This window comes from Larus michahellis, chromosome 15 (genome assembly GCF_964199755.1).
Source record: "Larus michahellis chromosome 15, bLarMic1.1, whole genome shotgun sequence".
NCBI classification, from domain to species: Eukaryota; Metazoa; Chordata; class Aves; order Charadriiformes; family Laridae; genus Larus; species Larus michahellis.
In genome coordinates this window covers 11698811-11767156 of record NC_133910.1, presented here as the reverse complement: position 1 = coordinate 11767156, position 68346 = coordinate 11698811, and the positions used below count along the sequence as shown (strand labels likewise).

The following is a 68346-nucleotide window of genomic DNA, read 5'->3' as shown; positions in this document are numbered from 1 at the left end:
AACAACCGAGATAAATCAATTTCAAGAGGGGGGAAAATTCATATCTTTTACTGCTCTCCCAACAAAAACATAAAACACAAACAAATCAAAGGGCTGGAAGTGCTTCCAGTCCGGGACATGACCTGACTGAACAACAGGCTTTAATGTGGAGGGAGCTCCCACGAGGATTAAACCACTGATAATAAATTATTGAGAAATATTAGGCGGCAAACAGGCCTGACGCCAGATTGATTCACAGCGACATTCGCGAAGAACAAATGTAAAAAAGGAAAAGAAAAAAAAAAAAACCAAAACCTGAAAGAGAAGCAAAGCGACGACAAGATCGTGAGCTTTAAGCTGAAAAAAAGGGAGCGAAGGCTGTTTTGGGGCATGAAATGGGCAGGAGCTTGTGTTCACAGGGAGGATGTTCAAATCCACAGGGACACAAATGGGCAGCAGAGCCCGGCTGGGAGCAAACTGGGGATTTTCCCCCATCCTCATCCTCCCTCCTATGGGCAGCCCCAGCTTTGCTCTGCTGGGCCATGCCCAGCTCTGGGTTCTCCTCGGTTGGGCTGCAAAAGCTGCCAAGGAGCAAGAAACCTGCCAAGCGCCCGCAATGCCATGAACGAGCATCGCGGGGGCACGAGCATCGCGGGGGCACGAGCATCCCGGGGACGCAGGACAGACGCTGCTCGCTCCCCGGCTGCCTGCTGTAATGAAGGGAACAAAGGAGCCACACGCAGATACAGCCGTTAAAGGTGGCTCCGTGAATTTAATTTAATTTTTTTTTTTGTTAATGCTATTAATCACCACAGGCACACGTCAGGAGTCTTATGCATATTTAAACTGGGCCAGGAGCCAGTGATTTCTCATATGCAATTTCCTAATGTTAATAATGTTTCCATTAGCCATATTCAGGAAATCTGCCATTTTTTTGTCCCCTTCTGGCCCATACTTTTTACTTTTAATTATGACCCAGTGTCAGCTATTGAATAGGTTGACGCATTTGAAGTGTCTGCAGAGATTTCTTTTTAATAATGCAATTTCGTGGCTGTAATAGCCCTATAACTTGAGTAATTAATGAACCACGCAGGCAGTGTGCTCTCAGATGCTGCCCATTCATTCGCAGCAAAACTTGCTGGTGGAAAAGATGCTCCAAGCCAGGGGAGATGCAGGAAAGAGCTCTGTTGCCATCCCCTTCCCCAGCCCTGGAAAAGAGGAGCCGGGTGCCACCACAGCATCCTTGCAGATGATGCTCCAGCTGCAAAGGGGGGTCTCACCCCCCTCCTCACCACTTATCGCCCCAGGGGATGGACCCGTTTTGCCTGGGGGGTCTCTCTCCCTGCTCCATCCCATTCCCTCCCAGTAGCACTGTGCCCCTGCAGGGGACAGCAGTGTAGGGACAGACCGGAGGGACATGTCGGCAGGGCTGCCCGAATGGTTGGTGGCGGGCTGTGTTAAATGTGGAGCATCCCAAGGAGAAGGGATGGGCGGTGGGCAGTGGGTGGCATGGTGCCTGCTGCCACCAGCGCCAGCCCTCCTCCATCTCGGACGGGCCGTACCCTCCGCCCTGCAGAGCATCCCCTGGCGCGGGGGCATGAGTCCCTGCTGCTCCCCCAGATGTTTTGTGGCCACGCAGGGGGGAGCTTTGAGCCATCCTTGTATGTCAACGGGAGGCCAACAGCAAGTGCCCCCTCCCTGGCAGCCACGGCGGGGTGGTGGTAGCCGTGCCACGGGACCCAGCCAGCCCAGCGATGTATCACCAGCCCCCGGCACGGTGTCCTTTCCTCCACAGAGCTGCTTAGAAAAATTGACCTTGGTACATGAGGAGGCTCCAAAATGGGGACTCATCCTGCCTGCCTCATGCAGGGACAGCCGAGCGATGCTCCCAGCACTGCAGGAGCCGGGGGGAGCTCATCGGGGCTGCCACCCCCGAGCTCAGGCTCCCCCCATCAGCCCCTTGCACCTCCTGTCCCCTCGGCTCTCCCCTCACCTCCTGGTAGAGGCGTCCCTGGTTGTCACCAGCCCCACACAAGTGACTGAGACGGGATTAAATGATGACAACAGTCCCTCCTGGTTTTAAAACCCATGGATCTGGGCTTCAGGGAATTATTCCCCAGGAGCTACGGGGGAACGTTTAATTCATGCATGTGTCCCAGTTGTCTGATTGTATTGCTTTGCATCACAGTCAGTGATACGTGCTGAGATTTGGGGGGGATTTGGGTTTTTTTTCTGTTCTCAATAGCCTTGCTCCCTTCAAGCGCCGCTGTTTGTTGCTCTCGGCGCTGCTTGTTTCGGAGCTGATTTACATTGCCCCAACAGAAGCTCTCACCGAGGAAGTCGTGTAAGGAGCAGAGCGAAGGGAAATCTATTGCTGAACGTATTGATCTGTACATTTTTCTGAGGCGAAGCAGGCTCAGATGGTGGCAGCTGCTCTCGGCGTCTGCAGCGCCGGGGGCTGCCGGGGAGGAGGTGGGAGGGAGAGAAGCTCCAGCAGAAATAGCAGCCTGCGAGGCGGAGGGGGGTCGGGATGCTGAAAGGCAGCACCAGGAGCCCCATCTGCCAGAGTCCTGCTTGGGGCCGAGGGACAGAGATCCCCAGAGCAGCAGGACTCTGTGTCCCTGTCCTCATCCCGGTCCCTTTCCCCATCTTTTATGTACAAAGCATCACAGAGGGTGTGTGACGGGTCCCTCGCACCCTGCGCAGCCCAGCACCTTCAATGACAACCTGAGGCCACCATCTCAACCCCCCACTGCTCCAGAAATTAAGGGTCAAATAAAATACGGCAGCAGAAAAAGCGGATAGTTCAGTGGAAAATGACTCCCCCGTGGCGGGGTTTATCACTGATTTTGTACTGGTGTGGGAGCCCGTTGCGCTGACGGGATACAAGGAATTTCACCTATCACTTTGCTACTTAGAAAAATATCTATGAAAGCAAGAAAGACCCCAAAGGGAAAGGCCTGGGGGCTCAGGGGGGCTCCTGCCGTGTTGGGTTGGGGGGGTTTGGGCTTCGGGTCTGGGAGCTGCCAGCGCCGACGCTCCCGGCAATATTACACACGGGTTTTCTGCTTCCCCCATTTTTCTCCCGACTGCTCAGGCGTGTGAGACAGCTCATTAGAGCGGCCGCAGATTTGAGCAGAAGAGATGATCAAGTTGTATGGGGGGAAAAAATAAACCATTTTAAAAGTGGCTGGTTTCCGTTCACAGCTGCCTGTGGCGTTAATAACATAATCGCAGCCCGTCTCCCCGCCGCCCGGGCGCGCTGGGTGGGCAGGAAAAGTTTTGCTTTGCCCAGGGTGATGCAGCCACATCTGGGGCACGAGCAGCTTTGGGGAATGATATTGAGTTTTGACTGATGGAGAGGAAGATTTGGGCCAGGGCTCAGGATATAAAAAGCTTTCTTCCTCTCCAGGGCACCTTCAAGCCTGCAGAGGGGCTCGGGAGCCGGGATCTCTGCTGTAAAGCAGCAGGTAGCCACCATGCTCACCCCCTGGCCACCGGGCACGGCTCGGTGCAGAGCCAGCGATGCGGCACGTTTCTCAGCTGGGTTGGTGACAGCTCTTGGCTGCCGCAAGAGGCCGGGATGTCCTGGATGAAATTTTTTAAAATGTGGGGGAGGAAATCAAACTGTTGGCTCAGGTCTTCTTCAACGCCCAGACACCACCAAAGCCCTGGGACGTTCAGCCAAGGCTTGCTCTGTCATCGGCTCTGAAGCCACCAGCCACGGGGACACACAGCCCCCACCACCCGGTGCCACGGAGCGTATGTAATAGAAAGTAATCCCCACCACCACGTCCTTCACCCAGGAGGAGGGGACAGACCCAGATGGCTGCCACAGGGGAAGAGGTGGCAGATTCCCTGTCCCTGCACTGCCACCACTGCTGGTGACACTTCAATTCCTGCAAACAGACCCCATTTATTAGAGAAGTGCATTGGGGCAGCAGCGAAGCGATGGCGTATCTGAGACACTGCTGAAGTTAATCGCCTGGTTCATTCATATTTCTCCGCGAGAGGAGTCCTGGCCCTCCTGGGGACGGGGCTGTGGCTCTGTCCCCCTGCCACACAGCCCGAGGCGGCCACTGAGGCCACGGTGATGGGCACAGGGCTGCGGGGAAAGGTCTCCTGCAGCAGGGAGGATGGAGAGGCTGTTTCTGGGTGAGGCGGGTCAGAGCATCCCACGCTCCATGTTTGGTAAGAGGTTAATTTATCTGAAACGCAGGAAAAATGTCAGGCGCTCTGTTCTTTTTCGCAACCAAATTTCAAAGGGGAAATATTTTACCGTAAAATAAAAAATAACCCCATCGCCTTGCCAAGCACGGTGCCTGGGGAGCGCCAGCTGCCCACACCTTCGAGGACCGTCCTTTGCGCAGGGCGGAGAGGAGGGGGATAAATCCCAGCTTCGCCGAGCAGCTGGCTCTGCTCAGGGCTGATGTTAAAAAGAGAGTGAGAAGGGAAACGAAGAGAGCCCTGAGAAGCCTTCAAGGTAATTAAGGTAAAACTCGTTAATATTTCAAGCCAGCGCTGTGCCTCTTACAGCAAAAGGCCTGGCTGAAGCCGGGGAAGTGACGGGAAAGAGCTTGTCTTGTTGCATAACGGCACATTACAGGATCAAAGCAATAAAACTTAAGAAACCTGCTGAAAGCCCTTTGCAGGGCGAGGGGGGACGGCGCCTCTGGAAAAGCCTGGGAGAGCAGAAAATAAAAAAGCTGCCAGTTCTTGTTAGACATGAATAATCAGGGAGAAAAATTCCCCGCCATCCTCTTAGCGCTTTGCTAATTCTCCTCCGGCCAAGAGGAGCCGGTGCGAGGAAGGAGGATGCGGCTCCTGGGCTGTGATCGTTCTGGGGGGCCATCGGGAAGGAGCTCGGCCCCAGCTGGGGCAGGGGGTGTCCCTGGGGTGGGCAGAGGTGGGGGAAGCAGCCAGCAGCTCCCTGGGCCCCCCTGGGCCCCCCAGCATGCCCCCAGACGCGGAGCCGCCGGCGCAGCCCAGCCCTGAGCGATGTTGGAGGGGCTCGGCTAATGGTGGGGGTTGGAGGGGTTCAATTCATTACCAGCGTTGTAGGAGCTCAACTAATTATCTCACGCAGTCATTGCTATGCTGGCGGCAGCGGTGAGGGCGGCTTAGCTCTCCGGAGCGGCTCAATCTCTGTTTTAATCTCCACAAGCAGAGGAGGGGAGGGGAAACGTGGCTTTTCCTCTGCTTTAAGATTTTCCAGCCGTCTCCCGGTCACTGCTGTTGGCACAGGCTGCCCGGTTCCTCCAACACCCCCAGGGGAGGGGACACAGCAGCAGGTCCTGGGTGTCCCCAGCCCCTGGTCAGTCCCTGTTCCCAGGACCGAGCCCACCCCATCCCTCTCCAAGGAAAGCCTCCCTCCTTTGCACAGGAGCAGAAAAACCCACAAAACCCAGTGCCCAGAGCTTCCCGGGGCCACCAAAGGTCCCTACGGCAGCAGAAGGTCCCATCGAAGTGTTGGGGCTGGCAGCGGAGCCCGGCATCTCCTGGGATGGGGATACCCTGCAGGATGTCCTGAAACTCAATCTCAGCCTCCTCTGTGATGCTCTGGATGCGGGCTCTCCTCCAAATATTGGATTAGCAGATATGAGAGCAGGGACTTGCCGAGGTGTGGAGTGGATTACAGGCACTCCGGTGCTCTGGTACCCAGTAATTAATGTCCTAGGTTTGCAGGAAACGTTTGTTTCTTAAGTAAACAAACTAAATAAATATTAATTCCCCATTTCTCGTGTCTCGGCACGAGGGTCCCACTGCAGATGGGCTGGGGGTGAGGGATGCTCACATCCATCCCGCGCCATGCAATGTGCTATGCAGAGCTGCGAAATTCCCAACTTGTCATGATTTATTGATGCCGGAGTTCTCCGCTCTCCTCCTTTGCTGTTTCTCTGAGCAGAATTATTCCCAAATCAAATTGCGGCATTTTCTATGGCACCCGCTCCCCTGAATACACAAGGCACGCAGGTTAGGCGAGGAAAATAACACAGTCGCAGCAGAAAAATTACAGGATGGCTGCTTTATTTGTGCTTCAAATCAAGGGACCGGTCTCTCCCAGCTCGTGAAAGCAGCACAGTGCTACCGGGATCAGCCCCGCCAGCCGTGGGGAAAGAAATTCGGGAGGAAACCAGGCAGGCTTGGAAGGGGCTGCGGAGGGGGGATTTTCTCAGGAATGGCCAGAAATTTAAAATACATTGAAAACATGTAATACGAGCTGTAAGGGCTGGCAAACTGGAGCACGAAGGAGTTAAGCAATGGCTGGGAGGCAGCAGCAGGCCAGGAGTATGCGGGGTCTCCTCCCCACCCCAGCCCCCGCTGGGCAAAACGGATGAAGGATGCGGCCTCGCTGGCCTTGCCCGCGTTAAGCGAGGAAAACGGAGAGCTCATTTTCCTGCTGCTGCGCTGGAGATGATACCCAGAATATTCTACTTGGATCCCTCCAGCCTCTGTGAAAACCAATTTCCCTTGCACCAGCAAAAGCGGGTTTTATTAACAGCAATTTGAGCTCTCCGATAAATCTCAGCAAGGCATAATTTCTCCGCAAATGGCATGTCCGCATTGTTACTACCTCCACCGCTCCTCGCTCTGAACCATTTAGGACAATACTTACTTGATGGAGTCTATTAAGCGGGATATTTTGGGATGTGCAGCAATTGCTGTCGTTAAGCCTTCTCAGGGCTGCTCATTTACCGGGCAATGGCCCCGCGCCGGCAGAGAGGACGCTCACCCATCCATCTCGGGTGCAACCACCTCATTCGCGGGCCGGATGCTGCTACCACCACGTTACCACCACGTTACCACCACACCTTCGTGTCCTGATCTCGGGAAAATGTAATTACATGGGACCGATCCGAGCTCCTGGGAAGCGACTGCTGCTGCTCAGCCCTTCCCCAGCAAACCCAGCGCTTTCAGGAGGACGCGCGGGCCGCTCCAGCAGCGCCCATATATCTTTTTTTAATTTGAAGAACGAACAGTTTCCAGGAACTGCTCCGAAGTTAGAAACAATATGATGCTGCTGGTGAATAAGTCATGAGGGCTGGAGCCTGAATCTACATATTTATGTGCACACTCCCTCATCCAAGGGGATGATTTATATAATTTATACGAGTGAGAATACTCCCATGCCAAACCGCAGCCATCGGAGCCACTCTGCCAAGGGTCCTGCTCGCCCCTGGCCCGGGCTGTGCCCCACAAGAGCCAAGCTGCCACCCCGGGGTCCCGCTGCAGAGCTGGCACCGATCCCCTGGCTTCGACCTGCCGCCCGGGTGGCCGCGGGGACGCTCCGGTCCCTGTCCTCGGGTAGGTGGTTTCCACCTCCCAGCGCTGCCAAAGCCACTGACGGGAGCTCTCTTATTACAGAACTTTAAAATATTGCCAGCTGATGCTATCTCAGAGCGGGGAAGTCAGCAGAGATCTATTTTCATACACTTTCCATACCAACAGTTATTATTTTTCCTTTTTTAATTATTGAAAGTTTCTGCTTCAAGAAGTGCTCCAGTTCTCAGGGGGGAAAAAAAAATATTAAAAGGGCCTTTTGCTAATCTCTGCCTTTTAATCTGTGGCAGAGTTGTGCAGTTATCCTTGGGAAAGCTGACTGCGGAGCATGTTGCCACCTCCCCCCGGTTTGCAGCGGCATCAGAAAGTCCCCGCGCCTTCGGGGTTTGCCTGCCACGCTCCCCGCGACGAGAGAAAGCGAACCTAATTAAATCTCAAAATTGCAACTGGCAATTTTCCTTTATTTTTCCCTTTTTCACTCAGCACTTGGCTGTGCCTTTAATTACCACCTTCAATTATTTGTCACTTCAAGGCCCAAATCCCACTTTTGAAAACGCTTTCGCTTCAGTCAAGGGAAAAAAACTGTGGAAAGCATCAGCAGGCGGAGGAAGGCGAGCTCAGGTGCCGACCCCCCTGGCACCAGCTTAATTTAAGCATGTGCTTAAGTGCTTTGCAAGGCTCAGAGCATCTCTGTGCCTCAGTTTCCCCCGACCCCCCACAGCAGGCTCTGCCCCTGGGGCTGGGTTTGTCCCTTTCTTAGGCTGGCTGGAGGCACCAGCATCCTCACCACTCTGCGAGGACACGGACGTCCCCTCTCGCATCCCTGTGGGGACCACCATAAGCACCTGGGACCCAGGTTGGGGGGCACGCAAAGGTCCCCAGCCTCTCCTGCCCTCCTGGCAGTGCTGGAGCCAGTGGCAACCTGCCGCCTCCGCCCTCCCATCCTGGTGCCAGCAGCAGAAAAGCCTCCAAAGACCTTTTATCCCCCTCCAAGGGCTCCCCAGGCCCCCACTGTGAAGGGCAGCCTGCACGAGGGGAGTTTAAAGCCCGCAGTGAAGGGTTTCTCCCTGAGAAGGGTTTCGCAAGCGGGCAGCCGCTTCACAAGCCGCTTGCTTCACAAGCACCCCAGGCAAAAGAGGTCCCACCACGATCACAAAGACATCGAGGCCTTGGTTGGAGATCAAACGCCTTCCCAGTCAGCTTTCAAAGACCACGGGGGTAGTGCTAAGAGCCTGGGCTTTCTCTCCCAGCAAGCCTCCTCCTCTCCTCCATCCTTCTGAAACGCCTCCACGCTTTCATGTATCCACCAGTGCCCTTTCCCCACGCTAGCAGGACTGGCCAGAAAAAGCCAAAAACGGCACTAAAACCTCTCTGAGACACTTGTGTGCTCTCAAGCCAAGCCCCGGCAGCTGCACGGCCAGGGAGGGATGGGGAAAAGCGGCACAATGGCATATTTGGGGTAGCCCTTGGTGCTCCCCAGCGGCGGGTGCCCGGATGCTGGGGCATCACGGGATGCTGAGCAGCAAAGCCAGTGCTCGGGGACAATTGGGATCCCAAACCACTGGGGTTCCCAGCTCAGAGCAACACAGGGACCCCCACAGGGATGCGGCTGTCCCTGATGTCCCTGTTGCGGGTGCTTGGTGTGCTGAGCCCCGGGGGGTGCAAGCACAGCCCACCCCCTCAGCAGCAAGCGGCTCCCTCTTGGCTGGAGGGAGATGGGCTCTCCATCCCGACCGCCTTCCTGCACCTCCTCCAGAAAGCTGAACCCCCTCTCCAACATAACCCCCTGCCTTTGGGCCCTGCAGGTGGGCGGCTTCTACCTGCTCCATCTCTTTCTGTAGGATCTGGGGGAAAAAAGAAGGAAAAAAGAGGTTGTGCAAGGAGCGCTGAGGAGGAGGATGCATTTCCCGGTAATGAGTCCTTTGCACCAAGTGAGGAAGGGGAACTACGAAGGATTAGCACAGACATGAAAATTAAGAGTCAGAAGTAATTAGAAGAGCCGGGATTGCTGCTTAGCCCCAGAGGAACCCCCGATAACGGTGTGGGTGCTCATTAAAGAGATATAATTGGGATTCTGAAGCCACTGATGAGCCACTCTGCATCCCCAGCACCGCAGTCTCCGCGCAGGCGGCTCCTGCTCCCCCTTCTCCTCTCGCAGGACCCTTTGCTCTGAGGAGCTGGGGCACACGGCAAATCCCTCCACAGCCCAATCCCTGCGGGACCCTCATCAGAGGCGACTGGAAACGAGGAGCAAACCTGCAGCATCGGTCACCGCCTCCGCCCACATTTTGCTTTTCGCCATGGGGTGCCAACATCCACACAAGGGTTTTTTTTGCCTGAGGCAGGCGCCGTGAGCAGGAGCAGGGGGTTTGCGGGTGATTCCTTGGTGTGTTTGCTGCCACACTGCCCCCAGCCACACCAGAGCAGGGCCCAGCTCATCTCCTCGGGCAGGATGTGACCCAAGATCGCATGGAGTAGGGGTCCGCTGGAGCCAGCCTCGATGACGCCAGCAGGGCACTGTGTGGGTCATAAATCCCAAAAATATAGAAAAGTGGCGCATGTGGGGCTATGTTGGTACTTGCCACAAGGTTCGGGTGAGGCTGCGCGGCCTCGGGGAGCTGCTGTGCCCCAGGTTCAGGCTGTGCAGCTTTGAGATGCTTTTTGATGAGGCTCGAAGGACGGAGCGTTAACCCTGAGGGCAGCCCAAGCCCTGGCGGGAGCAGTTGACACGTGGCAGAAATAATTGAATGGGCCCCGCTCACCCCCGAGTTGGACGCGACCCTTGGGCTGCCGAAAACTGGCGACGCAAAGATGCGATGAATTGTTTGAACGCGTGATGAAAACCCTGGAGTGAGCTTGAACTCAACGGGGTGTTGTGAGACTTAATTAATTTATGTCCAAAAGCACTTTGAGGGCGTCAGATGAAAGAGGTTATTATGGGAGTGCAAAGACATCCTTTATCCCGCAAGATGGAAGCAGGAACAGCTCCGGCCACGCTCCCTCTTTAAAGAGGACGGGCTATTAGCACAAAGCCTGCTGATGAATAGGAGCTATTTTATTTTTTTTATCTTATGGAAATGATCCTGCAGCTTCTGGTGATGACACATCATCCTGGCACAAGAGGGCATGGAGGGGGAGAAGCTCCTGGTGAAAAACAGAGCGCTAATTATTTCATGCTAAAAGCCTGCAACGAGCAAATGTCAGAGTTTGGACCAAAATCCCTTTTCTCCGCAATGCCCCCAGGAGCGCTCGCCTCTGCTCCGGCATCCCACCGAGTGGAGTTACAGCGTCCCGGGAGTCCCCCCACCGCCACCAGCTATTTGAGGGGGGAGAAAAGGATCCCCCGCAAGGCCACGGGGAGTTTGGTGGGGCTCTGCCTCACCGGCGCCGGGCAGCCCCAGGGAGCCAGGCTCACGTCTCGCCCCGCGGCGTCCCTGGGTCCCCTGAGCTCCCGCAGTCCCTCGCTGCCACAGGCTCCCCTGAGACCCCCATCCCTCTCTCCTCCTCTGGGGTTTCAAGGCAGAGAGACATTTTGGGTACCCTGGGCTGGGGACAGCTTGTGCCACCGCTCAGGAGATGCCCATAGGTGTTTGTTGGGAGACAGCAAACAGTCAGAAATTGGGGCTTTCCCACTGGGATGGGCAAAATGGGTTAGAAATCAGCCCCGGTACCACGTGCAGGGTTGTTTTTCCTCTGTCTCCTTCCTCAAGCCAGTGTCTCTCTGGCTGGCAGGGCAGGATCAGGCCCTTTTACATCTTACTTTTGTGGCAGTACATCTAGGGAATTGCAACCTGCAGGACAGATTCCTTCCCAATGACCCTCGGAAAAACCCCTGGGGAATTAGAAACACCCCCACGCAGAAGCCCAAAGCGTGCGGAGCTCCCCTGTGCAAGCCCTTGCACGGCTCCGAGGGGTCAGCAGCACCCGTCCTGCCCCGGGCAAGGGGGACCAGGGAGCTGGGGGCACTGGCAAGGGGACAAGGACAGGGACAGGAGGCACCGCGGGGCAGGAGCTGCGCAGGTTTCTCGTTACACTGCTGTTGCAGCACAGACATGTTTAATTGCAGCTCCACGGCAGAGATAATTTGCAGGTATGAATGTCGGCCTCGTGGGCGTTAATTTTCCTTGGCTGTTTATGCGAATAGGGCGAGTTTCCACTGCCAGGGTGATGCTTCCCGGCTGCCGAGACGCCGCGGCGAAGGCTCACATCCAGCTGGGAACCCGTCACCTTCATCACGGGGAGACCCCCCCCAGCCACCCCGGCACCGCGGAGCCCACCGAGGCAGCAGCACGGGGCATCTCAGGGACGGATCCTCCTGTTCCATCCCTGTGTTGGTGGGGAAAATCGCCCTAAGGACAGGTATTCCTGATGCCCTGACCTCCTGCTTCTATAGGGCAAGAGGTTTCGGCAGGGAGCCGGTCCTGCTCGGAGCGGAGCCGGGCGCAGCGTGGCCCTCCGGCACCCCCGCACAGCGTGGGTCCGTGGGTGGGGAGGTCTTGTGGATGCAGTTGCCATGGAAAAATAAAAACCCCTCGTCAAGATTCAGTAGGGAAGCTAATGAAATAATTAACAAGTAGAAAAAATGAGAGAGGAGGGCTGTTGCGGTGTTTCTGCTCCATTGCCCAGGGTGGGCAGCTGTGGAGGGGAATTGACCCTGAAAGCAAAGCAATGGGAAAAGCGAGGAAATAAATCCCACCTAAATCTGAGCTGCTTCTCGCTGGGGCTGGGATTTTCTGAATTTTGGTTTGCTTTCTGCCCAAAAAGCAGAAATGAGAAAACTCCAGGAGAAACTGTCTCCACACAACGCAGAAAGCAGCAGCACAGCCCTCTTCTGACCCGGGCTTGCAGTGCAGGTGGTGAGGGACACTGGCCTGGGACAGGCAGCCCTCGTGGGATGGAGGAACCCTGTGGCTCCTTGGGACCTTGAGCCGTGGCTGGGACAGGGCGTCTGGGAGAGGGTCTGTGCAGCTGAGAGCCGGGGGGGCACTGGGAGGACCCCCCAGTTGCATTCATCTGAGGAGGCTGGGCCTGGTCATGGAAGGACCAGTTTTTAGAAATTATGACCATCTCGCTGGCAAAAGGCATCAAGGGGACCAGAAGCGCTCTGCCCCTCTGAGGGCTCGGTGCTGGCCTGGACACAGACCTCCATCGCTAGCCGGAGGCTGCTTTCCGCCCTGCTACGAAACACAGCGTCAGCTACATCTCCGCACCAATCCATGCAGCAGTGCAACGTGCTCCTTCCATCTCCTCTAGACACCATTTGGCAGATCTGAGCTGTGAATGTCACAGCAGTCTTTCATAATACCTTCTCCCACCATCCCACCAAGCGCGCTGAGCCGGGGGTACCATCTGCTGGGAGCCGTGCCGCCATGTGCAGAGCCGCATCCCTCCCTCGCTACAGACACCCTGAAACCCTTCCCCGGGCCCACTCAGCCTGTCTCGGGGTGTAACAGATCTGCGCTTAAACAGTCCTTGCATTTCTTGCGGTGGGGGGGGAAAGTGGCTCCTTTTTGTGCCCCCCTGCAGATGCCCCTCACGTCTGCAGCAATGGCCTCGTGGGGGAGAAGGTGACCAGGTCCTTCTCACCTGTGTCTTTAGCATTCAGCCCTAACATCATCTTCCAGGGTAAAACACCAATAGGATCGTCTCCATCCACAAGGTTCCTTCCCTGAAACAAGTATGCAGCAGCACTTCGAGCCATCATGGATAAAAGTCACTGGAATCTGATTTTCTTGGGCAGGAGCGTGTCATTCACCAGGGGAGAAAGATTTGATCAACCTTGCTGAGACCCAGCAACCTGCGCAGAAGGGGAGCCACAAACCCGGCAGCGCCGGGGAGGGGGTGGCTCCTATACAAGGAGACCAGGCTTCCAAACACTTTCTAAAGCTGATTCAAAGTGTTCCTCGAAGAAGGCACTTAAAGAAGAGAGCGGCTACTTGCAGGAGCGCTGGGCATCGCTGGGGCGGTTTCTTTTTGCTTGGGCTGGACAAAGCATCAAGTGATTTATACCTGTGTTTGCTCTGGGGGTGGAAAGAGTCCGGGCCGTAAAGCAACTAGTGCAGGAGAGAAAAATCTCAGGGCAGTTTAATACAATTTTGTTGGTGATGTTGCGCTCAGCATGAGCTGGGAAAGGCCAGGGTGGTCCTTGCCCCTGAGGAGCGTGTGGTTTCAGCGGCTTAGACAACGAGCAAAAGTGTTTTCCAAGAGAAAAGAAGTGAAACGCTTTTTTTTTCTTGTGAAGCGCATGTTTTCTTTAAGCTCCTTGCAACATGTTTCATAATTAAAACACATCTATAACGTTACCCAGTGCTTTTTGATACTTGCTCTCTCCAAAAGTATGATTTGGATCAATGAAAACGTCCTGGGAGCTTATGGCAACAGCCTTGCTCAGCGTTTCTTTCCCTTGAAAGCAGCCCAAGGGGAAGAAAGGTTTGTGGTTGTGCAAGAAGAAGGATTTTCCAAAAGAGTTATTCCCCACATTGGAAAAAAAAGCGGTAACAACTTCACTCCGGAGTTTCTCATCGAGGCTGATTTGCATAATTAACACTAAAATTAGTCTTCGTTCTGTTGTAATGATTAGGATGGGTTGCGGAGGGTGCCTGGCAAGAGCAGGGCTTCGCCCAAGGCAAACCAGGTCCCTGGGGGGGACGCCCCCGGGTCCCCACCACGGAGGGTCCCCGGCAGAGCCGGGACCATCTTCGTGGCTAGTGATCACCAACCCCGCGCAGCCAAAGCCTCTCACACGGCACCGAGAGCAACGATAATAGCAGTTAGATTTGATTTTGCCTTGAAAATGCACTTTAATCAAACCTTATTGGATTAGCATTGAAATCCGAGAATTGCTGGAACGGAGAGCTGCCGCTTCTCCGCCACGAAATCCTCCTGGCTCTTCAGCTGGGCTCGGCTTTGAACATGCCTCCCACCCGCAGCAATTGTGCTCGGAGCCGAATAATTATGAAAAGGGACTTTGGTGCCAAAGCAAAAAATAAAAAATAAAAACCAAGCCAACCCCAGCCCCCAAACCCGCGAAGGCTCAGCCGCACTCGCGCTCCGGCGCGCTCGGCATCACGAGGATTTTTTTTTTATTGCCCCCCCCCCAACAAAATGTCAAAAATGTACTTAATGAGAAGTTCTCCCGTTACAAATGAAGCAGTAATCTGTCAGGAGGGAAAATCTGCTGTAAACTTAGTCAGAGCTCATCCCCCGACTCCTCGCCAGCCTGCGTTACAGCCGGGCGGGCGGCGGGGCCCGACTGCCATCTACAGCGGTTCGGGGGAAACTAAGAAATCCGAAATCCTGCTGCGGCTCCAGGCCCTTCCTTCCCTCTGCTCATCCTTCCCACCGGGAGCGCACACTCCGACCTCGCTGGAGACAGAAAAGGCCTGGATGACTTTTGGGGTGCTTCCCAAAATTTAGGGTGAGGCTGCAGCTGGCAGAGCCGTAGGAATCGTGGCAGGGATGCGGGGCAAGTCCCCAGCAAGTTCATCAGCTCTCTGGCAAAACCAGCCTGGCCTTTAATAAAAGTTTGTTTTGCAACCCATGCTCACAGCAGAGACTTCAAGAAACACGCCGGTGCCCACGCCGCGGGGCGCGGGATGTCCCACCCGTGGCTTCACCGGTGCGAGGATGAGCCGGGGCATGGGGCTCCGCTCCGGCAGCAGCACCGTGGGCGGCACGGGAAAACACACCCGGGCGCTGGGAGGAGGAGATCCAGGCGAGAGCTACCAGAAAGATCTGCAGGAGAACATATGGTGTGTTTTTTAATGCACCCATAACATTTATTTAAAATACAGGCTCTAAAGCTTGCCAGCAAAGCTTAATAGGAGGAAACCTTCTTTATGCTGGAATCTCTCCTATTGTTTCAACCAAATCATTAAGCTTGTATTTATTTGTTTTTAGCCTAAACAAGTGGGGAGTATTGCAGGCAGAACTACCGAGGATTCCCCTTGTGTCTGCAGGGTCCCGAATCCAACCTGCGCGGCTCGCCGGGGGCTGTCCCCATGGGGGCTGGCAAACCCGGCTGAGCTCACTCTGCCCTGGCGCAACCCCTCAGCCATAGACGTCCTGCTGCTCCGAGGAGGTGGCTCTCCTGTAGCGGTGGCCCTGGAGGAGCAGTGCATCTGTGTGTCCCTCCTGCCATGGGCTGGGTGGAGAGGCCGGATCTCCAGGTGGGACGGTGTGGTTGAGTGCGTCCCAACCCCAAGCTGCCCGTCGCAGGGACCGTCCTCCTGCCCTGCCGAGTTTGGCAGCCACCTCCCTCCTCGCCTGGAGATGAGTCAGGGGATGGCAGGCAAGCGGGGTTTCTAACAAAAGACTATGATGGCATTGCGGCTCCTCCGGCCGGCTTGCTCCGCACCCGGCGGGAACGGAAACAGCCCGATTGCCGCAAGGCACAGGGTCACCCCCAGGATCTGTCCCCTCTCCTCCGCCTTCTGCTGCGTTCTGCCAGCATGTCCCCCGGGCACTGCCAGGACGTGCTCTGCCAAGGACAGGAATGCCAGGAATAGCAGGAGGCAGGTTTCTCATCCCCTCGGTTCCACGCAGCCCTGTGCCCACGGCTGGTGGACTGATGATGCTCCACAGGTACCTGGCGCAGACCTTGCGGGGGGGTGATGCGTGTGTGGCTGTGCCCCCCAACACCCGTCCTGCCAGCGGGACAGACCTGGAAGGGGTGTCGGGGAGCTGGGGGCAGACCCCAGGGCTGGCTGCACCCCACGTTCTGCTGCAGGGGCTGGGGTCTGGCTGCATCCCCGTGCTTTTTTGGTGTCCAATGGCAGTTGCACCATCTAGAGGAGAAACTGGTACCAGTCCCAGAGCAGAGGCCAGATCCAGGCAGGCAGAGCGGCTATAGGAAAAGGGTGAGCAGAGCAGTCCGGTCATGAGTGAGATGCAAATCCTTCAGCGAGGCACAGTGCGAGTGATTTCAGGGTCTCGTGGATGAGGCCAGATGGCCCGTCTTTCCCAGAGAACAGGAACAGAGGGAATCGGATTCAAAGATGCTGGCACTGCCTGCCTTACATGTGACTGATCTCTGCTGGCTGCAAGGAACAGGGCAAGGGAGAGGGGAAAAAATAAATTAAAAATCCCCAGCCTGCAGTCAAGCTGACCGCACACCCCGGAGCCAGGAATCAACAGCCCTGAAAGCAATTTTGTCGCTCAGCTGGACCTGTATTACTTCTCTCTCTCTGAACAGATGTGCCAGTGACACTCATATGAATTACCACAGCAGAGATGTGAGCAGGTGATAAAAAGGCCCCCACCCCTCTCCTCCTGCAGAGCTGCTCCTCTCCTCGCTCCCTGCTCCCCTTCCCGCAGGGTGCCCAGGCCAAGCCACTGCCCAGTGCCCCAAATAAGCAGCAGGTTTCTGCCGACGGCAGCTCTTCCCTCGTGCTGGTGATCTCCCCAGGGACCAAACCATCAGGGCCATACCCACAGGTACGCAGAGGAAAAGGGGGCTGCACACCATGGGATTGGCTGTGCTGATAGTACCCACCAGCTCCCAGGACCAGGGGGCTGCCCTTTGACCCCACCGGCTTGCCCACCTCCTGCCCTGTCGCAGCCACATGAGCCCGGGCTCTGTCTTGCATTGCCCTTGCACAGGGTGCAAGTGCTTCACTCTCCTTTGCAGCCTCCTGCAGCATGAGGGGATGTGGGAGCTCCATTCCCACAGATAATTATTTTTTTTTTTTGTACCACTCAAGCCCCTGCAGATTGTGCAAGTCACAAGGAAACGTTGATCATATCCCAAATCCAACCACCAACACATCTCAGCTCTCAATCTGCCTCGTTTGCTGACACCCGGTTTTCTCCTCCTCCTCCCACGAGCTCCTCGCAGCCGGTTCCTTCCTCCTGATCTGCGGCACGTACGTCTGCAAGCTGCTCCGGCTTCCCCGTCCCACGCGCGGCTGCGTGCACAGCTCGCCCCAGGCAGCGCCGGAGCCCGGGGCACTGCCTCCGTTCCTTCCCTTCCATCCTCCTGCCTTTCCTGAGCCTCAGCCAAGCCAGGCGGTGGGCAAGGGTCAAATCCAGCCCTCACCCTGTGCTGTGTAGGGCTCAGTAAGGAGCAAGAAAAACACGAAACACACCAGGTAATTGGCTTTTGTTTTTTTCCCCACTGATTCTCCCACACCGGTTGGGGCAGCGCGAAGTATCAGTGCATAGACCTTCTCTGTGAGGCGTGTTTTGGGTGAGGGTTTGTAGCCCCATGCTGTCATCTCATCTCAGCAGCTCCCAGCCTCCTGCTGCCGTGGAGCCCGCTGCCCTGGGGGTGGTGGACAGATCGGAGGGGGTTTGGGTCATTCTCCAGGGGGCTCAGACCACTGCCAGGGGAATCAAGACCAGGATGAGGCAACACTTCAAAAGTGTTGTCCATTACTGCCATCAGCACAAGCCCCATCCAGGAGAAAGTGCCTCTCTAAATACCATGTTTTTCTTACTGCTTCCCAGAGGGCCAGGGTTGGATCTTCTCTGTTTCCAAAGCTGTTATGGGTCTGTTGCACTGAAGGCATTTGCGGTGCCTCATCAATACTCCTCCACCCCTGACAGCTCTGCGGAATGGGAGGGGGAATCTAACACTGCGCTTGGCCCAAAATTACCATCACTGGACATATGGCATGGCCCTAAAAGCCCCGTGCAAAAGCAGGAGTGCCCATGGTGTGAGCGTGGAGTGTGTGCAGCTGCAGCTAACACCAAGCGAGGGTGGCCAGGGCTCCTGCCCTCCTCTTGGCTGGAGCACTGGGAGGTGACTTTGGCCCACAGGTGGCATGAGGACTGGGGAAAAAGAAATACTTCAAATAACTATTAGCAGGTTTGCCAAATGCTACTTCAACTAGCCCAAAACTGCTCCTGGGAGGTCCCTTCACCCTGCAGAGCCGCAGGGAGGTTTTCGCTCCCTCCGGCTGCTGCGCTGAGGGCGATTTGCTCTGTGAAGAACCCCAGCCAAAAGGATTGCAGGGACTCTCTGGCCCAGCATATATTTTTCAGTTTTGATGAAAATTCAAAACCGTGGTAATCATTGGTTTGATCCAAAACTGATTTAAGGAAGCATTTTAACCACGGAACCAAACAGCGGTTGTTTGCAAATCCCTAATCAAAGCCTGCTCACGCAAAGTGCATTTTGCAGTTGCAGAGGTGCCAGTGAATGAGACCCACTGGGCACCGTCGCCCTGGCCCCCACCTTCCCTGCTGCCCCCACAGCGAGACCGGGCAGAGAGTGGCCCGTGGTGGCAGCGTTGACACAACCCGCTCCACAGGGACCTCGGGGACAAGTCGCTCCCTTTGTGCCGCGCGTCAGTTGGAGACTCTGAACGTCTGCCAGCTGCCCTGTTGTGAATTCACCGCAGAGAGGTTTCGCTTGTTTGCAGCCAAGAGTCCATGGCTGCTAAAAATAGAGTGCTGCTTGAAGGTGAGCTGAAAAGCTTTCCTACATGTGAAGATGCCTTTTAAAAACACTGGTTTAGAGCTAATGGGGGCTGGGATGACGCTCGGGATGGGTCTACTGGGAATCGGGAGTTGGTCCTCAGAAGTCGCCCGTTGGTGCCCTGCCTCACAGGTGGCTGCAGGAATGCTCCTGAGCAAGCAGCCGGTCAGGAAAGGCGCTCTGCAAATGCAAGACCTGATAATTTGAGGGTGGACGAGTCCACAACTGTGCTGGGACTTCTCAGCAGAGGAGTCGGAGGAGCAGTAATGAGGGGAGCCGGAACACAATGTGTTTTCTTTCCCTCCCCCAGTCCCCTTAAAGCTCTCAGCAATTGCAGCACAAAGTCAAAGCAGGACAGTTTCCTTTTGAAATATACAGTGAGTGCAGCATCTCAGTTTCATTATGGCTTTTCTTCGTGTGGAGGGGAAGGCATCTATCCCACTGTGCATCTTTGATCTTGCCATTTAAATAGGCCATTTTGAAGCTCACAGACCCCTTTTCATCACCTTCCACCTTGGCTCATGGCACCTAATGCCTGTGTTTGTATCCCGGCTCGTGGCTGAAATCAAAGTGTTGCTGTGGGAAACTCTGCACATGGTTCATTAAAAAGAAAAAAAAAAACAGACTTTCCATCTCGCAATGAATCCCCGTGCATTCCTCAGTGCTCCCAGCTCCTGAGAGGCAGGAAAGGTCTGAGCTGTCCTGGCACCCTGCACTCACTCATGCTGCTGGCATGGCTTGGCACCAAACTTCAACATTCAGCTTCTACTGCTCATCCCCAAGAGGGTGATGGACGAGGTGGAAAGAGCCCTGTCACTGCTCTGGCAGCACCTCGGTGACCCTGCAGATCCCAGAGCTATTGCGATACGAAGAGCTGACCCAAGGAATGCAATTACACGTGATCTAAAACACAAACGCACTGCAAAACCCTGCAGTATTGGGGCAGGAGTCACTGCCTGGGAATGCTCAGCCTGTAGCCCGGGGATGAGCTGGCTTCAGAAGAACCACAGCTGGAAAAGCCTGGGCCAAGGCCAGTAGAAAGTCCCCATTTGGTGGCCCACTGAGCACCACACCACCCAGTCTGCCCTTTCTGGGTCGTACCCATAGGCGAGCGCGCAGCCGGCACCCCAGACAAGCCACACTGGCTCTTGACTTTTCCTACTCGCTTCTTCTCTGCGAAGCCCCAGAAAGTGGAGAAGACTGTGCCGATAACAGTCTGACACCTAATGGGCACAAGCAGAATTGTGACAAGAACAGGATCGGGCTGGAAACGTCCTCATGGGAATACAGACAGCATTGCCTCAGAGCAAAGCGGAGCTGGACAGAAAGGGAAGACTTGTGTAAAGAAAACTCTTAAGAGCCCATACGGCATACTTCCATGGTCGTAAACATGAAAAATTTATAATTTAACCTAGATAGGAATGAGCTGGATGAAAACTATTAAAACGTTCCAGGTACAGGAGAGAGGTGCCATCATTTCCTTTGAAATTTTCCAGGTCTCTGCCATATGATAGCGAGGAAAGGTCAGGGTTGCAATCAAACCTTTTGGCAATAATTGTATTTCTGAGGTTGTATTCTTATGCCAGATATACCAGGAGTTACTACTGAAAAGGGATGTCTTCAAAACCAGACAGTTGCAGCTACATTTTCCATAATGGTCAGTAATGAATGGGAAGTTAAACAGATTTGACTCAAAAACATTAAATATATTCTGTAACTGTGCCTCTGTGCTGTACTTCCCACTGGATGTGTTTCATGGTGCCATAGGGTCTCTTTTCTTAAAAAAATGCGATTTACAGCAATGGTGTTTTCTAAGGCAAGACACAGTGGAGCTTCCCAGGACCGAGCTCCACTGAGAACTGCCCTCGGATGTTCTCCTGCCCCTGGATCTCCTCCTGCCCCTGGATCTCCTCCTGCCCCTGGACCCCCTCCTGCCCCAGGTACTGCTTTCCTGGGCAGCATCCAGCCCTGCTGTAAGGAAGCTCCATTCAGAGACTAAATAGAAATGTTCAATATCCAGTGCTGTTTGCTGGCAGCTTTCACAGGCATCTCTGTTCCTTTTTTTCTAAATTAGATCTTTCTATTATAACTTCAAGGCCTCATGAGTCTCCTTGGCATTTATTAAATAACAACTAAACTCTTCAATTTACCATGTTACTACATGATCCAGTTGTACTCCATCTAAATACGCCACCTGCGATCAGACTGGAGGAGCTGATGGGGGCAGGAGGACGTAGGAGCAGGGCCACCACCATGACCTGCTGCTCCACGAGACCTGCTGCCACCCGGGATGTGCCCAGCGCTTACTGCAGCTTGGAGCACGGGCAAATCCATACAAGAGAGAAACAATGCTCAAGCCACACCTGAGCCCTGTTTTGAACCAGAGGCAAGCAGCCCGCATGATTTATTTTAAAGCCAGTGCTGGCACTACTTTCTCCAGACCAGTTTTGAGCCTCCGGGAGCTCAGTGGAACCACATGCGTGGACCTCAAATACTGACTGAGCTCAAGGTTCAGAATGGACTCCATCCACCTCCTTTCCCTGCTTGCTTCTTCCACCAAAAATTCAATGGTCACTATGAGATTTCACTTTTATGGGTTGGTTTTGCCCCAAAGACTTGCTTGGGGAATGCAAAACTGCCACCAGCAGAGGAAAGGGTTTGCAGAACCTGAGGCTATTGACTTCCCTCGTGTCCGGAACACGGCTGTGCCCTCAGCCAGCACCAGGTATGACTCATATTCCCAACGAAACAGCAGCGTGACAGAAATGCCTGGTGTTTTAACACGGCTCCATGTAGGACCCATAATTGGCCACGAAGCCACAGGTTACCTGACAACAAGAAGATCTGCGAGGCGAGTCCTTTTATTCTTACTATTTTGTTTTTCATCTTGTCCTTTTTCTTGCTGGGAAAAAAAAAAAAGCCATCACCTGAGCTCCGGTTTCAGCCTCTGATAACCCACAGCAGCTTTTGCCTGTAATGTATCCAGAGACACCTATAATGAGCGCCTGTTCCTACCCCCTGCAAAAAGCTGCAAATGGGATGAGCAGATCCTGAGGTCAGGGAAGATGTTTCATTTTGAAAACATGAATGTTTCCCTGCCATTCCGGCCATCCTAACAAGGGGTCTAATTAGCGCTCATGACTTTGTCATCTGTCCACCGGGGACACGGGACCGGGGACCACTGCTCTCATTTCCACAAAGATCAGGGATCGGGAAGACAAATCATCCCTAATGGGACCTTGGGGAGAGGCTCTGCTCTGCTTTCAAGGCAAAGGCTGCACATGGAGACAACCTGCTCTGCAGAGCCATGAAATGCCACCTCCGCTGGTGACAGCCGAGCTCTCCAGCAGCAGCCAGCCTTCCCCTTCCAAGCAACTGCATGTGCGCAAGAACATTTATCAGGCTCCTGGCCATAGCTTTGACTTTCATTTTATTTTTAAAGTGCATTCACATGTAAATTGACTTGGCCCGAGAGGATACGTGAACACAAGAGCCCTTTCTTTCCTCTGGAGTGGCATTAGGAGGAATATGGTGAAAGGAGCAAAGTTTCCTCACCTCCAGGCTGCAATTCTGCAGCTAAGGAAAAGCAAGTTCATTGTTTCCTTCTGCACACAGATGCTGGCTGTGCTGTTTTCAGCAGTCTTGTTCAAGCGAGCCATTTCGGAATATAAAAGCATATTACATATCCCAGGGACAAGAACACACAGGCAAATGTCTTATCGGCTCTGTTTTATCTATTGTCAGAGCAGGAGATAAATTAATATGAGTCTATAACTGTGTCTAACGGTTTGAAACACGGTCCTGTCCCATATCCCCACGGTCAGACCTGTTTTGGTGGATAGCAGACTCCTGGGAAAAGAAAAAATTAGAACGTGGGGCTGGAGTCCAGGAAAGGGTCCAATTCCTCAGGAAATGAAAATACATGTGCTCCCCAAAACAAGCATCTCTGGGGTGACAGTAGGTGGAAATCTGTTCCACAGCACTCAGCATACATCAGACCCACATCTTGCGATGCGTTGCCAAAGAGAGCGCACAAAAATGTCTGAAGAGCCTTGCAGCTCAGAGGCACAGCGTCCGGCACCTGCCCTGCACCAATATTGGGGACAGGGACAGGGCAGTCTAGCCACGTTGCCAGCTCCAGCAGCACCTTCTCTTTCTGCAAGGACAGAATGGATGCACCTTGGAGCCTGGTTAAATTCTCACTGGTGTTCAACAGTGCATTGGGAAATTGCCCTCTAACTCTTCAGTTAAACAACTTCTGAGCTGTGCTGCGGTGCTGCGACATGCTGTCAAAGCTGCAGCAGAAATGGCAACATCAGTCGAGCAAAGTGTCTGGAGCTTTGGACAAAATCTAGAATCATGGAATGGTTTTGGTTGGAAGGGACCTTAAAGACCACCTAGTTCCAACCCCCTGCCCTGGGCAGGGACACCTCCCACCAGCCCAGGTTGCTCCAAGCCCCGTCCAACCTGGCCTTGAACCCCTCCAGGGATGGGGCAGCCACAGCTTCTCTGGGCAACCTGGGCCAGGGGCTCACCGCCCTCACAGCAAACAATTTCTTCCCCATCTCTCATCTAAATCTCCCCTCTTTCAATTTAAAACCATTCCCTCTCACTACCCTCCCTGATCCAGAGTCCCTCCCCAGCTTTCCTGGAGCCCCTTTAGGGACTGGAAGGAGCTGGAAGGTCTCCGCGGAGCCTTCTCTTCTCCAGGCTGAACCCCCCCAGCTCTCCCAGCCTGTCCCCACAGCAGAGGGGCTCCAGCCCTCCCAGCATCTCCTGGGCCTCCTCTGGAAAAGTGACACAAAAGATGATTAATTGTATGTGATGCACCTATTAAGGGTGATGGTCCTGATTCTGACATCCACCACGTTCTTGTGCACTGGCAATAACTCTCCCTATGGCAGAGGAGCCCAGTGGGGCGTGAGTGTGGTGCCTGGTTTGCACTGTCATGAGCTGTCACCCCATTTTTCAGCCTTGGGACCCTTCATATCTGCTGTTCCCCACTGATATCACTTGACATTTCCTCACCTGAGCATTTTCCCAGTGATTCTGGCAACACCCAGCCAAAAGCCACTGGTTTCCTCTGTAGCATCACAGGTGTTCAAGCACCATGGGGGGGGGAAAAATGCACTGGCAAGTGGAAAGAGGCAGCACTTTGGGTTAAGGCACTAGGTTTTCCTTTGCCAGAAACTAAGAATGGAAATGCTCGTGAAGATTTACAAACCAAGGGTTATGACTCATTCTGTGATTTTTAGTGAATGAGCAGGTTGAAAAGGGTGTCCTGAAAGGAACAACTCCAAAGCCTGGCTCTGCTCTGGAAGCACAGGGACAACAGGAGGCGGCTGGCAGCACAGCCTTGGGAAAAACCTGCTCGCCAAGAAGAAACAGAGCACTAAAACTTTGCTGTTTCTCTACGTGAAATCACGGACGCCCTGGTAACTCTGGGAGACAAAGTACCAACCGCTTCAGCTTCTGAAAAAACAGGCCTCGGCTCCCTTAAACCCCAGTGCTAGTTTTGCATCCCCAAACATTGTATTTGGGACAGTCATTGGTGTGTTCTGCTGTTGTCTGGACTTTTCCCCACCTTTGTCAGCCCCCATTGCATGCCCGAAGGGAGTGGGATGAATTATTCTCCCCCTGTGCGTTGTACTCGCTTTGTCGCAAAAGTAAAGGACAAAAAAACCACCCGGTACGTGTGTTTTCGAAGTCCCTGCCGGGACAGAGCTGCTCAGCATTCGCAGGATCGGGGTTTGGGGCCCAAATCTTGCCCGGGGTCTGCAAACTCCCCCCGCTGCACAGGGTGTCCCTCCATCCCCGGCGGACCCTCCACTACCGATCGTTAAACGGGCTCCAGCCTCCCACCGCTCCGGTAGGGCCCCGGGGCGGCCGCGCCTGCCTTTGTGGTCCGACGGCGGGGCGGCCCGACCCGGCCCGGCCCGGCCCCTCCCCGCCCCGCCGCTCCCGCGGGCAGAAGCCGGCGGCCGCCGAGGGCCGGCCGGTCGCCCCCGCCTCCCCGGCGGAGCCCTGCGGCGCATGCCTCCCGCTCCCCGGGGGCAGGGAAGGAAGCGCCGCCCGCCCCTGCCTGCACCAGCGCGGCGGGCAGCGGCAGAGCGGAGCCCGGCGGAGCGGCGAGCCCGGGCCGGGCGCCGCTTGCCACCACCACCAGCCCCTCTCGGCCTCCCCCAGCGGCGGCGGCAGGTGAGCGCCGGGGGGGCGGGCGGGGCGGCGCGGCGGGACCCCGCCGAGGCCGGAGCGCTGAGGCCGAGGCCGAGGCCCAGGTCCGGGCCCGGCGCGGCCGGGCGAGGGCGGTGGAAGGCGGGAAGGGGGAGCCATGGCGGCGCGGGCAGGGCCCGGCTGGCCGCGGGCAGCGGGCGGGGCGCCCCGCGGCGGGGGCATGGCGTACGCCGCCTCCGGGCGTCCCCCCTGGGTGGGTGTCCTCTCACAGACCCTCTGTGGGTGCCCCACGGGGGGGTGCCCTCTCGTGTCCCCTCACAGACCCTCTGTGGGCACCCCCGGGTGGGTGTCCCCTCGTATCCCCTCACGCGCACTCTTGTGAGTGCCCCACAGAGTGTGTCCCCTTGTGTCCCTTCACAAATCCTCGGTGGGTGTCCCCTTGTATTCTCTTACACACACTCTGTGGGTGTCCCCTCACAAACCCTCTGTGAGTGTCGCTGGGTGGGTGTCCCTTCGTGTCCCTTCATACCCTCTCTATGAGCGTTGTCCCCTCACAGAGCCCCTGCAGGTGCCCCCCAGTGAGTGTCCTGTCATGTCCCCTCATGCTGCCTCTGTGGTGTCCCCTCGTGTCCCCACACACCATGTGTAGATGTCCCCCAGGTGAGTGTCCCCTCATGTCACCTCACACACCCTCTGTGGGTGTTCCCCAGTTCATGTCCCCTCACATCCCCCCTCGCGCAGCTTCCACATGCCCCTGGGTATCCCCTCACGCCTTCCATGGGTGCCCCCTCAGAGCTGGGGTTCATCCCACCCCATGTCATCCTCGCAGGGTGACAGCAATCATGGCGTGTTGTGGCGAAGGCACCTGCCCCTTTCCTGGAAACTGTGGAAATAGGTTAATAGGAAATAAATTTGGGGTTTTTTTAATGAAGCTGGGAGCTTAAGTGTGTTAATTGCATTTCTTCAAAGATAATTAGGTATTTTAATTTCTGTCTTTTTGATCCTTAGCTGCTTATTACAAGGAAAAATGTTTTTAATTTATGTTTGCCCATTTAATGAATGTGTTGGAGGCTGCTTTAGAAATTGTGTGTTCATTCACGTGTTTCTGAAAATTGGGGTTCTGACACGCATCGTGTCGGGCTGTTTGTGTGGAGCTTCCCCAGTTTATGCCTGAATACACGCATGATCGGGAACGCTGTGCTTTATTGGCACGTGTAGAGCAGAAATTAGTCTAAACTATCTTCAATTCACTAAAAGGTGGAAGTTAAAAGAGTTTGTGCTGGGTTGCTCTGGGTACCAACTAGCAAGGAGGATCACTACACATAAAACTTTTAATTTTTCAGGAACGATGTCCACAGTTTGGGTTAAAATGTGTTCTGCTAAGGTGTTCTGCGGCAGAGAACTAGCAAAGAAGCGGCAAAAGCATTATCAGTGGTGTGTTGAGAGCTAACCGCTCTGCAGATGTCGTGTAAGGCGTGTTCAGGCTGACCCTGCCTCGGTCAGTAAGATTTCAAGAATATTCTAGTCTACTAAGAAGATGGCAATAAAAGTGCTCCCTGAGCACAGGTCCCCGAGTCATTCTGACAAAAGCACTTGTTGTGTTGTACTGTGTTCTTTGTTGGAGCACCATGCTCTTTTTAAAAGTGATAAGGAATTGTCTTCCCTGGTTGTGTGCTATCTTATTCTCAGTAGCAAATAAATATACTCTTTCTTTAAAGAGTTTAGAATCGTTAATTCTTTAAAATATTTATTGCCACTGATTAATTTGAAACCAGGACTAGAGAATAATTGACAAGGGCAAGGTTGGAGAGGATTCGGAGGCGGAAGCGTGTCTGTAGGTCAGTAGAGTCCCGTGCCATGCTGCAATTGGGGCTCACTGGGTTTGTGTGGGAGACTGCGAATTGCGCTTGAAAAACTGCTCAACCACCGTAGCTTTTTGTTGAGGTTGCTGTATGCCTTGTGTCGGCCAGGTGCTCTTTTGGTCCCACCAGATGATGCTGCAGGTGAAGCCTTCAGCCCTCATGGGACCGCGCGGAAGTTGTGAACTCTTCAGGGTGTGATCTGGCATTTTCTGGATGGCAGTTTTCACTATTCCATGAACCAGGGCTTCATTCTCTTTGGGTTTTCTACTATAATACAAGGAATAGTTTATAATCATCCTGCTTTTGCAAACTCCTAAAGATTTGTGTTTACCAAGAGCTTTTATCCTGCAGTGAGGCCAGAATGATTGGTATCTCAGGATTATTGCTGTATGGTATTTTTCAGGAAGAAATATAAGCTCCCTTTCCTTCTCTTTGAGCTGCCCCAAGTCCCTCAGTTGTGTGTGTTTAATGCTAAGCCAGAACTAGTAAAAGCTGTCTCGGGTTAGTGTGTGAGTTCAGGCATCATGCTAACAGAGTTACTCTGCTCTTTGAATAAGAGTTGGTTTGTGTTCCACCATCTCAGATCATGGGCAAGCTTGCTTCACATCCGCCCATTATACACCATGTGGACATAGCCAGCATTGTTTTTGTTGTAAAACTGAAAAGCTGAGCTATGCATGGCGGGCGTTCTTTAAAAAGGGCAATTATGCCAAAGGAAACACAGGGAGCAGAATATTTTGCAGGCTTCTCCACTCCCACCAATTCCACTTTGTTATGAAAGATTCCCTTAAAGTTGTTCTTTCTCTCTTGCCACAAAGTTCATTGCAAAAATATTCAGACAATCTTAGTGCAGAAGGGGATCGCACACGTCTGTGCGCTGAAGTATCATCGCAGTGATTCTTTGTGTGTCTTGACAACACATGGTTATGTAGGAGCGGGCGCAAAAGAGAGTGCGACCTTCAATGAAAAGGGCAGGAAGAGTTTCAGAAGTGAAGGTAATTACCTGAATTGGATTATGGTTGTGCCAGAAAATACTGAAAACCACAAATGATGAATGCTCTGTCTTATCCTTAATGGCAGTAGTGACTGATTTACCCGTTAAAGTGATGCTGAGGAGTAACTCTTGTGATATCTGGCAGAGTAAGTCTGAGTGTTAATAATTTACAATTTATGTTACCAGTGTTATTACATGGAACTTCTAAATGATAGATGAATAATAAAAAATATTTTCCTCTTTTTTAATTGTAGGATGGAAGAGAGACCAGTCTGAAGAACTGTTCCATTGTGGACTTTGCTGTTGTCAGCTAGAATGTTCCTTATGAATGCTTCTCCTTTGGTAGCTCTTCAGACAAAATGGGAGTCCTTCGGACCAGCAAGGAATTGTAGATACCCCGTTTGCTTCTCCGAATCTGAAGGGGACGTCACTAGAACCTCTGTAAGTGCAAAAGTTCAGATGATCATAAACAACCTGCAAAGCCAAGAGTCTCCCTTGGGTATGAACAATGAGTATGATTGTATTATGCAGAAGAAACAAAAGGGAGAAAAGGGCACTAGTAACAGAGTCGCATCTAGCACCACATTGCTCCGGAAGCATCCTCAATATACCAAGTGTGGTTGCCCTGCTGATTTGGATGACACTGAAGTGGAAGAGAGTGTGGGGTTTGGGACACTCTTGCTCGATTCTGATAGCGACGATTCTGTTGACCGAGGTATAGAGGAAGCCATTCAAGAGTACTTGAAAGCAAAAAGCAAAAGTGACCAGTCGTTGCAAAGGAATGCGGAGTGTTCTGAAAATATAAGCAGAGACAAAAGGTTTAAGAGGGAATTCTCCCAGAACAAAATGTCTAGTAACCTTCTCCCTGTGAAATTTAAAGCTGAGATGCTCTCGGAAGAGTACCTGTCTGATCACCTGGGAATTGGTAAAAGACTACAGCCTGCGTCCCCTCAGAGCATCAGTAGCGATGACTCTTTTGAACAAAGCATACAAGCTGAAATAGTGCAGTTCTTGAATGAGAAGAAGCAGCAAGAAATTAGTAAATGCGTAATCGGGAAGGATAAAAAAGATTCCCATGTGAGAGCTGTCCTAAAATGCAACAAAGAAGCAACAAACAAAGCAAACTGTGGTGCTATAAAGCGAGGTTGTGATGCTCTTCTCTTGAGACACCATCCCAAGCTGCAGAAAACCAGCACGCAGTCCAAGTGTTTGCAGTCTAAAATCCAAGAAGAGCCTCGTGACTTCAGCCAAGTGAACCAAGCATATCTAGAAATGGCCACTGCCAGCCAGCCCTGGTTAGTGGAGCGAAATGAAGAAGGTGGAGCTAATTATTGGGAGAAGAGGGGAGCACTCACGAACGAGAGCGTGCACGCATCTGACTCAAGTAGCGATGATGGCATTGAAGAAGCCATTCAGCTTTATCAGCTGGAGAAAATCAGGAAGGAGGCAGGTCATGCAACAGACTGTGTCCCTTTGCAGAGGGAACAATTTGACACAAAGGGTATGGCGGACATTTCTGCCAGCCTGACGATTAGCTCAACAAAAAGTGCCTCACCAGAAATCCATAAAAACCCTATAAGCAACAAGAGAAAAGAAATTAATTCAAAGTCAACAGAATTAGAAAGCACCAGCAATGAATTAAACAAGCTGTTTAAACCACTGAAAAAAGCTAGACATTTTACACCTCCGGAAAACAAGATTGCTGCTTGTGAGCTCACACTACAGGCCTCTTGCAGAGCAGACACATCTGCAGAACTCATGTGTGCAGAAGCTATCCTTGATATTTCCAAAACAATCATGCCATCCCAAATGGGAAGTGACAGCAAATCACTCGCTGCAGACTCCTTCTTTTCTCCCCAGCTTCTCTCATCCTCCCGTTGTGAAAGCGACAGCAGCCTTGTGGACAGCGATGATAGCATAGAGCAAGAAATCAGGGCTTTTTTGGCTCTGAAAGCACAGTCGGAAAGCCTCGGAACAAAGCCTCCCGGCCTGTCACACTCAATCCAGATGCCTTTGCCTTCGGATCAAAACAGCCTCACCAGTACCCTTGAGCCTTCTCTTCCCAAAACTCTGAAGCTGTCATTGAGTCGTAAAAGGAGACTTAAAAGGGAAGGCAGAATAGTGAAACAAGGTGCATCAAAACCACTGGAACAGCTGGAGACAGGACTTTCCCAGCCAGGTACCTGTTCAAAATTTCCTGTGCTCCAAGAGGGGTGTGCCCTGGGCAGCCCTGCAGAGCTCTGTGATGCTCAAAGGCTCAGTAGCAAAGAGACTGGGCAGCCGCAGCTGATGTCTTCTGGATTATCTGGATCTGTTGGCAGATGTATGGCCTTGGACTGCATAAACCCTCTTACGCAGGTTCAGAGTAGCGCAAGAAAGCTTATGAAAAATACCATCCAAACTCAGGAGAGGGATGGTTCGGATGATGAGAGCAGTTCTCTGGATAGTGATGAGGACCTTGATAGTGCTATCAAGGACCTTTTGCGGTCTAAAAGAAAATTAAAGAAGAAGTCCAAGGACCAGAAATCTCAGTGCAAGAAGAGAGTTAGATTTAGTGAGACAGAAACTCAGCTGCTAGATGAATTTAGTAGCCTCCAACAAAATGAGTGGAAATGTAAAAACCCTGAGCTACTGAAAAGCTGCCTCTCAAAACCTAGAAAAGCTGTGAAAGAGAATGCCATCAGAAATCCCCCAGACAAACTTACCGGCGATAAAACAGAAACCATGAAGAACTTAGAGTTTAATTTGCAGCTTAAAAAAGGATATAAACCTAAACCAACTTCAAACCAGAATAACCTGCGGGTAGCTAAAAATAGAAAATGTACTTTCACAGCTGCATCAGACGCTGATGACAGCAGTTCAGTGGACAGCGATGACAGCATCGAACAAGAAATTAGGAAGTTTTTGGCAGAAAAGGCTAAAGACTCTGCAAGCAATTCAGAAGTACAAAAAGACGATGCAACTCTGGACCTATTGAGAGTGACCAAACAAACTGTTAATAAAGGAAAAGCAAAGCAACAGCCAGTTGAAAATGAGATTGACCCTGTGCTGGGTCAGGGTAAAAAGACTGAGGTATCTCATCAAACAGATGAGTTGAAGAACTGTCAGAGAACAGAGGGGAAAAGTGCAATGTTACATGGCAGTGGGAAATCTGCTTCCTCTGCAGAAAATGTTGATCTTCATACTACTGGTCAGCCAAAAGCTAAGCAAGGAGTGGCAGGGACTAAAGGTATTGCTGCTGATGAGTTATCTGACAATGCAACAGGTAAAAAGGATGTCCCTAATACAGGGCCCATGCAGAAAATGCTCCCACCTAAAACCAGCAAAAATGAAGGTTGTAAAGTACGAAAAGTAATGAATGCGAAGTCTAGGTCTAAAAGAAAGAACACCTTTCACCTAAAAATTTCAAGTAAATTTATTGCAGGTCTGAAATATGCTCGGGACAGGAAGAAATCCATGCTTTTGAACAAAAGGCAGAAAGCAGAGCGTTTGCTCACCCAGAGCAGTGCATTAGGAGCAGAGGTGGCTTCCCAGGATATGGACATACTTAATCAGGGAAGAGGAGCCCTCTTGCCAAAAGGTGAATTCAGCAGGGAGTGTACGACAGCAATAAAAGAATCCAGTTCTTCTCAGAAGCTTGCTGTGGAAGTGTCAAGTCCCCAAACGTGTGGAAAACTGGAGGCTGCTCCTTTGTATATCAAAGAGGAAACAGAGGGTTGCAGAAAGGCTGATGATTCAGGAGGCCAGTCGGGTTCACGCTCGAGTTCCCCCTCGCAGGAGCTGAGCGCGGCAGCAGTAAAAGCAGATAAGGTTTGCAAAGGAACATCCAAAGCTGAAAACACACAGATGTGGATCGAGGAAGGAGATGTCCACGAAGGCAGCTGGGCCAATTCAAATAGAGATCCCCCACTACCTGAACACAGTATGGCAGTGGTAAAAGCAGATAACGTTAGCAGAGACACATCTCAGCAGACTACACAGTCATGCAGTAAGGGAGAGGATACCCAGTGGGACAGGAGGCCAGATCCAAGTCTAGGTTGCCCACTGCAGGAACTAAATGTCACAGCAGTAGCAGTGGATAAAACTAGTGGAGGAGCATGTACAGATAACAGTATGCAGATGTGCATTAAGAAGGAAAAAGTTATCTGCCAGGACAGTGACAGGCAGGAAGAAGTTCAGGTATCCAGCTCCAATTTGGAAGGAAAAATACCTGTCCTGCAGAATAGGGAAACTGCTTGTGAAGTGGGCCAAGGGCAGGAAGTTTTAGACAAAACCTGTGCAAAATTTACTGATGTACCTGCAGGGGACTCCCCAGATTCCCTCTTGAAAAGAAAGGTTTCAAATATGTAAGTACACTTTTTCTTTTTACAGTAAGCATCTTTTTAGAAAATAACTATCATTGTAATTACCTTGATAAAACTTGAGACATGAAAGGAGAGACAGTGGGAGATACTGATACCTGTATATCATATACACACTAATGTGAAAAATGCTTCTATTTAACAGGGATACCATGGATAAACATACATAGTTTTTGTAGAATTTTGTAAATTATTTAAAGTGCTCTAAGGAAATATTTTTTATAATGATTTTTAAGGCTTGCATTACTACAGGATGCTGTGGTTACTGTAGATAAGATACCGGCTAATCACACTTTAAATGAGGCATATCAGAAGGAAACCTGTTTGTGCACAGAATATATTTGGCAATCTGTTAAGAGATCCTAGGAAAACACAGCATTTGATAACTGTGTTAGACTTTTGAAGCAGATTATCTGACATCTGTTCACATTCGAGCTGCCTTAGGACAATCCTATGTCGTGGGTTTGTGCTGGGGTCTCGGTTCTCCCACCCCGAGGACTGTTGGGCGAGTTCAATAAGCAAAACTCCAGCGAAGTCAGCGCAGCTGTGGGTGTGGAGATCCATCCTTGAAGATACAGATGCAAATTCAGGTAAATGAAGTGGATCTGTCTGTCTGCACATCCTGTGTGAAGCGATCTCAGCAGCTGTTGAAAGTACCTTTTGAATCCCGGAAACCTCCTGCTAGCGGATGATTCCAAGCACAATTGCGGTTTGAGAAAAGTGAAGGAGGGTGTCTGTACAGACGACGTGATTTCTGTGGATTTCGCTAGATTTACGTACTGTTGGGCCTGCAAGGCTGAAACAATTCCTCGTTATTCTCAAGTCTAACTCTGCCCTGCAGTTACCCAGAAATGGCTTTCGGTTTCCTCAATGAACTTTCTTGAATTTGAGTGCCCTTACTTTCCTTTTTCAAAAGTGGTTTCTAAAATGTTACATTTCTGTGAACTTCTCTTTTCATTTACAATTTTTGTGCAATAGAACAAAGCTAGGTTTGCTGTAGGAAGTCCCTAATGTAAACGCCAAGGATATTTTCAGCACTGTTCTTTCATACTGGTAGAGCTTTCTCTGCCTCCGTTTCCAGCAGCCAGAATAAAGTGTTTTTTCACTACTATCTTTTTATTTGTACTAACTTTAAATGGGATTGAAGTAGCACATTCATATCACCAAAAAAAAAAAAAAAGTGCCCCCATGCTGGTTTCACTGAAAAATCCAAAAAGCGTGGATTTAAGCTGTTGGCTGGTTCTTTCCTTTTCGTTTGTGTGTAGTGAAGTCCTTTGAGTAGGTTGTTCTTACATCTTGTCCCTGTGAATTGATCCGCTATTCTCTTTATATAGTCTTCTACGGAACTTCTCTCAGCCAAACTACCGCTCAGTGTGTCACTTTGTTTCTCAGTCACTTCAGCAGTCTTCCTGGAGGCTGGCCTTAATGGTGCAAAATGGAGCAAAAGCAGGCAAGAATGGATCCAGTATCGCATAGTGTCCCCTGGTGTGGTCACATTTGCAGAATATTGGCAAACTACAGCGTAGTAACTGTGGCATGTAGAGAGATAAACAACATCCTTTGTGTATTTATGCTGTTGTGCAGTTACATTTTAAACATGTTTATAGTGGTCACTTGACATTTCTTTCTATCCGGCCACCTTTTTATAGTCCTTGGGTAGGTTGGTTGAAGAGATCCATATGCTAGATCATCTCATTTTTGTGGTAGGATACCTTGGAAAAGTGTTTTTTTTTACTTAGCTCCCGTGCCTGCAGCCCGTCTACACAGGCATATATTTTTATCTGCCTTGATTCAGTTGCAGGATTTGGGCCTTTTGTTTGGAATAGGTAAATAGGCTGGTATTTTAAAATAGAAGTTTTCAGAGTACCTTGCTTTAAAAGGATTAAACTGTATACTTAATTTTAATAGAGATGATGGAAGCACTATGTACTGTTTGTATAAAATAAGCTGAATGTTTCTTCTCCTCAAAGTTTTCAGTAAATCATCATTAAGACTTAAAAGGTGTCTTGTGCCCCTGTCGATGTGTCTGTGTTCTCAATGCTACTTGTGAACTGATTCACTTTCAGTTAAGATGCAATTCCCATTACCTTGTGCTTTAAATAAAACCTAATTTCAAGCAGCACTTTTTTAAATTGATAAACTTGATTTGTATATAGGAAATGGTGTACATTGATGAGTTTATAATGTTTAATAAATGGGGTTCTGACCATGGACCGTGAAACCAGAGTCCTCCTATGGTTTGTGTCATCGTCTTTAGCGAGTAGTATCTTTGTGTTATTCTTTTTCCTTCCTGACTGTAGTCGGAAGATGTAATTAGCTTGTGCCGGTAACATTTGTGAGCGAAGGATGTCTCCCTTGAAGACAGTCACAGCGTTTGCATTACCAGGGAACAGGATCTCGGTTCACCCGCTGCTTTTGCTTCTTGCCTTTTGTTGTCTTTAGCCACCCACTGTCCTGAGACTGTAATCTCCTGTGTGACAATAGCGTGTGACTTCCTTGTGACTGTGAAACAGAATCCAGATCTTTAAAGATGCGGCTGTTTAGGGGAATGTCGTTCTTAATAACAAAAAAATGAAGAAGGAGAATCTACAAAGTGCATGGGCAAAAAAAGTTGTGGGTATTGTGGGAAGTGCGAATGGGGCTTGCCGTTTTAGTAGAACCTTAACAGCAGTTTTCTTTCCTGGTGTTTGTGGTCAGGAAGTGGTGTTTTCCCTTGTGCTCAGCCCTCTCTGTTGGTAGCACTAGGGCTAGCAAAAGGGGTTCCATGTTTTTGAGGCAGAGTTTAGCAGGTGAGATGTGTGATTCAGTTGGAAAGCACTCAGTGTATCTCTAAATGGCCTTCTGCAGCCTCCAGGATTAACTCATCGTCCTTTCTGCCCTGGTATGGAAGGCTGGTGTTAGTGAGTCTAGGAGCCCTTGATGGTGCAGAGATGGGATGAACGTGCTTTCTTGCTCACGGGGGATGTTGTGACACCCAGCACTGTGGCTCTTCTAAAAGGCAAGGAGATTCAGCTAGTCTTCAAGGTGGGAGGGAGGGAAGGAATTCTGCTGGTTTGATATTCACACGGTGCTGTCACCCTTGGTGTTTCTGGACCAATATGCTATGGCTATTCCACCTCCAAGTCCTCACAGTCGTATTTGGTCTCAGCAAGTGATTTTTTTCCAGAGTTTCTCTCGTGGGAATTGCTGACTTGCCAAGGAGGAGCAAGCACCCACAGGGGATATGGGTCAACGAACATCTTGGGCATTGGCGCCGCAGCCATAAGAAGAGTCCATGGCACTGCTGACCATATCGTCATTCTGGGTACAGCTCTCATCACTCATTGGAAAAAGACAAGCCTGGTGTCTTGGAGCAATAAGGAATCACTTTTATACATTACAGATTAAAGGATGAACAGATGAGGAGTAGAAAGATTATATTGAATGAGAACAAATTCATGAGCAAGAGTCCCATGCGTGTGGTACCAAGTTTGGGATTGCATTACAAGCCTCCTGAGGTTGAATCTTGATAGATGCAGTACTAAAAGCATTTTTTCCCCTGATATTTATTACGGATATTTTCTCTTTTTTTGATACTGATCATAACAGGCAGCCAACCATAGAGCAGGCACAGGCTATATGCCCCTCCTGGCCCTTTTCAGTGCTCCAGCCGTAGCTCTGGTGAATGCCCAGAACAAGCTCCTTTTTCCATTAATTCAGTCCTCCGGAGGCATTAATTTGATCCTTTATCTACTGCAGTAGGTACGTGCATGGAACCATGAACTCCAGTCTACTCAAGCATGTAAAGAAGTTACTTTTTTTTTTTTTTGCACAAAGATTATTTTTTTTTTTAGTCAGAGCACAAAACTTGCTAATTTGGATGGTAAACAAAACTACTCAGTATATTCCATTATGGCTACCAGTAAGTTACAGCATCCTGATTGCGAGACCAGAGTTCTCAGGCAAATCTGTGCTCGCTCAGGACTTTGAAAATAGGTATATACTGTTTTATTTTTATCACAGTGACTGTTTTTGTGTGCTTCAGGAAGGGCAATCTTCAAGGATCCTCAGGGGACCACAAGGACTACTTTAATTTTTTATAAAGAGTTATTTGCTGCTATTTTAGGAACATGTGTTTTGACGTGTAGCTGCTTTTTATGCAAGGAAGGAGCACACCATCTCTGCCGCCATTTCTTTTGTTAATGTATATGCTTTTTAATTTTTCAGACCTTGAAGAACTGCAGTTTGTCTTGGTTTGATAGTACAGCCTCACATAATTTTATCTGCAAATGTGAAAATCTTGCTTTCAAAATATAGAGTAGAAAGAGACTTTCTGGTAGATTCTCTATGGTAAAATGCATCATCTTGAGGATGATATATTGAATTTGTACAGGTATTTCTTTAAAAAAAGTGTATTGGGTCTCTGCATCCGAACAAACAGGTCACTATTTCTTAAGCCTAACAAAATAGGGAAATGTAGGAAAGAAAACAGAAGGAAAATATGTCTTTGGCCTAAGTATGGGAAGTGTCACCTTGAGCAAATCAATGTGTAGAGTCACGTCTCTTGGGGCTGGCTGCAGCTGAAGCTCGCGTGTTGCTCCCTTCTCAGCAAATCTCAGGGGAAGCGAATTGGATAACCTTGCTCCACCATATCTCACGATACAGTCTATATGAGGGTGACGTGAGGTATACTGCATGCAAAACTGTTCAAAGGCACTGGTTTCAGTTTAAGAATAAAACAAAAAAGAGAAGAAATTAAGGCAAGGAAAAAAAGGGGTGGGTGGTTTTAGGTGAAGAATGAAAACAGGTGGAAAATATGTGACAAAACCCACTAAATTTATATTTAGAAGAGGCAGTCTTATCCCTAAATTATTCCACCTGCAGAAAAGTCTGTGGATAAAAATATATGTTAAATTGTCAGAACTGTTTGTATTAATTCAGCGCTTTATGTTATTTTTCCTTTCAGGAGAAGAAAGGGAAGTTATGAGAAGCTCAAGGTACTGTCTAGAGTCTAATAGAAGAATAGCAGTGAATGATAGAGGGTTGCTTATTTGTTTTCATGCATTAAATATTTAAAAAGTTAACTTTTCAGTCCCACTTCTGCTTAGTATATTTACTTGTTCCGATGTATTGGTGTGTCTTCACACCACAGCAAAGGCAAATTTCGCCGGCTGTTCTGTTTGAGATAACCAAGTGCTTTGCAGCGAGAACTGGGCTTGTTTGGTGGGTGCGAGTGAAATCTTGCTGCTGGATCCAGGAACATGTAGCTTCGCTGGGGTCAGAGTGTTTAAAAAAAGCCCAAGTACAGGCCTGCCCAGTTTCGGACATCAGATTTTTGCTTAGTGACATTATTAAATAAACGGAATAGTTCTACCTTGCAAATATGTTTACATATGTCATTGTCATGCTTCCTGTCAGTTTATAAGACTATATAAAAGGGACGCAAAGAGGGAATATTTCTAACATGAAGAATACCATTTGCAGTGGTACTTGGACATAGTATTACACTTATTTTTTTTTAATTTATTCATTTTTTTAGCAAACAGCTGAAACAGTAGTACACTCATTTTTAATGTATACTATCAGTTTGTTGTTCCTGTAAGGTAGGAGCATTTCTCATCCCTAAACAGGCAGACTGGTTTCTCTTCAAGACTAGTTTTTAAGCAAAGGTGCTAAGGTTTTCCTTTTAGGGCCATTACTGTCTAAATGATGCAGTTTCACTGGCTGCGTAACTACAGTTGTTGCAATAAAAGTTAAGAAAACATTTTCTTTTTGCTTAGTTGTCTTTATTTGGATAATTTCTTGAAACATTGTCGTTTTGAGAGGTGAGAAAGATGAACGTGCTTTCTATAAGAAATCCAAAGGCTTAGTGAATACCTCTGGAAAACGTGCAGTTTGGTTATTCATTAAATAGTACAGAACAGTTTTAAAATCTTAACTTTTAATGATATGTGGTACATGAGCCAAGAGTTTAAAGGATTGTTAGTGACAGAGAAAAGCTTAAAGGAATATATATATATGTAATGTATATTGTTCCAGTATTTCTAAGCATATGCTGCCTATAAATTAAGTAAAATGGTTTGTATGAGCTCTTTACTGACCTTTAATCACATGAAATCTTTCTAAATTAAGATAGTATTCCTCATAACATTCGCCCTGTAAATTAGTTATTTTCATCTAGTACCAAAGTGGCTGTATGTGTTTTTCCCAACAAATTAGTGAACTCGGTTTTGATAACACAGATTTAAACTCCTTTCCCCCAAAGCTAAATTTGTGACATTAACTAAGTAGGAGTCCTGTTAAAAAAAATAATAATACATAAAACAGTTTGGGTTCAGGGTTATTCTTGGAAATGCGCTGCTACCTTTAACTCACTGATTTTGTAGCTATTCATCATGTTGTAAGAGCTAGTCTTGCATTACCAAGCTGAAAATTTTCTTTTCCTGTGTTCAAGAGAAAAATTCTCATTAAATCCTGACTTAGATGGTTAATAGTGTGAAGCACGTGTTCATCTGCTGCTGGTTATTGTGCCCTATGAATTATTTTCCTGATGGTCTAGGCAGTTTTGCTCTCCTCAGTGATAACAACACAGATTTTCACTATCGTTTAAGTACTGCAGATACCTTGCAGCAGACACAACGCTAATGCCACAGAAGGCAGTGATCAGCCGGTACTAATTGCCCTTTCCTTGCAAATCTTCACAGAGTCAATATTGGGTGAGCAATATCCAAAAATACTGAGCTGGGTGTTATTCCCAAAGCCCTCGTGGAGCAGTGTGGCAGGGGAAGGTGTGCTGCCCAGGTTTGCTTTCGCAGCCACAGCATTCCCGTATGCTCAAAAGGCATTTTGAAAAGCAATATTATTGATATTCTCGGTGAAATACCCTTAACCTCGTTTAGCCACTACAGTGTAGCATCACAGTGCCTCCTGTCACGCTGTCAGGTGGGGCTTAGCAACAGATTTTGGATAAGGTCAGTGCTGCTGTTTGCTTGCTTTTGGGTTTTTTTGTATTTTTTTTTTTATCTAGGCAGCCAGCAGTAAACTTGCTTCATGTTGTCATCGTTACTGGTGCAGATCTAACAGTGCGACGGGCCGCTTGGGTTGTAGCTGGGGTGGAAGTTGAGGTGGTCATAGGCGGTGATGAAGTTGTCTGGACCGGTGACGTGACTCTTCTCCAGGGAGGTGTTCAGCCCGTTATCTCTGTACATGCCGTACTGTGCCAGAGTATTTGAAAACACGTGCGAGGTGACATGGAACGAAGTCTGTGAGAAAAGGGGGGGGAAGAAGATGTTTTAAATGTCAACATCAATAGCACCTGCCACGTGCAGAAGCTTGCATGCAGTGATGAGGGCACTTCATCTTCACGTGCTTCGGGAAGTTCATTGCCAGGGGGATGAAGGGATTTAGAGCAGCCCTGCCAAGACAGACTTGGGGTGCTGGTGGAGGAGAAGCTGGACATGAGCCGTCAACGTGCACTGGCAGCCCAGAAACCCCCTGCGGCCTGGGCTGCATCCCCAGCAGCGTGGGCAGCAGGGCGAGGGGGGGATTCTGCCCCTCTGCTCCGCTCCATGAGACCCCCCTGCAGTGCTGCCTCCAGCTCTAGGGCACCAACAGCAGAAGGACACGGAGCTGTTGGAGCGGGGCCAGAGGAGGCCCCGGAGATGCTGGGAGGGCTGGAGCCCCTCTGCTGTGAGGACAGGCTGGGAGAGCTGGGGGGGTTCAGCCTGGAGAAGAGAAGGCTCCGGGGAGACCTTCCAGCCCCTTCCAGTCCCTAAAGGGGCTCCAGGAAAGCTGGGGAGGGACTCTGGAGCAGGGAGGGGAGTGAGGGGGAACGGTTTTACACTGAAAGAGGGGAGATTTAGATGGGGAAGAAATTGTTTGCTGTGAGGGCGGCGAGCCCCTGGCCCAGGTTGCCCAGAGAAGCTGTGGCTGCCCCATCCCTGGAGGGGTTCAAGGCCAGGTTGGACGGGGCTTGGAGCAACCTGGGCTGGTGGGAGGTGTCCCTGCCCAGGGCAGGGGGTGGATGGGACTGGGTGGCCTTTGGAAGGTCCCGTCCAACCCAGGCCATTCCGTGATTCTGCGTCGCAGAGGCCAAAACTCGGAGACGCATCTACCGAACCCCCGGCCGAAGCCCGGGGGTGCCTCCGTCACCCCGCACCCCCACCACCTACCGGCACCTCGTGCACCGTGGGGGCTCTGCTGCCGTAGGTCTGGTTGGTGGTCCGGTACCGGGGGTGCGGCTCCGGCTGCCTGCGGGAGGAGAGCACAGAGGGGAGCGGGGCTGCCGGGGGGCTCGGCGGGGCGGGGGCCGCGCTCGCCCGGGCCCGGTGGCCGGTGGCCGGTCTCACCCGTAGCCGCGGAAGCAGGCTGGCTGCTGGAAACGGCCGGGCAGCCCGGGGCTGGTGCGGTACCAGTCGCTGGTGCGGGGAGCGGGGCTGCCCGCGGCCGCCGGGCGGGACATGGCGGCGGGGACGGGACTACGCGTTGCCCGGCGACGGGACGCGGAGGGCGGGCAGCGATCGAAGCGGGCCCGGCCCCCCCGATGCAGGAAGCGGAAGGCGCCGCCTGACCTTCCTCCTCCTCCTCCTCCTCCTCCTCCTGCTCGGCCGGGCGGGGAGCATGGCGGTGCCGCGGCTCCTGCGGGCAGGTGAGCGGGTCATCGAGCCCGGCCCGTCCCCACCGAGCCCGGCCCGGCCCGGCCCGTCCGTGCGAGCCCCGTGTTTCTCTCCCCGCAGCAGCCCCGCGGCTCTACAGCAGCGCACCGGCACCGGCCCCGGCCGCCCGGCCCCGCGGTGAGTGCTGCCGCCCACCGGCACCTTCCCGCGGGGAAAGGGGGGGTTCCCCGAGCCGGACCCCCGACACCGGGGGCAGGCGACGAGCAGTGACCTTGCCGCTGTCGCCAGACCCTTGCTGTACTCGGCAGGGCCTTTCTCCAGTCCTGGCTCATCCCCTGCAAACACGAGAGGAACCGGTGATGGATTTATTTGTTATTTTTTTCCCCATCTCTCAGCGGCGGATGACAAGCTGCTCTCCGAGCCTCTCAGCCACCCCGACTTCTTCAACGTGAAGGAGCTCTTCTCCCTGAAAGATCTCTTCGATGCTCGGGTGCACCTGGGGCACAAAAAGGGATGTCGGCATAGGTGAGTGACCCCGTTTTGTGATCCGTCGCTTGTTGACATCAGGAGTGTTTCCCCGGACCCTGTGAGCCTCTGGGGGCTGCACTGGGTCGGTCTGGGGCTGGAACTGCCTCTGCAGACCCACATCCCCTCCTGGTCACAGTTACTGCCCTGCAGAAGTGCAGGGACCCCACTCAGTGTGGGCCCTGAGCGGGGTGTGGGACCTGCACCCCTTGAGCCGGGCTGGGACAGACTCTGCAGAGAGCTCCTGTGGTACCAGATGGGAGCTGGGGTGTGAGAAGGTTTCTGTGGAGCCACACCACGTTCAGAAACGTGGCTGCTGGATGCCTGTAGCACCCCGTCCTGCGTCCCCTTGTGTCGCCCTCCCTCTGTCCCTGCAGGTTCATGGAGCCTTACATCTTCGGCTGCCGCCTGGACCAGGACATCATAGACTTGGATCAGACGATGCAGCATCTCCAGCTGGCTCTCAACTTCACCGCCCACATCGCCTACCGCAAGGGCATCATCCTCTTCATCAGCCGCAGGCGCCAGTTCTGCCACCTGGTCGAGAGCACGGCGCGGGAGTGCGGGGAGTACGCCCACACCCGATACTGGCAGGGCGGCCTGCTCACCAACGCACACATCCAGTTTGGGTCCGGTGTCCGCCTGCCCGACCTCATCATCTTCCTCAGCAGCCTCAACAACGTCTTTGAGCCCCATGTGGCCATCCGGGATGCTGCCAAGATGAACATCCCAACGGTGGGGGTGGTGGACACAAACTGCAACCCCTGTTTGATCACTTATCCTGTCCCCGGGAACGACGACAGCCCCACCGCCATGGAGCTCTACTGCAAGCTCTTCAGGATGGCCATCATCCGCGCCAAGGACAAGAGGAGGCAGAGTGAGGTCTTTGACGAGCTGCGGAGCAACGTGGAGGGCAATTAGAGCCCTAGGGACAGGCTCGGCCGTGCCCAGATGCCTGGTGATGGGCGTCCTGCTCCACTCCCGTGGGCATTGATCCTGCACCAACCCAACTGGGCTGGTTGTGGAAAGGACCCGGCAACTCTGCCGCTGCGCAGAGGTCCCATGGCGGTCACAACTGTCTCCAGCTCAAAATAAAATTATGCGGAGCAATGCGAGGGGAGACGGAGCCAGGGCAGAGCCAGCTGCTGTCCTTGTTTGTCCCTCTTGCAAGGAGGTGGCTTGCTCCTGTGGCCTTCTTGTCCCTGAGCTTGTGATCTCACTTGAAACCACTTGTATCTTCACGCTTCTTGGTATGACAAATAAAGGTCCCTGTGATCCTTTTTCTTTCTTCCCTTGTGAAATGGAAGGTACAGGAGAGTCTCTGGGCAATGTTTATGGTCCCGGGAGGGGGGGATGAAGGATGTTCTCAGCCTGGGGACCCTCAGGGCATTGCAGACCGGGGGCGGGTGGGGGGACACAAGGCAAGCTGCTGCATCGCAGCATTGGAGGGTCCCCATTTTGTCCCGGCGTCCAACCTCTGCCACCGCCATGGGGAGTGGAGGGCTGCAGGGTGCGTCTGAGGAAAGGGAAACGCAGCCCCTAACGCGCTTTGTGTCTCTGCGGGAGGGCTTGGGGCGGGGGGTCCCGGTCCCCCCGTCCCCGTCCTTGTCCTGGTTCCGTGTCCCGGCCGCTCCCTGCTCTGCGCCCTCCCAGCCAGCAGGGGGAGCCCGCGGCAGCGAAGGCGCTGCGCAGAGTGTCCCCGCGCCGCTTCCGCCCGCCCGCCCGCCCGCCCTTTATAAGCGGAAGGCGGGAGCCGCGCTGTCTTTTCGTCGCGTCGCTCGGCGGGATGAGGGGCGGCAGCGGGCGGCTCGCTCCGTCCCGGGGTGAGGGGGGGAAACGAGCGCCTGCGGTCCTCTCGGTGCCGGTCGAGGAGAGCCATTCTGGGCAGGGCCCGTGCCGCCCCGGCCGCCGGCCGCTCGCCCCGGCCTCCCTTTCCCGCGCCATGTTGCAGCGAAGCTCTTTCAGGGCGGGCCTTGATGGCGGCGGCGGGTTTCGCTGCTCCTCGTCTCCCCCGTCGCTGAACACGGGAAGGATGCGGTGAGGAGATGGCTGCGGACCGGCAGAGCCCCCCGTGCGGCGCGGGGAAGGTGTGATGGAGGTACGGGTGGGGTCCGGAGCGGGCCCCAGGGCCCCGTCCGGTGCTCGGTTTGCTTCAGGCAGTGCTGTAGTAGCGTAGATCGGGTATATTATAAACTGAAGTGTAGGAATATACTAGGATTAGGAATCAGCTAAATGCTTGTGATTAACTGAATTTTTCTGCCTTTCTTTTTTCAGCCTGGCGGAAGAAAAGGGGTGAAGTGAAAAAGATTGTGCATCTTTAAAAATCCAGGGTAAGCGGTGCCTAACGCTACGGCTGTGCGAGGGAGTTTCAGGCATCTTGTTATCTTAAGCGGTCTGTTACATTTAGTATCTACACTTGCACCAAATACCTTTAATACTACTTTCTGACTAGGTGATATAATCCTGTTCTTACACATACGTGTAACTGTCACTTTTCTTCGTCTTTCTGGGTGTTTTTTTTTCAACATGCCACAGGCGTTGCAAAGGTGGCTGCTGTGGCATCTTTGTGTCATTAGGTGGCAGAGAGAGACAGGCTATGTTCTACGCTCGTTTGTTCTGACACCCGTGAGCACTCAGAGTGATTGATAGCCTGACATTATTTATAAATAGTCTGGTTAACAGGAAGCTCTTGAGAAACGAAGCCTTCCCGGTTTTGTTTTGTTTTTTAATTGCATTAAATGCGGGATTTCTATGAAATAAAACAGAAAGGCGGAATGCTTGACCTGGAGTGGATTTGCAGCAGGAAGGCGGTGCGTGGCTTTATGATTATTTAGCCTTAAAAACGGTAGGATCCAGTTGGTGCGTAGACTTGTATTACGGAAGGATGAGTTGGAGTGATCTGTCTAAAGCCACGTGGCACGTTGGCGACATCACTGGGACCACGTCCTGGAAGATGGATGCTGGCAGCCCTGACCCTTTTCCTCTCTGAAAGTAAAAATGTGCCTGCACTATGCATTTATTTCTTTAGCTTCCCTCTCTTACCGGCCCTTTCAGATTCCTGTTGTCTGTGAAACAGTAACCATATAACCAGGTTTTGAAGTGTGTCTAAATATGTAAAATAAATGCTGTATATGTTCCACTTATTTTTCAGAGAAAGCCGTGTGACGTGGCAGAGGTCTCCTCAAAGATCTGAGGAGCAGCAGTGGGTGTAAGTTCCCCCGTGGAATAGGGAATCTCTGCTGTTAATTAGCTCCGTGCCCCAGCTCGTGTTGCAGATGTGGCTGTAGTGCCATGTTTGTGTCATTAGGTGGCAGAGAGGAAAAGGCTGTGTCTTTGCTAGTGCTCTGGAACCTGTGGGCACCCAGGAATGATGAGCAACCTGACAATTATTTCTTGTTTTTCCTGTTTTGTTTTTTTTTTTTCCTTTAATGTTAATCTTAAATTGTGAAGGATGGACAGCTGTGGAGGGACAGGGTACAGAAGGTAGCCCTGTCCTTCACTGTGACAGCCATTGTCTTAATGAACACCTTGTTTATGTGACAGATAAGAGATACAACTGACTTTTTTGCTGTCATGTTGTACGTTTTAGAAGTTAAACTTCTATGTTTTGTTAAAAGCCAACTCAGGTTTCTTGCATATCGTATCTTTTATTGTTATGGAGGAACGGCAAACTCCAGGTTTCTTTATTCTAATAGTTCTGAGTCCTTGGAGATTTGCTTTCCTGACATGTTAATATCACTAGGGGTCAGAGATGGAGGGGCTTCCTGGGCCTGAAACTTGTGACTGTTCAGAGACGAGTAGCTTGACAGTTTCCATGCACACCTCTCTCCAGAGACTTGGTGGAAGATGGAGCAAATTTCCTTTGAAAAGCAGTTAAAATTAGGCCAATTTTAACTGCATCAGGGGAAGGACCTTCCTTTTTTTTTTTTCTTTTTGCAGGGAAAAATAGAAGTGACAGCTCTATTCTTAAATTCTATTTTTATATATATATAAAAATAGCTGGGTGTGGATTTAGCATGTGGAGAAAATTGCACCCTATTCCCAGCAATAATAAAAAAACTTGGCCAACAACATACTTCTAAGGGTGCCAAGGAAGTTTGACCAGAAGGTGCAATCATCAGTCTTCTGAAATGCAGCTTTATAATCATGGTGACGGGGGAGAACGGGGAGAAAAACAACCAAACAAACCACCTCGTCCCCCAAAGTAATGAAACTGAAGATCTTTTTTCTTCTTACAGTTACTTTTGAGAATGGGACTGAGCTCTGGAAAACTTGCTTCAAATGTTGAAGGTGGGTATTAGTCATTTCTTGGAAACATACTAAACCTCAAAGCAGTCACTGTCTGCGTAGGAGCCCTTGGGTTGGTACGATCGTGTCCCTCCTGACTTCTCGTGCGACATGGGCAAATAAAAAATATTTAAATGCTACTAGTGCATAATTGCATAAAGAAGTTAAAATTCAATATTTTTTTTTATCTTTTTTTTCTCTGGCAAACCTCTACTTTAGGTGGAGTGTTTTCAGCTTCCTCTGTTTTACTAATGCAGTAGTCTTCGTGAGCAATCTTGAACGCTCTTCTGATTAACTTTTTTATTTCCCTTCCTCTTCAGTAATCCAAGCAAAAAATTATTGCTAAAGCCTGAAGTCTTTTAAAGGCCTTCTAAACTAACTTTCAGTAAGTGCGGCAGCGGAATGCTTTGCCTTTTTTCCCAAGGCAAGATTTAGCTTCCCTGAGCATCGTGTTCTGGCTGGTAACCCAGCAGACAAAATATAATTGAGCACAATGTGACATTTTTAGTTGGTTTCTGCTGTGTTTCTGCGCCAGCATGGTGGCGGAGGAACTCGACCTCCGAGGCAGTGAGCCGCCGGGGCGCGCAGGTATCAATATATCCAGATAGCTGTGTGTCACTGTCCTTTCTTGGGTGACGTGGTGCACGTGAGCCTCTGCTGAGCTGGTGTTAAAACAAGCGGCGAGGGAAGCTCTGGCTGCACATAGATGCTATTGTGAAACTCGGAGAGGCTTTGCAGTGACTAATAGCTTGACAAAATCTGGCAGTGCTAAATGGTGGAAAATGTCCTCATTAAATGGGCATTATGAGGGCCAAAGGTGCCATTAACCAAACGGGTAGCTGCTGGCTGCAAAATGAGCCATTTAATTGGGAAAAGTCACTGCCTACCAGCAGAGGCTTTGGAAAAAGAATGCTAATAAGGTTGTTGGGGATATGGTTATGCAAAGAGGCATGCCTTAAGATGTGACTCTCCCATTTAAATTCCCTGACTTCTTTTAACCCTGAAATACATACTTGAGGGGTTTTTTCATCAGATTTTACTCACATCAAGGGTCCTATAGGGGTAGTGAGTGCCTAATGATGCTCTCTTTAGAACTTGACTGTATGAGCCATAGGACAGCTATTAAAATTTTCCTAATAGCATTTGCTGTTAGTCATCTTCCCAAGACCGAGCGGCAGTCCCAGGCTATGAATATTGCTTTACTGAAAGAATTACCTGGCTCTCAGCTGTGGAAAGGATGAATATTTTGTATTAAAGTGGTTTTGAGAGAAATTAAAAAAATCTTTCTGCACATTAAGTTAGCCCTTCACCCTTTAGAACTGGTTTATATCTTGGCTTTAAATGCAGGAATAAGCCCAGCTTTTCTTTCTCGTCACTATTAATAGCTTGCCTCTGCACTGAGATTGGCAAACTCGCCTTTGATTTTTAGGGAGCCTAAGAATTGAAAGAGTAACCGAGAGCAGGCTCCAGCTATCGGGCTGCTAAATTCTCCCTTCACTCCACTTGCCAGAGTGCGCTCTGCCTAGCCAGAAGATTTTTTTCAAAACCATTCTGATCTAGTGGCAAAGAACCTCTCCTACATTAGTCTTAATTTCTGAGTGCCATCTGCCTTCTGTCACTGCCTTAGGTCCTGATCACACAAGTTTGCAGACACTGGGCTTCCACTGGCTGCAGTGAATGCAGCCAGCGCGAGTTTAGGTGTTCTGTGATTCTGGACTGAAGTAAATGGCTTTCGGAAGTTTCCCCGTTAATCATCGTAACCGAACCCAGGTATAACTTCCCCTAAAACTTGGTTTCATTTTATGAAGCTTTTTCTTTTTTCCTCTGGGATATGAAAAATCTTTGGACAGTCCCAAGACAAACCTGATATAATTCATCAATCAGCTGAAAATGTTGCCTCTGAAATAAAAAGCAATTCTCTGTCCCGGCCAGCTGCGCTGCCTTAGCCCAGAGCGTGAGCAGCAGGAGTCTGATGGTATGGATTAATTAGCTGCTTAGGATTAACATTTCTTGCTAACTTCTGCTGGCTGTATTTATTTGAAGTTGTTGCTTAATATTCTGGGCCTTTTCTTACTTGCAGATCACGCCGTGAGTTTCGGAATTTCTAGCAAACCTGGCTGCAGCGAAAGAAATGGTTGGCGGTGTCTGCGTTCAGAGATTCCTAAAACTTCATCTGTTCTCACGCGGGGGTTCAAGCACACCCGCAGCCCAGAGTCCATGCGAGGTGGCTTGTGCTTCTGAATGTTTGCTGCAACCTGGGCACTCAAATGTCAGTTCGAAAACAAAAAAAAAAAAAACAACAACAACAAAAAAAAAACCCCAAAAAAAATTACAGCTGTTCTGCTCCAAGCGTCCGTTCTGCTTTCGCTGTGCTCCTGTTGAGTGGCCGGGAGAGCTCTAGTCCTGCCCTTCTCCCAGCCAGCTCGGCTCACGCGTCTCTTCTCACAGCCATAACCTAAAGCACTGCTGTTGCAATCCATGTTTTCTCTACGTGGTTAAGGATTTATCTTTTTTATTAAAAAAAATCCAAAACAACTAAATAAAGATGCTACCAAAAATAAGGCTGAAATGATTATGCTTGTGTAGCTGTAACGCCCCAAGTAATACTAATTTGTAACCGTTCTAGGATTTAAGACTTTTACTTGTGGCTATGAGAACTGGGATGGTTTTTTAGTGGAAACAATGAAGGGTAGGAGTCCTGCTGCTTACCTCCCTCCCCTTGTAGCACAATTCTGCTGCTGAAGCAGCAGCATCTGCTGAGATCGGGCTGTCAGTCTCTGTGTTCTGGCTTTTCCTCTTTTTCCAGCTAATGTGGGAAATCTGGAGAAGGCATGAGTGTAAAATACCTTTCCCTGTAGTCATTTTTCTCCCAAATTGTAGAGTAGCTTGTAAACCGTAAGCATGTGTCTGAAAGCGCTTGTGCTTTTTATTAGTGGTGAAGAAAACTCTGCTCTTGGGGTGAGTGACTCATAAGTGATGCCTGGGAGTGGCCGCTACCGGGGTGTGCGGATCAATAAGGTAAAGCGACAGGTCTCGTCAGAAGTGTCTTTATTTGAATGAAGCTGTTTTGGCAAGTTCTTTAAAGTACAGGGGCTGTCTCTCCTTGAACTGCATCGTAAATGCATAAAGAGATTCCGATATTTCTGTGGATAAGCAAGGAACGTGGTGATTTTTCCTCTTTTCTAGGTGCTGGCCCCCTGCTTTATCTCATACTGCTTTGGGGGAAGGGAGCGGTGGGGATTAAGTGTGGCGGGAATGATGCTTATCTGGGCAAAATTTACTAGTAAATTGCAACCAGAGAAGGGAGGGTGAAAAATGGCTTTCCTGAGAAGCTGAGGAGAGGATTTGGCACCGTTGTTGGGTTCCTTTTTCTCATGGCAGAAGAAAAATTAATTTGTCGGTGGAGCTGGTTGCCATGGGAATGCAGGACAAGAGCGGAGGCGCCGGGATGGCTGCGTGGGGGCTCCTTACCCCATTCCAGGCCTTGCCTTTGCCCTCCCGACTGCTCCCGTGCAGGTGAACCTGCACCAGTACACACCAGTACAGACCAGTGCGGGGCCTCGGCCGGCCCGGCGGTGTTGGGACTGAATGGAGGGCGACTGCGAGGGGCTGAGCAACTTGCCACCCTTCAAACGCAGAAACGCTCGACCTTCCCACCGGTGAATTCTGCTGGGAAGCCCACGCCTCGGCGGGAAGGGGGCTGCGCTGGCTCCGTGCTGGGTTTAGAGCAGCGGTGACACCGAAACATTTCCTCCCTAAATAACAGTGAGGGGTGATGATGAGCCTGTAGAACTAATAGGAGGAAATACTGACATCCCTGCTCCAAAGGGCTCATAAATTTGCAGCCACGCCACCACCGATGGCCCGCGTGGGCTGGATATGCTGCCAGATGTCATTTTTTCTGGGTGATCGTACTGGAGATACACACTCCGCTGAGCAATTCTTGGCAAGAGCCCTGGCATACGGTCCGGCAGCAGGAATACGGTTGTGCTGGGAACAGAGCAAGCTCAGGGCAGTTTACATAAACTCTTCCTCTCTACCCACCGTTTTAAAAAGGTTGCTATAATTGTGTGTTTAAAGGAAACAGACTAGTTAAGAGACCTGGGAGTATTTACACAGCCAAACAAATGTCCTGAAACCTGCTGAAAGCTTGCCTGGAAATTCATTTTAATAATGAGAGCAGCACTGGATTATTCTGGTATTACTCTTCAACCTCTGCGGTGCGAGCCCAGCTTAGTTTTAGGGGAATTAAACCAAGAAGTTGGGTTATCCCTGCTGTGGGGCAGAACACACGGAGCACATGTGTTAACCGACGGGAATTGTTCATGTTTAGCCCTTTTCCTTTAAACTATCCTTGGCTTTAGGCGCTTCCAAAGCCGCCACGTGATGGGGAACGGCTCCCGCTGCCAATTCGAGCCGGGCGGGAGCCTCGCGTGAGCCACGGCATCGCTGTCTGGGGTCAGGCACTTAAAAAAAGGGAACGAAAGGATTGCCGGGATTCTCCGCTGTGGAAAGGACAGCTTATCTGCTGCCTAAGTGGCAGCTGGATCTGCCGGCGGATGACTCAGACACTTAAGGAGAGACTTTTGAATAGAGAAATCTACCTTTTTTCTCCTTTTTAGATCATAAGCAAGCTGGTACTTTAAAAGCTGCTGTTTCACTATTGATGTACTGGTGTGATTCACGTAAAAGCTATTTATTTACATCAGAGACGTTCATCAAAAGAAGACGTGACAAGTACAGCATGAATGATTCATTCCCATCTCTCTGCGCTGCTTTCCTGTTAATCAAGAAACAGGGAGATGCGTCCAGCTGGGCTCCGCTTCCTTATGGCTTTTCCGTGTCATCTCCATCCCCCTGCGCCTGCTCAGCCCGGCTCCCGCTGTCCCAGCTCCGCAGCATGCTCTCGCCGACTGTGTCGATGGTCCTGCTGGGCGGTGGAAGTCATGATGCTTGGGTTTCCATGAAGGAGAAGGGGCTGCAGCTACGCTCAACTCCCTGCGCAGGGTGTGTTTTTCCTGGGGGGAAGCGGGTGGGGAGAAGATGGCAGAAACAGGCCTTCAAACCCTTGGGCTTTACTCCAAGACTGCAGATTCTGAACTCCGGGGCTGTGCTTCCCCCGCCGGCCCTGACCCCGTTAGGAATATTTGGTGTTTGAAATCTTCTTCCAGAGCAAGGTCTTGAGGTTGTTGAGCACGAGGGAGTGGTGCACTTCCACCTGGCTGGCCAGGCCGCTGAGGGTCATGCAGGTGCGGAGCTGTTTCTGCAGCTCCTCCTTCAGCTCCAGCGGCGCCCCGTACAGCAGGTAGTCCTGCAGCAACCCGCAGACCTTCGCCAGGTTGGGCTGCACCATGTCGCTTTTGCACTGCTTGAGGAGTTTGTCGCACGGCGCCGTACAGTCCTTCCCGTAGGTGCAGTCCACATTCTGCTCACAGTGACGGCCCTTGAGGAAACCTCTGATTGTCATCTCCGTCGCCACCTTCCTCAGGTTGACCATTTTGAAGTCGTATTTGTCGTTGTAGCCCACGTTCTTAAAGCCAGTCTCGCAGATGTAGAAGTTCCCGTAGGTGCCGTGGAATATCTCCTCCACGAACTCCAGAAGGCCGATGGCGATCTTTGCCCGCCGGGGCCAGGCTGGTGCAAACCACTGGTGGATGATTTGGTGGACGACAGAAGGCAGCAGCGACTGGAGGAAGGGGGGGACATCCACTCCATAGAGGGAGGTGTGGGGGATCTTCTCGGTGACGTAGAGGTCCCCGCAGTGCCCCAGCAGTTTGGAGGTGTGCTCTTTCTCGTGCAAGGAGAGCATGAGAAGAAACTCATTGAGCTGAAGTAGCGCCCAGATGGATTTGGCCTCTGCTAAAGACACTTTTCCATCCCGGTTCACATCTGCCATGGCGATGATCCGGCCCACCAAGGCTGCAAGAGAAGGCTGATCTCCCAGGTTGGACTGCGAACAGAACAAGAAGCGGCATCAGACCCTTGCAGCTCTCTGTGTTTGGGCTTCGTATCACAGAACTGAGCTGGGGAGAGGAGGAAACAGCCACCGTGCTCGAGGAAATCTGGTGCCGTACCAATGTGTGTGGTTGGAAGGATGATGCTGCGGGGACTGGAGCCCCTCTGCTGTGGGGACAGGCGGAGAGAGTTGGGGGGGCTCAACCTGGAGAAGAGAAGGCTCCGGGGAGACCTTCCAGCCCCTTCCAGTCCCTCAAGGGGCTCCAGGAAAGCTGGGGAGGGACTTTTTACAAGGGCATGTAGTGATAGGACGAGGGGTAACGGCTTCAAATTGGAAGAGGGGAGATTTAGATTCAATATTAGGAAGAACTCGTTTGCTGTGAGGGCGGTGAGCCCCTGGCCCAGGTTGCCCAGAGAAGCTGTGGCTGCCCCATCCCTGGAGGGGTTCAAGGCCAGGTTGGACGGGGCTTGGAGCAACCTGGGCTGGTGGGAGGTGTCGGCGCTGCCCGGGGTCTTGTGAATAAGCTCTGCTCAGCACAGACACCACCCGCAGCCGCGGCGCCGTGGCCTCCAGAGTGGCTGCTACCAACAGCTTGCAAATAGGAGTTCCTTTTTGAGAACGGAGGTTTCTCCCGGCTATCCCAGTTCTTGCTCTGCAGCAGGGGTAAGGCGCCCTGCCCGGCACCCAGCAGCTGATGGGGGAGTGTGGGCCAGAGGAGCTCTCGTTTAAGGGGAAGGGAGACACAATTAGTCTTTCTGACTCGTAAGTGGCATCTCGGACCTGCAAGATCCCAGCGGGACCCTCCACACTGACCTTCAGGAAGTTGAGGAGCATTTCTTTGAACTCATCCATTGACGTCCCTCGTGTGGGTTTGTCAAAGAGGACCACGTCCCTCCTGGGCACAGAGTCTGGGTGGCTGTCTGCCTTCAAGGCTTCTTCGATGCCGCATTTGATGATCACCTCCCTCTCCCTCCAGAGCCCACTGTAAACCTACGGCAAAGGAGAGGGGACACGGCGGGGCCGGGAAGAAAACAGCAGCAAGTGCAGAGAACTGGGGTTGGGTTCGGTCTGGGACGGGTACAGGGATGGGGTGACGGGCAGACGTGCGGGTGGATGGAGGAGGACATTTCCCTGCCTCGATGCTTGTACCCATCCCTGCCGTGCGGTGGTTTCCCCGGCGGGCAGAGCCCTACCTGCTGGGTGGGAGAGGAGGAGAGGCAGTGCTGGAAGAGGAGGCTGCGCTCCTCACACAGGTCTTTGCACGTGGAGCCAGAAATGATTCCTTTCTTGTACTGGTCACACTGGGGAGGAGAAGGCAGAGAGAGGAGCTCAGCGGGGGCAGCTCCCTGTTTGCCCGAAGAAGTCTGACGGATCCAGGCTCAGCCCCACAGCTCGTATCTGGGGCACCCCGAGCACACGAGCTGGGGGGGGTGCGAGCCCCGCCGGCCCCCCCGTGCTGCCGCCAGCCCTGTGCCCGTCACCTGCCATCCCCAAACTCAGCACCCCCCTCCTTCCTGCAGCAGCGCTGGGGCCCGCACTCTGGTTTTCTTTAATTTACCGCGTGTACCTGACAGCACCATCAATGCCATCGTGTCCCCGGTGAACCCTCTGTGTTCATGAGAGTCTCTTATACAGGAGAAAAACACCCCTTAGAAGAGGCATGTCTGATTTTAAAGCCACGCGGGCTGTTCAGAGGCAAGAACAGTATTTCCAATTGCCAACAATTTCTTTCTTTCCTGGGATTTCAAGGTTCTCAAGCACAGAGGGGCTGCTCGGGGTCACCACCATCACTTTGGCCCCAGGTTCTGCAGCCTCCGAGGTGCCGCCAGCCACGGGGGACCCTGGCCACGCCGCAGGGCGTGCAGGTGGCTTCAGACGATGATTGCATCTTGGTAGCCATTTTGGCGAGTTCAGGGTGTCTGGGAGGGAGGGGAGCACCTTGTCCTCGGACTTTCATCGGGAAGAGGTACTACCAGTTGCTCAGAGTCCAGCCCCCTCCAAACTCCCCACTCTGTGTCTTCGAAAGAAATCCCATCCCAAAATCTCTGCTCCGAGACCCAAATATTTCTACTGGCCCCAGGGCAGGGACTTTAACGGGGGAGACGTGGGGAGAGGAGTGCGTAGGTGCACCCGGGGCTGAGCCCTGGCCCAACGGGCAGCAGTCTTGGGCAGAGCCCCCCGCCTGCAGGCAGGGCCTTTGAGGGGGCTCGGTGCCCCGGGCAAGCTGGGGCTGGGCTGGCAGGGACCCCCCCGCACTGCTGGAGGGACCGCAGGGGGTTTGCTCCTGGGTGCTCCTGCTGCGAGCCCAGGGGTTCGGGGAGCTGCCAGGGCTGGAGCAGAGGGCACGTGGAGCCGGGCGAGGATGAGGATGGACGGGCTCGGGCTGCCCAGCAGAGCAGCAGCCCCTGCTGTGAAATCCCAGCCCAGGGGGTGGCGGGGACAGGGACAGACGGTGGCTCGGATCTGCAAGCCCGGAGGCTCGGCTGGGAGCTGGAGGCATCTCCGGGCGGGAGAGGCGGCAGCTCTGCAGCTTCACAGCAAGGGCACAACAGCCTCAGGGCTGGAAACAGGACCTGCAGAAATTTACTCCATCTTTTCCCTCTTTTCCCCTCACCCTGCCCCGACACGGATGGGAATTACCCCTTGGACCTGCTCACGGGGGACACGGCGCCTTCAACCCCGAGCTCAGAAGAGGAATTAGCGCTCAAGACCCCGTGGTCAGAGTCATGCAGAAAATCAAATTAAACGATTGTCGCTGTTGTTATGGCAATTCCTGCCTCCCTCCTCTGCTGAAGGATTGATGAACGAGGCGTTTCCAGCCAGAGCCTGGCATCCCCCTCCTCCCCTGGGCTGGGGGGGGTGACCGGCTCCCCTGCCGCGGGGCAGGCACAGCTGTCCCCGGGGGGCTGCCAGCCCTGCGGATGCTGTGGGGAGCCGCCTGCACCCCACTGCAACCCCCAGGTGGGGGCAAAACACGCCAAGCCAAGCTCCTGCGAGGGCTCTGCTCTTTGTGCAGGATGCTGCTTTCTCTAGGGCACGCCAGCGGTTACAGGGAGGTACCCGCGGACTGGCTGCCCCCCTTTTTTCTCCGGCTCTGCGTTGCTCGGGGAGGGGGGGGGACTGGCGCGATGCTCTCCCTGCCCGCAGATCCTGCGCTGACATTGCAACTTCATCTCCACAGACACTAATCTGCCCACGTCTGCCCTGGCCCGCTTCCCTCCAACATCCCATTAAATGGTTTCGCCGTCGTCCTGGCAGGATAAGGTCACCTCTCCCGCTCCGAGCTCCGCGTGACGCCGGGGACGGTGCCGGGGAAGCAGCTGCCAGGAGAGCGGGATGCCACCCCGGCGCTGCCTGCCCGGCTGCAAAGCACCCCACAGGGCTTGGGGGGAGGGGGGGCTGGAAATGGGGCTTCCGCAGCTCCAGTCACCCCAGCACCCCGAACCGGGACTGCCGCGGGGGCTGCCGGCCACCACTCACGATTATCATCCGGCAGACGTGACCGCGGCAGAGCTCGGAGTAGGAGGAGTAATGCATGTACGCCACCCAGCTGCCCACGAAGATGCCCAGCCACACCACCAGCAGGTATTTCACCTTGATGCCCGGGAGGCGACTCTGGAAGGAAAAGAAAACGCGGGTGAAGGCCAGGGCTCTGCCAGGGCTCTGTCGTCCTGCACAAGGGCAACGACTTCTATCCAAACCAAACTGAGCATCAGGGAAACCTTCGGCCTTTTTTACATATATATATATTCACTATTATGCAACTCCTGCTGCAAGTAGGTCACTTAAAATTCCCTAAAAGCAGGGAGATTACGGCTCTGGGCTGCAAGGAGCTGGACGCCGTGCATCCCCACACCCGGGGACCACGGCTCCGTACGCCTGCTCTCCTGCCATGGCGAGGGCAGAGCCCGCTGCCCTCTGCAACCCCAGGGTTCACCATCAGGGCTGCGAGAGGCTCCGCTCCCCCCCGCCGAGACCCTTCTCATCAGACCCCCCCTCACAAAGCCCCACAGGCAGGGCACAGGGAGGCCACCGCCGCTGGCTCCCGCCTGGGAGCGGGCAAGTAACAAAGCTGGAAGCGCACGGATAAGACTCGGTGCAAACGTCTCGCCGGCTGAGAGATGCAGCGTGATTTTCTTTTCCTGGCTTCGTTTCTTCCCCTCTGCCCCCGTGACAGTGACAGCAGCGCTGCTGCCATCTGGCCTCCCCGCCATGTCGGCTGTTTACCTGACCCGTATAACACTGTGCAGATCCCCGGCGATTCCTAAGGGCAGGGAATTAATCCTTGTGTCAAACACCCCATTCCCTGTGGTTTCTATAGATAATTCCTGCTCCACGCTAGGCCAAAGAGAGCCCTTGGCCAGTGGCCACCTCCAAACCCCCCTCTCTCCTTGCACCGCATCAGCCAGCGAGACCGCGACCTGCTGCTGGGATAGGGCTGGATCCGAGCGGATGCGGCCGCGTTACAACCTGCCAGGGATCCTTGCTTGGGCCTTGTAGCCCAAAACCACTTCCATTTACGAAATGCCTCCTCCCTGGCTCCTTGCCAAGTGCTGTCAGGGCTCTGCCCCGCGGCAATAACCGGCGCTGGTGGAGCCTCCTGCCCTGCCGTCGCACCGGCTCAGCTCACCCCAGTGCCGGTGAACGGGCTTCAGGAGAATCGGCAAGCGAGGGTGAAACAGGCAGGTCTGCCTCGAGATCGTGACATTTTCCATGTTAATTGGAAATGCCGAAGTGTGAAGCGGGCCACGATGCCCCCTTTGCCTGTTGAGCAATGGCACCGCTAATTAACGCCTGCTAAAGAGAAGCCGACCATGGCGAGGACGTGGCAAAGACAAAGGCCGGGTGGCTGCTCCTGTGAGCTGAAAACCAGCTCAGGTCCCTGAAGTCAGACGTACACCACTGCGACCCGCGAGACCCTCCCCAGCGCCCCAGCCCCCCGAAAACTCCCCAGGACCCTGCCCTCAGCAAAGGGGCCCTTTCCACAGACTTCCCACTAGAGACACATCCTGGGGTGGCAAAGCTCCGGAATAGCCAAAACGTCCCTTTTTGCTTATTCAGACCGAGAATCTATCATGGTCCCGGGGTGGAAAGGGGGGTCAGGACTGCGGCATAGGGAGCCTTGGTTTCATTGTCCCTCTAAATGGTGGAAAGAAACACGGCGGTGGGGGATGCATTGCAATGAGAGGTTCCACGGGGCTGTGGTAATATTTTGGATTCGTAGCCGGTGCTATGGTTTCTGCCAGGACATGAGTCTCCAGGCACAGGGGCTTCCCTGCCCATCGCCTGCACCAAAGGCTGTTACCTTCGCTTGTGTGAGTTGCTGTGTTTACTTTTAGGGTGACTCTGAGGGACCTGGAAGTCACTTTGGGCCCGAGCTGACTTCAAAGGCAAAATGGACGCAGCATCACAAAATCCTGCTCCATCCCTGCAGCTCCCCTGCAGCACCCGGGGGACACGGGGGTTGTTTCACGGTGGGTCTCAGTGATGGGGACAGTGCCGGGGCTAGCTGTTCTCCCAGGGGTGGCTTGGTGTGGCTGTCACCCGCCCTTCCCATGGGATATCTGCGCAGGTGACCACAGCACAAGGGCTACCCCCAGCTCCCACCCCCCCTCACTCCGCACCCAGCTTCTCCCTCGCTGCCAGCCCCAGCCCCCAGCCCCTGCCCACCGCCGCGGCCCCACGCAGCCGCTCCTCAGGCCTTTTGTCTTGGAAGAAGAGCGTCTGTGGGGGCGGCTCAGCAGCCAAAGGCCCGTCTCCCCTGGAAGAAGAACCGCAGCATCCACCTGGCTCTCGGCTGTCCTGGGGACCCATAGAGCCCCCCCTCTAAACACTCCCCTTGGCTGTGCAGCCCTTCTCGCACCCAGTGAGCCCCAGCCCTGTGCCCACCTCCTGCCCGCATCCTCTGCCCACCACACACCCCCTCCCGTGTCCCCCCTTCTCCCCTCCAGCGGGATCACCTCTCTGCTCCAGGACCTTCGCCAGAGCCAGGGTTTCTCATCCCATGGCTGCAGAGAAGACCCCCAGGCCGGCATCCCCAGCCCCATCACCGCCGGGTCCACGGAGCACTGAGACGAGTCCCCAACCCCCCGGCCCCCAGCAGCTCAGGGATGGGAAGAGTGGATAAAAAAAAAGGGAAAATAAAGAAAGAGAGGGAAGGAGTCATCCCTGCCCTGCACCGTTGCACCGGCTTCTCCATTCCCCGATGACGGATGGGCTGCCCTGGTGCTCCATGGCCGGTGCGGCCGCCCCAGCACCACAGAGCGCGGGTTGTGCAACCGCCTGCGGCTCCCGGTGCCGGTCCAGGTTCTCCCGGTACCGGTCCAGGTCTCCCCGGTGCCGGTTCCCGGCCTCTCAGCCCCTCGCACCGGCCGGCGGGGGAACCGCGGTGGAGCATCCCTTTGTGCACGGCCGGCGCCGGCGTGCGGAGCCGGGCATCACCGAGCTCCCCCCGGCCCCGGCCCGGCGCATCATCCCACGGCCCGGTGCATCCCCCCGCCACGGCCCGGTGCAGCCCCCCCCGGTACCTGCAGGCCCTTGGAGATGGGGCAGAACAGCACCAGATGCACCAGCCGCCGGATCCTCCGCATGCTGCGGGCACCCCGCGGCCGCGGGCCTCAGGCTCCGGGGGGCATGGCCGGGGCGGCGGCGGCCCCCGCCTCGCCGCCGGAGCCCCGGGGGGGGCCGGGGAGGGGGGTGGGGGTCCGCCCGCCCGCACCGCCGCAGCGCGCCCGGCCCGGTTCGGCGGGGCTCGGCGCGGCTCCGCCCGGCTCGGCTCGGCGCGGCGCGGGGCGGCGCACGCAGCTCCGCCGCAGCCCGGGGAGGCGGGGGGCTGCGGCCCGGCACGGCCCCCACGGCCCCCACCCCACCCGCCGCCGGGTCCCACCCACGCAGGGTCAGCCCAGCCCCAGGGATGGGGGTCTCAGCCCTCAGCACGGGGGTGCCACCCACCCGGGGGTCCCACTCTACAGCACGGGGGGTCCCACGCTCCAAGGAATCCCACCCGGGGATCCCAGCCGCACCACAGAGGTCTCACCCACCCAGGGATCCCACGCCAGAGCATGGGGGTCCCACCCTCCCAGGGATCCCAGCCAGGGGTCCCACACACCCGGGGGATCCCACGCCACAGCACAGGGTCCCACTGCACAGCATGGGGGTCCCACCCACCTGGGGATCCCACCCGGGGGTCCTGCCCCGCAGCACGGGGGTCCCACGCTCCAAGGAATCCCACCCAGGGGTCCCATCCATAGCATGGGAGTTCCACCCACCTGGGGATCCCACCCTACACCACGGAAGTCTCACCCACCTGGGGATCCCACCCAGGGATCCCACTCCACAGAATGGGGGTTCCACACACCCGTGGATCCCACCCGGGGACCCCACGGCACAGCATGGGGGTCCCACCCACCTGGGGACCCCAATGGGGGGTCCTGCCCCACAGCACGGGGGTCCCACGCTCCAAGGAATCCCATCCGGGCGTCCCATCCACAGCATGGGGGTTCCACCCACCCGTGGGTCCCACCTGGGGATCCCACCCCGCACCATGGGGGTCCCACCCACTTGCGGGTCCCACTCCACAGCACGGGGGTCCCAGCCGGGGGTCCCACACACCCGTGGATCCCACCCGGGGACCCCACGCTACAGCACAGGGTCCCACTCCACAGCATGGTGGTCTCACCCACCTGGGGATCCCACCCGGGGGTCCTGCCCCACAGCACGGGGGTCCCACACTCCAAGGAATGCCACCCGGGGGTCCCATCCATAGCATGGGGGTTTCCACGCACCCGGGGATCCCACCCCATGGTACAGGGCTCCCACACACCAGCTGTTCTCATCCGGGGATCCCACCTGGGGGTCCCACTCCACAGCACAGGGATCCCACCCACCTGGGGATCCCACCCCCAGTTTCACCCCACCGCCCGGGGGTCCCACGCAGGGTCCCCCAGCCCCGGGGCCGGTTGGTGACCCTGGCAGAGGGGTGTTCATGGAGATGCTGATCCCCCAGCACTCGCAGCACCTCAGGTTTTATTTAAAGCTATTTTGGGTGGCAGCCTAGGAGAGCCCCCCAGGTCTGCATTGGGCCACCCCCCGAGCATGGCCCTGGGGCTGGGTGCCCCCCAGGGCTGAGAGCAGCCATCGCCCCTGCTCACTCCCCTCCTTGTTCTGAATCCTAAACCCGAGCAGCGGCGGCAGCGTCTGTCCTCCCTGTTTGCATTGCGTCTGGGCAGGGAAACCTCAAGGCAAGACAGGGGCTGCTTTGTGTCAGGCAGCGAGCAGACAGGCCAGGGACAGCCCCTCATCCAGGGGGGTGCAGTACACGGGGGCAAGCGAGAGCGAGGGGAAGAGAGAGACAAAAATACGATGGAAAATGGTCTGGGAGGGTCAATCATGAGGCCATTGTTAAAATAATTCCTCACTCGTTATTAGTAATTCTTCACATTACCCATTTGTCCCCTTTTCATGGTTCAGAGTGCTTTCTTCCACTTGAATTTGGCTCAAAATGGCCTTTGAAAACAAGCTGGTCGCTTCATACCCAGTGGTTCCTACTCCGTGTCGAGCACCGGGTGCCAGGGGACCAACGAGCAAAAGCCTGTGCTGGCCTAATTTGACCAGCGGTGATAAATAACGAGCACCACAATAAAACTGACCCAAAACACCCCGAATCCTGCAGCTTGTTTGCTGCCTGCCTTTAGCACCGAGGAGGTCCCTGCTGCTCTCGTGCGTTGCAGAGCCGGCGCCGTGCCATGACCTCCGCGCTCGCCTCCCTGCAAGCAGACACAGCCCACGGCATCGCTCCGGTACCGGGGCCGGGTTCACGTCGCCTCAGCTGCCTGCAGCTCTCTGTCATGCAGGTTTTTACATCCTGATGAAGCCAGGATGGTTCTCTGGAGCTTATGCGGCTTATTTTTAGTTTTAATTAGCCTAGTAAAAGAGAGAGCCTTTGTGATTATTTTTTTTTAATTTTTTTTTTTTTTTGTGTACAGTGGGGTTGGTAATTTGGAAAACAGCAGAGACAGGAGGATGCGTTGCTGGGTGCCCGGTAGCTGAGCCAGCTGTGAGGATGAGGAGGGCCCTGGTGCTGCGACATGCTGCTTTCCTTCTCGGCTACAGGGAAACAGCTCTTTTACTCAAGCACCAATAAATTCCTTATTTCCCTCCCAGCCTGAAATGGTTGTTTTCACGCTCGCCTGAGCCTTCCTTAGCAGGATTTGTCTCCCACCACCCTCGGTGCTGTCTCGGGAGGCAGAGCAGCAGCCGGCAGCTTTCCTGCCCGCCCCCAGCCCCTCACCCCGACTCCTGCCTGCTGAGACTCCGCAGGGTTAAGATGATTTTTGGTATTCATCCTGACAGGGTGGCTGCCTGCGGCAAAGTCCCCTCTGTGCCCGTGGCACGAAGCCCCTGCTGCCTGGGCTCAGCGGCATCCCCCGGTACGCACGAGCATCCCCCGGTACGCACGAGCATCCCCCGGTACGCACGAGCATCCCCCGGCTCACCCTCCTGCCGCAGCTCCCTGCACCTTGAGCCCGGTTTCTGGGGGCCGAGCACGGCGCACGCAGGCAGAATGAAACCCTCGTCAGAGACGGGAACCGACACATCTGGGCCAAAGCTGAGAGAGGCTTGAAATGCCATGAATCGCTGCTGCGGGGCTCTGCAACGTTCAGGGGTGGATTGTCCGGAGAATCTAATTAGGAATGAGCAGACCTTCCCGAGCTGTAATACGCCAAGTAATTAAGTGATTAGTATTGATCGTTGGAATGCCTAATGAGCAGTTATCACTGAATGATTAATTAATCCAATCAAAAGAGTAATAAAAATTCTGCAGGTGTGATTATACCTTATATTCAATGCGCGAGGGCAGCGGGATCTCTCCCCACGGTGCCTGTCTCCCGTTTATATCCCAGGCACGTGGAGGACCTGGCACCGGAGATGCCTGTTTTGCCACCCTGCAAGGGCTGCCCCTGTGCAAGGGGTCTCTTCCCTTCCCCAAAATCCACCGGCACTGCCAGGCTGGGCTCCGGGCAGCAGGCAGGCATCCGGAGCTGCTCCATGTGGCATGGAGGTGGGGAAGATGGTCCCCCAGGAGCTGTCAGCATCCCGAAGATGCCGAAAGCCGTTGATGCTGATGTCCTCCCTGGGAACCTTTCACTCTCTCCGTTGATTAAGTGGCTTCAGTTTCTGCCGGGTCGCTCAGCCCCGGGAAAGCCCTGCTAATCTCCGCTAAACCCACAGCGTGCAGCACTGATCACTTCCCAGCCATGCGGTGGCTCTGTGGGCACGTCCCCGAGAGCTCTGCGCCCTTGGCACCCGGGAGCTCTCAGGGCACCCACAGCCTATAGCAGTCATTTGCTGGCCCATAATATTTACCCAATTACCTGATAATGTTATTCAATACGGAATAAATTGTCTTGCCAGCTAGTGCTAACAGCAAAGTACAGAGCAGCCCTGACTTGTGAGCAGGGACCTCCACCTGCCCGTCCCTTCATCCCCGTCAGAGCACCCTTTGCCGCCCGCCTTCCTCGGGGTGGGATGTGAGTGGCGGGTGACAGCTGGGGACAGCACAACCCAATGCCGTCGCAACCCCATGCCATCACCCGCAGTGCCCAGAGCTGCTGCTTGGCAGGGGGATGCAGGACCCACAACCAAAAGAGGGGCAGATGCTCACCCGCTGCCCACGCTCCCCCCTCTCCAAGGAGCGCCGTCAGGGTCAGCCCCACGGCCACAAACCAGGGAGATTTCTGCCCGCGGGGCTGCGATGGCGCCCGGCGTTCATTCCCAGGCACTGCCACAGCTCAGGAGATGACGGATCTGGGCTCTAGTGCTCTTTTCTGCGCATCCTTTAAGGATTTGAGGCTGATCGCCCGCGCTTCCTACATGGCATCCACAGCTGGATCCGCACAAGGGCGGCAGCTGCCTCTGCCTGCCTGGCGGGCCCTGATGGGGCTGAGCGCAGCGGTTATAATTAGAAATGCTAATCAGCTCTTGTGTTTCTGGCTTGACAGCCCTGCCACCCCCAGCACAATCTTTCCTCCAATCTGTCCTGTGCTCGCCCCCTCCGCTTCCTCTCCAAATCCCCGCTACTTGTAATTAAGCGCTACAGAATTAGTGGGGGAGGGGGCGGTCAAAAACTGGGGCTCCTTGTGTGCTGGGGGCCAGGCATGCAGCCCCCGCAGAGCTCCTGGCTGGCTGGGGACGGTCTGGGGCTCTCACACTCCATTGACTACCAGGTCCCTGGGCTGGGGACACCGCAGGGACCCCTTGGCCCTCACCAAGAGCCCCAGCACTGAGCCATGGGGTGGAGGAGGGACAGCCCAAGGCAGCGCCAGGGTTAAAGGCAAAGGTGCTGGCTGTGGCCAGAAGCCCTGCGGCTCTGCCAGCCCAGTGGCTCAGGAAGGGGAGCCGCTCTCATTAGGATTTCTGTCATGTGCCAACCGCAGGGTCTTCCCAGCCGAGGAGGAAAAGGAGCTTGCAAAGGAGCGTGGACAAGGAGGGTGAGCAAGCAGAGCCCTGCACAGGCTGAGCTGGTTACGGAGTTATTCATGGTCACGGCTTGCACTAGGAGACACAGCCCTGGGGATTCCTCCCTTGACGGTGCCCACAGACAGCCCCTGCAAGCCCCCAGCCCCTCCCCATGGATCCCCCCACCAGAGCCAGAGCACTCCTGGTGCTGTGAGAGCCAGGACATGGCTTTACCCCTGGGCATTTGGCTCCCAAAGTCAGGTTTGGCCAGGGGGGCCGTTCCTTGGAAGCAGGCACGGGGCTCAGCTGGCCACGGAGCAGACAGAGGTGTGCAGGTGGGATGAGCAGTTCCTGCCACCGTGTGGGGACACACAGAGACTGCTGTGCTCAGAGAGGGATGGTGTCCAAACCTGTGCTGGTCCCAAGTTGGCCATTCAGCGTTCCTCTCCCCGGCAAACAGGAGCCAGTGGCAAAACAGCATGGCACAGGCCAGGCAAAGGCTGGTGGCCCCTCGCCCCACGAGTGCTGTTCAGATGCTCACAGCCACCCGCGCAGATGTGTTAATGAGGGGTTGGGGTCTCCCAGCCGATTTCAGAAACGCGTCGAGTAACGCACGGCACTGGTATAACACAGCAGCACCTACATGGAGCAGGAAACAAATTTTATCCAGAGTTGCAGTCTGGACTTGCCTGCCTGAGCTGTGAACTATCGCAGCGTCTCTGAGTGGTGCTGTGCTGGGAGAAAACACACACAGCTCGGGTTTTTAAGTCAGCCTTCATCTTCCAGGTGCTCCCTGTTTATTAACCCCAGGTGGCTGCAGGAGAGAGGCTCCAGTTTGGAGGCTTGATGTGCAAAAAAGGCAAGGGTTTTCCAGGAGGCAGCCGCTGCCTGAGCAAAGGAGACGCCCCCCCTCACCTCTTGCACCCAGGATCCCTACGCATGGCCACGCTTCACCTGGGGCACTTGCCTGCTCCCCACGGCACCCTGTGGCAGGGTCTGGTGGTGGGCATGCGGGAAGCAGCAAAGGGCTTCCTCCCCCTCCCCACACAATGAGCACCATGATTTCTGGAGAAAGAGAAATAAGGGAAACAAGGAGGTATCACAAAAAGGAAGCCGGGGGGGGACAGGGCACGGCGGCTCTGATGGTGACGGATTTGTGAAAAAGCCCCGGCAGCACGGGCAGCTGACTGGGAAAGCTCCGGGGACAAGTCGGATTGGATTTGTCATGACTAATTGACTCCCTCCAGTGCCGCGGTACAGGTTTCACGCGTCGCGTGAGCGGGATCCCGAGCATCCAGGAATTAATGAGGGTCTGACCCTGTCTGCGCAGCCACTTGAGTTTTTCCAATGCAGACAGCTGGCTTAAGAGGCCCCTTTATTCTTTACATATCAGATCAATCGGGATAGTTATAATCTAGTCCTCGTGAAAGCTTGGAGCAGCCTTTGCTGCCCAGCTAGCTCAAGGGGAAAAAAAGCAAGCAAGAGGGAGAGGTCATGATGAACTATTGATTGAGCAGGCGGCGGGGCTGCTCCCAGAGATGGCTTTTGCAGAGAACTCGCCCGGGACAGTTTGCCTCTATATCTCTCGCTAATGCTGCTCCATTGATCTTCCGTGACAGGCGGCAACTACAAGATTTTTTTTTAGCTGGAGTCATTAAGAGGCTTTAATCAATAACAGGGGAAACAGAGAGAGAAAAACTGTTTGTTTCATGGAGACATATTCTCCGTGTGGATTTTAGCCCGCTGAGGTGCACATGTTTTATTTCCAGCAGCCAGGGAGGCCTGCCAGGACAAGAATTCACCTTGTGCTGGACTCTGGCACTTGGAGGAGATCCTGAGCTGGTTGCAATACCCTGGCAGCTCCTGCCAGGCTGTGCAATGAGAGGCAACCAGCTGGGGAGATCGTGGCATCTGATTCCGGGTACCCCAGCATCCTACCCGGCACCCCAAATCGCCCAGACCTTCTGTTCCCACGCAGGTGCCCCAGGAAAAGCTGGGTACTGATTTCATATGCCCAAAGTGCCGGGGACCAATTTCACATGCCCAAAATGTTGAGTACTGGTTTCATGTCATGCTTCTGCTAAATCCAGTTGCCGCCTGGCAGGGGTGCGATGGGTCCCGGCAGCTTTCTCAGCGATCCAGCCCCATGTTTGAGCTCGGCCTGCGGAGCTGCTGATGTAGGCAAGAGGGGAATTCATTCCTGTGGCAAGACCGGAGTTGTTTGCAAGAGAAAAATGATCTTTGTGCTGAAGGCGCCCCAGGCTGCACTGCTCCCTCTGCCCTTCCCCAACCCTGGCAGTACATTTCCATTGCTCTATGGCGGCAACACCCATTTTTCTTCCCATACAGCTCCTGTGCTCAGCCCCAGCAAGAGCCAGTGCAGGTGCTGGAGCCCATTTTCCTTTGGAGAGCCAGAGAAGGGAGCTGTAAACGAGTTCAGGAGCAGGAGGACGGGATCACCTTCAAAGGGACTGTGAACGGTGTGTGCTGGCCCCGGGGCAACCTCGGGCTGCGGAGGTGCCGCAGGCTCCCACGTGGGCTGAGCTCAGCTTGGGGAATAGCATGTGACACAGAAGCTGAGCTGATATTTTATCGCACTTGCAGACTTTAGCCCAAAGGCCCTTTGGACCCGCTGCGTGCCAGTGCTGCTGGCAACACCCTGTGGCACCGCATCGGCAGGTCTGGCAACCTAGGAACACCACGCTCAGCACGCTGCTCGTTGCCTGAGTACTGGAGGGAGCACGGGGAGAGAACACGGCTCCTGCTAACAGGGCCTGCACCGGGCAGGTACCGAGTGATGCTTCAGAGTAAGGAAAATGCCCTTTTGGAGGCTGGGATGGAGATCCCGATGGACATCAGCTTCCCTTTCCTCTCTGGGGCACGTCTTGCCTCAATTCCCAAAGCCCCCGTCTCCCGCTGCTCCAGCTCTCACGGGCCACTGCGCAGTGGTAATTACTGCAGCTCTCTGGGGACACGGGATCTTCGTCTTTGCTGTAATTACAGCTACACGTCCACAGCAAAGGGATCAGAGGGAGCAGGAGAGGAGAGGGTGAGGAGCTCGCTGCTGCAGAAGCAGGTTGCACTGGCGGCAAGCACACTCAGACACGCGCTGGCCATAAGCACCCGACAGTCATGTCCCTGAAAACACACATGCAGAGCTCAGCACCATCACCCAAATCTAGCCCAGATGGGGCAAGTTATACTGCTGCTGGCTGGTGGCTCCCTGAGATGACAGTCTCTGATGTGGGAGATACAGCAAACCCCTTTCAGGCCCAGGTTGCCCATCAGCAGAAGCCCTCGGCTAACGGCTTTGCCTTCCCTCTTCACTCCATCAGTCTCCAGGTCAACCACCCAGCCCCTTCCACCAGCACAAAATACGTTAGAAACAATTTGATTTCCTTTATTTACACATGATGTTTGGGGAAAAGCCTAATCCTGTTGCAACTGGAAAAAAAGAAAAATTAATTCACTCCAATGTTACAGCCTTGGGCCCGGAGGAGCTGGAGTGCTGCAGCCAGACGAGATGCTGTTTCCAAGGCTGTGCCCTCTGCTTGGTACACTCTCACTTTACTCAGAGCCTGGCCTGGGGCTGATGGCACGACGTCTTGCAGAGAACATCAGGTGCAGGGGGATTTCCAGCCTGGCCGTACAAATGCAAATGCAACAGGAAGATCTTGCGGCCTCATGTTTTCGCCGCCTGGTGGTTTTGTCAAAGCCAGGTGAAAAAATGCTGAGGGGCATGGTGGGGTGTAAGCCCTAGCCGGTAATCCTTGACTGGTGGTGCATTGACTCTGCAAACACCGATCTCCAGACTCACTGACAGCCAGCGGAGCGGTGCCCTGGCACTCAATGGCACTGCTTGTGTGGCGTCCCTCATGCGGATAAGCATCATGCCAAACCAGCCTTGTCTCTTACGTGGATTTAAATAATTGGTTGGGGTTTTCTTGAGGCAGAGGTAAGACAAGCTCAGAGAAAGCAGGTCTCTCAAAAGCACAGCTGAGGAATGGTTTTATGTGTGTTGGGAGCGGCAGGGCTGGGTGTCCCCAGGCACCGGCAGACACAGGGGTGTTCCCTAGAGGGTGGTGGGGGCTCCCTGGGGTGCCTGAGACCTGCAAGGTGCTTCAGCCCCTGACAAATGGGACCATAAAACCACAGCGGATAACGCAGTTACTTTCTCAGTAGTTATTTGTAGGTGAGCAAAGGTTACAGGAAGGAAAGTTCTGATTATCTGATACACTTTTGCAATGTTTTTCTGTCTTAATTGCGTGTTCCCTGAGTCAAACTCCCTCGAGCTCTTACTCTTTCCAGTGACCAGTGGAGGCTGTGCATGCAGAGCCCCAGCACCAGGGCAGTTTGGCAACCTCATGCTTTTGTGCAACCCTGTTGCTACGCAAGTCCTGCGGGCAACTGCAGCGCCCGCGTTCAAACCACACTGAGTCAACAGCCGGGTCCCTCCCCAAGTGTTTGCTCCGTTGTCACGAGAACGCTGACGTGTTATTACTTACAAGCACAGCGACTGAAGGGAGTGTGACCACAGGGCAGCAGGAGCCAGTCTGAAGCTCTGCCTGTGCCACCGCAGGCTCGGCCGTGGGACAACCAGCAAGGGCTTCCACGGCACCCCCACAAGGAGGGGTGGGAGGGCTTCGCCTTCCGTGCAGTGGTGCACCTTTCAGGCTGAAACAAGTGCGGTGGAAACGGGATTCACCCACGTCCTTTGCACAAATTGCTCTCAGCCACTGCCCTCGCCTCGCCTTGCAGCCTGCAGCGGGCCCTGCCGTGCGCAGCAGCAGATACGGCACAGCCCAGGCCAGACCTTTTCGTCTGTCTTTGCCAGGAGGAGATTTCAGCGATGCCACCCTACTGGTGTCAGCCCTTAAGGCAGCCTCGCGTACTGATGCACAGATGGTCCACATTGCCAGTCTGTAGCCCTACGTGGGATCAAGCTATAGCAGCGTAACTACAGCTGTATTGTGGTGCTGGGCTGTTTGATGTACCCCGAGCTACACAGAGGTGAGACACAGTGATGCCAGGCTCCGAGACGTCTCTGAAAGCCAGCTGCTAGTTGAGACAGGTAAAAAGGGAAGAGGATGGATCAGTGGATGGATAGCCTGACAGAGGTCTGGAAGAGGTTATACCAGATGCACGGATCATCTTACTGTCCCCACGTCGCTGATAATCGAGGCTGCTTTGCAGCACCCAGCAGCAGGGGTTGCTGTCTCAGAGCTTAAGCAACCCGGGACTTCCTGCTGCCAGCACTATCAGCCCTTCCTGGGAGGGCTCACAAGCCACGCACATGCGTGCCTTGACATGGCCAAGAACGAAGAAGCTTGGCTGGTTGCTTCCTCCTCCCCCTGCTTTTTAATGTCACCAAACCCAGCTGCTGCTTTCAACACATGTCCCTTGGCAGGAGGCGAAGGGAAGCAGGCCGCCGGGTAGAGCTGCCAAAGTCAAGGGCAG

General features: G+C 53.4%; 4 protein-coding genes, 1 long non-coding RNA gene and 2 other non-coding genes across 7 annotated transcripts; 5 read left to right on the top strand and 2 right to left on the bottom strand.

Moving 5' to 3' along the window:
* The first annotated feature begins 24734 nt into the window (after positions 1-24734).
* On the top strand, positions 24735-34296 carry PPP1R26 (protein phosphatase 1 regulatory subunit 26). Its single transcript, XM_074608688.1, has 2 exons — positions 24735-24877; positions 27964-34296. Exon 2 carries the CDS (start codon positions 28025-28027, stop codon positions 32057-32059), a length of 4035 nt encoding a protein of 1344 aa, XP_074464789.1. The 5' UTR covers positions 24735-24877; positions 27964-28024; the 3' UTR covers positions 32060-34296.
* Positions 34297-37586: 3290 nt separating this feature from the next.
* Positions 37587-40812, bottom strand: PIERCE1 (piercer of microtubule wall 1). Its single transcript, XM_074608778.1, has 3 exons — positions 40398-40812; positions 40221-40299; positions 37587-39311 (listed from the first exon to the last, which is right to left on the bottom strand). The coding sequence occupies exons 1-3, from the start codon at positions 40508-40510 to the stop codon at positions 39126-39128; spliced, it is 378 nt and encodes a 125-aa protein (XP_074464879.1). The 5' UTR covers positions 40511-40812; the 3' UTR covers positions 37587-39125.
* MRPS2 (mitochondrial ribosomal protein S2) lies at positions 40596-42469 on the top strand. The gene is made up of 4 exons (XM_074608777.1): positions 40596-40696; positions 40785-40841; positions 41060-41189; positions 41567-42469. The coding sequence occupies exons 1-4, from the start codon at positions 40669-40671 to the stop codon at positions 42108-42110; spliced, it is 759 nt and encodes a 252-aa protein (XP_074464878.1). The 5' UTR covers positions 40596-40668; the 3' UTR covers positions 42111-42469.
* A 440-nt stretch (positions 42470-42909) lies between these two features.
* LOC141751580 (uncharacterized) lies at positions 42910-48631 on the top strand. The gene is made up of 5 exons (XR_012590027.1): positions 42910-43287; positions 43464-43519; positions 44341-44397; positions 45428-45479; positions 47557-48631. It is a non-coding gene; the product is annotated as an uncharacterized LOC141751580 (long non-coding RNA).
* Positions 43715-43847, top strand: LOC141751860 (small nucleolar RNA SNORA17). The gene has a single exon (XR_012590120.1). It is a non-coding gene; the product is annotated as a small nucleolar RNA SNORA17 (small nucleolar RNA).
* On the top strand, positions 44443-44576 carry LOC141751861 (small nucleolar RNA SNORA17). Its single transcript, XR_012590121.1, has one exon. It is a non-coding gene; the product is annotated as a small nucleolar RNA SNORA17 (small nucleolar RNA).
* DIPK1B (divergent protein kinase domain 1B) lies at positions 48508-58205 on the bottom strand. Its single transcript, XM_074608650.1, has 5 exons — positions 57960-58205; positions 54913-55047; positions 52626-52733; positions 52246-52422; positions 48508-51426 (listed from the first exon to the last, which is right to left on the bottom strand). Exons 1-5 carry the CDS (start codon positions 58020-58022, stop codon positions 50614-50616), a joined length of 1296 nt encoding a protein of 431 aa, XP_074464751.1. The 5' UTR covers positions 58023-58205; the 3' UTR covers positions 48508-50613.
* Positions 58206-68346: the final 10141 nt, after the last annotated feature.

Bases quoted from the DNA above. Each gene is read 5' to 3' on its own strand.
- PPP1R26 (XM_074608688.1), top strand. From the start codon at position 28,025: ATGTTCCTTATGAATGCTTCTCCTTTGGTAGCTCTTCAGACAAAATGG.
- PIERCE1 (XM_074608778.1), bottom strand. From the start codon at position 40,510: ATGTCCCGCCCGGCGGCCGCGGGCAGCCCCGCTCCCCGCACCAGCGAC. The intron at 40,300-40,397 runs GTGAGACCGGCC...CTCCTCCCGCAG, and splicing joins GCCTGCTTCCGCGGCTACGG to GCAGCCGGAGCCGCACCCCC. The intron at 39,312-40,220 runs GTAGGTGGTGGG...CTTTTCTCACAG, and splicing joins CCACGGTGCACGAGGTGCCG to ACTTCGTTCCATGTCACCTC.
- MRPS2 (XM_074608777.1), top strand. From the start codon at position 40,669: ATGGCGGTGCCGCGGCTCCTGCGGGCAG. The intron at 40,697-40,784 runs GTGAGCGGGTCA...CTCTCCCCGCAG, and splicing joins GCCGCGGCTCCTGCGGGCAG to CAGCCCCGCGGCTCTACAGC. The intron at 41,190-41,566 runs GTGAGTGACCCC...CTGTCCCTGCAG, and splicing joins AAAAAGGGATGTCGGCATAG to GTTCATGGAGCCTTACATCT.
- DIPK1B (XM_074608650.1), bottom strand. From the start codon at position 58,022: ATGCGGAGGATCCGGCGGCTGGTGCATCTGGTGCTGTTCTGCCCCATC. The intron at 52,734-54,912 runs GTGAGTGGTGGC...TCTCCTCCCCAG, and splicing joins ACGTCTGCCGGATGATAATC to TGTGACCAGTACAAGAAAGG. The intron at 52,423-52,625 runs GTAGGGCTCTGC...CCTTTGCCGTAG, and splicing joins CCTCCTCTCCCACCCAGCAG to GTTTACAGTGGGCTCTGGAG.